General features: G+C 30.8%; 1 protein-coding gene across 1 annotated transcript; it reads left to right on the top strand.

Annotated features, from left to right (window-relative positions):
• The first annotated feature begins 41,710 nt into the window (after nt 1-41,710).
• LOC129919686 (protein commissureless 1) lies at nt 41,711-56,723 on the top strand. Its single transcript, XM_056000657.1, has 2 exons — nt 41,711-42,514; nt 55,854-56,723. Exons 1-2 carry the CDS (start codon nt 41,974-41,976, stop codon nt 56,336-56,338), a joined length of 1,026 nt encoding a protein of 341 aa, XP_055856632.1. The 5' UTR covers nt 41,711-41,973; the 3' UTR covers nt 56,339-56,723.
• Nucleotides 56,724-72,089: the final 15,366 nt, after the last annotated feature.

Below are 72,089 nucleotides of genomic sequence, written 5' to 3'. Positions count from 1 at the left end.
CCAAAGTGGAGCAGTCCAGGACCTTTCGTTTTATGTCATCGTCCCTAAACTCTGGATGATGATGATGAGCTCTCTCGGGTTGTTGACCAATTTGTCAATGTAAATTTTCTCTGTCTGCAGGACATACTCTCTTTACATCTCACCATTGCGGGTGTTTGAATAAATATCCTTACACAATAAAAGACCCAAACAACTTGTTCAGCTACATTCATCATCACGAAACGAAAATGTCATAAGCATCGCTTGGCTGATGGCAAGCCTAAGTAAACAAAATTGACATTCAAATAAGGCCTTTAAACAGCTCGAGAGAGTTCGAGAGGGTCTCTACTACCGTAAGATAATTTGGTTTTGGTAAAAATAAACAGCCCCTAGGTGGTTTTTTTTTTTGTCTTTTCTCTGTCCAACCAGTTTCAAGGGAGTCCACTTGAAATGGAAATTTATTATCCCGAAACCCTGGGACTGGAAACTGGGAGATGGATAATAATTAAGGAGTAAAAGCAAAATTGAAACAGACTCAGAACACAGGAACTCAATGAATTCCGTTGAAATGAACAACACAGGAAGTTCAAGAGGGCGCACAGAGAAATATAACCGTATTCTACAACTCCTGTGGTCGTTAATTACAAGGATTCTAAATTTTCTTTTTGCTGTCGGAGTAGTATTCGTTTTGTCTATGATGATAATGTAGGGTCTTTGTGAAAAAAGGTATTTTCAAAAAACAAGAAGAAAAAAACAAAACTTCAAGGAAAAGGAAGGAGCCTAAACTGATGACTGTGATGATTACTCTGATGATGAAGAGAAGGAGAACTAAAGGTATAATAATATACAATTCGTTGGACGCTGATGATGATAATAATATCCTGCAGGAGAGACTAAAGGTAGTTAACATTCACAGGTTAATAGAATTAGCGTACTGTTGGTTTATAATTTTCAATTTTCGGTGAAGATTGGATTTCGTAATAAAGTCCGGGAGATTTGTGGGAGATGTTAAGTGCTTTTTATGGGTATTTTATGAAGCTTGTGATAGGTAAGAGTTAGGGAAAGGTGCTTCAAAATATTTGAACAAATAAAGAACAGGATTAGTATATTTTTAAGGACACTGTCAGTTTTTTTTTTTAAAGAAGACGATTAGGAAAGTAGTCCCCTCCTGAAGCTATGGGTTTTCAAAGACACCTAAGTGAAATTAATTACTGTCGTATTCAAAACCAATGCAATGCCCAGTTTTTTGGGAGATGGAAGGTAGGTACAACGTATAGTAGTGTGTTTCAACATTGGAAATTTTTGCAGACTTCGCTGACGCCTCACCCCGAGTTTAAGTGATGCAAAACATATATATTTCAAATTTCAAAAAGATCGGACAATATTTATAGGTTCCGCATTTTGGTCGCTTTTTTTTTTTTAAGAAATTTCATAATGTGAGAACATCAACATCATTAACATCAACCGATTTTCTTGAAATTTGGGAAAATAAAACACCCCAATGTACAGTGATCGAAATTTCTTCGACTCCTACATTTCTTCAGAAAAAATAAAAAAAATATGACAGATTTGTACAGCCAAAGCCGAATTTTGTGCAAGCTCACAACCGAGGATACAATGATAAAGCTTAGTAAAAGCCCAGTACTTTCACAATCCGGCTGCAGTCATGCACTAATATTTATTTCAGCTTTGGTCAAGGTATTACCGAAGCTACATGTCAGCTTCTGTTTAAATTTAGTAAGGTTTTTTGGACATGGAAAATGGATCCTTAATAAAAATGTCTATAAGGAGCTTAAACGAAAGTCTACCGAAGCTCTAAGAAAGCTTTGTGATTTGAAAGAGAACTTCGAAAGAGCTTGTATACCTATTTAATACAAGTCTTATCGAAGTTATAGAAACAACAACAAGAACCTGTACCATTTCAAATTGCAGAAATGCCTAAGGTAGATTTTATTCATTGCCGAAACCAAAATACGAATACAAAAATTGGTAGTTTTTTTTTAAATCTTCGTTGGCAAGAGATTTTAATGTCTTACCGAAAAACTCAATACAAAAGTTAAAAAAAACTGTTAAAAACGTCTTATCGAAGATCAAACTTCCCTTAACTTTTATAAGTTCATTAACCGAAGCTTATCCGAAAAACTTCCTTTGGTTAAGTTTCTGGAACAGTACCTATATACATAAACAACTTATTAGAAGTTGTTAAACAAATATGAACTGCTATATAAGCAATTTGTTTCTGAAGCAAGCTCTATACAAACTCCATTCAAGCTCTATACAAACTGTATAAAAGCTATTACCTGTGAGATTTTAGTCTACAGACTATTATTTAAAAAAGGAGTTTAAGGTGCACAAATTGGTTATAGTACTTCTCAAATTAAAAGTAATCGAACATTTGTAGTGTTTGTGTCGTTTTCATTGATTACAAAATTGAAGTTTTTTTTTGCCACAAGAACCAAAATATACTATTCTAGAAGTTTTTGATGTGTTGAACTCGAATCGAAATTAAATAAAATGCACGACTGGGTCGCACGAACTTGCTCTTAGAGTTAAAGTTGCTTTAATTTTTAAGACTTTTTATATAGAAATTTGGAAAAAAAAAATTCGTTTTTTAAAAAAATAAAATAAAATCTGAAATCAAATTGCCCTCCAAAACAAGTATGCAGTTTTGATTGATATGTTAAGATGCATTTTTAGAAAAAAAAATTTCAAAATCGTTAGAGCCGTTTTTTAAACAACTAATTTTTTATAAATAATTTTTTGGAAAAAATGTTTTAAAATAAAATTGGTATGCCATTTTGTAGAAATAACTAATCAACATCTAAAAACAAAATTTCAACAAAATATAATGTCCCATTTTCGAAAATTTCATTTTTCAACAGAAAAAATTTCAAAATTTTTTTAAAAATCCAAAAATTTTTTTTTTTGGAAATTTGTTCTATGGCAGGTACCGTTAATAATGATTTTCCAAAAACAAATTTTTCATAAGAAGATAAACCATGGTTTAAAACTAACATTTGAATTTTTTAAACAAAATCGTTGGAGCCGTTTTTCAATTTTACTAAAATCGGTATATGACAAGTACCGTTAGTTTTGGTCCAAAAAAATTAATTTCAAAAACCCCTCTGGAGAGTCGCCAAATAACGCTACATACCAAGTTTGACATTAATCGGTCCATCCGTTTAGGCTGTAGCTCCTTATACAGACAGACAGACAGACGGACTTCCGGGACCCACTTTTTTAGCATTGTCTACCATCGTAATATCATGGAAAAATGTTATCTCAACTTTTTTTTTTTGTACCAATGTATAACTTGATATAAATAGTACCTATGTATATCGCAAGTAAAAAATTTGATTAGCATCCGTTTTTGAGATATTACCGTTATAAAATGCTAAAAAACGTTATTTTGGCTGTTTTCGAGCTTCTGTTTTTATTTGGCGTAATTCATCATAAACAAATTTGTAATTTTTATAAGAACAGATATTCTTCTTTCAAAAACTGATTAAATTTTTCCGATATCTCTTTTATTGCTCGAGATATCTTAAGTTTCAGTTAATAAGCAAAAGAGAAACTAAATTTAATCTAAATTTTAAGTCACTGGTCATAAAATGTTTTCTACAAGAACCAAAATATACTTTTCTACAGGTTTTTGGGTTGTTGAACTCGAGTCCGCAATCAGAAAAATTCTATTAGTTCTTGAAATATAACCGTTATAAGAAAAAAACTTTTTTTTTTGCGTTTTAAAACGGTAATATTTCAAGAACGGAGGCTAATAGAATTTTTCTGATTGCGAACTCGAGTTCTAGAAAAGTATATTTTGGTTCTTGTGGCAAAAATCTTGTTGGCCAGTGTTACCTGTCAATTCCAATTCCAAAGATAAAAACAAACTAACTTCTTAAGTCCCTGAGTTTTCCAAAACACTTTCAGCTAATCCCCAAATTGTACAACACTTATCCCAGATGAAATCCATTGCCTAATCAATAATTCTTCTCTTTTGTTACAAATTTTTCATCTAATTTCACACAAATCTTTTTCACAAAAAGAAAAAAAAAAAAAACAAGAAAATCCTTTCGATTGTCCTCTAGGGTCAATTTGTGAATACCAAAATCTTCGAACTACAAGCAACAAGTGCGTTTTTATCATACTGTAGAAGTATTTATCCCCAAAAACTTCTCATGCGTGATAATCTTAGATTACTCACGTATATCCTTGTTGAATTCGACATAAATTCAACTTTGTTTACATGCAACACCACGAATGTCCTTTTATTGTGTCTTTTTTTGTTTCCAAACTCGCGTATATAGGATTCTGCTCCATTGAACTAAATATTTCTTGGAAATTATATTATTTATGTCCATGTCCATTGGCCACAATAAATACCCCCATCGTCAAAGATTCTGATAGTTTTTTTTTTGGGGTGACCATTAACAATTATTATTATTTGTGTGTGGGAATTTGTGTGTTGCACCACGTCTTTTTTTCTTTTCATGTGTCCTAGCAGGTACATTGTCCTGTTTTTTTTTTTTTTCGTTTGTGTTCTTTCGAAAACAATGGATAGCCGCATATAAAATTGTATTTCGAAAGAAACCAAAAAACATAACTCAAATTCAAAAATAGAAAACAAAAGCAAATCGTAACGTAATCGAAATGGAAAGAGAAAAAAAAAAAAAACGTGGACACAAGTCAAGTGGAAAGGGAAACAATAACAGAATGTGCCTATGCCTACCCTAAAACAGGGGAAGGCTGAATAGACGAACAATGGCAGATCTAAGAGGTGGTTTTCTATAGTTTCCCTCTGTGATTTCGTGATATAATATACGAGTAGTGTGCGCCTGCAATGAAATAGAAATATAAAAATGGAACAATAGGCCGCCGTTTCTATTGTTCTATCGTAAAAATAGAAAATAGAATTGTAAAAAATCGAATAAAACGATTGTTTGTTGCTAGTGTTTTTTTTTGGAACAAATCCAAAGAATATGTCTGAATTTGATGACGGCTAGTGTTTCACCTGTGAAATTGACGGTGAACAAAACCTAAAAACCTATATAAAACCAAGAGAGACGATAGATGGAGGCTATAAACTATTTTGGAAACTGGGAATTGGGATTGTATTTTCCCACGATGACAGGTCTTTTTCTCACTCTTTCTATTGTTGCAAATTCTTTTCTTATTTTTTTTAAATTGTGGCTGTTTTGTTAATTGAATTGCAATTGTTTATTACTTTATTGGTTTTTGGCGTAAAAAAAAAAACGAAATTTCTGAGTGTCTGCTAGGGTGGGCTTTGTATACTTGTGTGGTGAAAACAATGCCAAAAAAAATTGTTAAGGTCTACTGGCGCCAGGAGTCTGCAATATATCGATTGATTGATGTCAAATTGGTTTTTTTTTGGATCGAGGAGAGTTTGGTAAATTGTGTGGAAATCCTACCTATGGGTTTCAGAGCTCTTCTGTTTTCAGGAAAATTTATTGATAATTTTTAAAAAAGTACTAAACTTTTATTATTTTATTAAAAAAAAGTTTGTATAATATAGAATCCATGGTTTGAAAGTTCCAACCAAGACAAACAAAAATAATTAAACTATATAAGTGCTTTTGTTTAAAAAATTTCGTTGAAATCTCAAAAACCACAAAAAATAATTTTTTTTTTGTTCAGTGTAAAAATCGTTGATTTGTCACTGTGGTTCGTTTGGCCCAGGCTAAAACTCCAATTATTATTTTCGTCATCCCAACGTTAGTTGGTTAAAAAGGCCAACTAGTTTCATTAATTTTTTTATGAAAAAAAAAAGAAATAGTACGCATACACCACAGTGACCTTTTTAATTTTTTTATTTTATGAAAGTAAATCCACTAGTTTGGGCACTGCGCATTGATTGATTGTAGTCCATATAACATTCCTGTTAAGAAGTTGAGTTGATTTGTTTTATTTCACCTAAAAGCCACAAAATACAAATATTTTTTTCAAGTGTAAAAATCATTGATTTATTTTTTTTGGTTTTCCATAAGAGCACCTAGAAAATCTATATAATATAATATAATTTGTTGGAATTAACATGATTGAAAAAGGGTAATAAGCACAATTTTTACACTGAAAAAAAGATATTTTGATTTTTAAGAGGTTGGTACATAATTTGAAAAAAAGTTTTTTTGTCATAGTTTTTGAACAAAGGGTGGGGTATCCTGAGCTTACCACGGTTTTAAACTAACGACATTTTCACAGGAAAAAAAAAATCATGTGTGCAATTCACACGTGGTAGAAGTGAAACCTTAAAAAATCATTTTTCTTGAAAAAAATAGAAAAAATCTACCTATTTTTATTCTATCACCTTCAAATCCACGTTTTTTATATGACAACCCATAGAACTTTTATATCATCTGAAAGCTTTTTGTCTTAGCTCAAAATATATATATCGATCAGGTCTATGAGACATCTACAAAAAGAGCTAGAATTTTTTGAACTCGATCAATTTCCATAAAAAAAGCGAAAAAAACACGTATTTTTATCTTCTCACGCTATTAAATGCATTTTTTCCCTAACAACATATAAAAAATTTTATACCATCTGAAAGCTTATTGTCTTAGCTCAAAATATATATATCGATCAGACCTATGACACATCTACAAAAAAAGCTAGAATTTTTTAAACTCGATGAAATTTCATAAAAAAATAGCAAAAAAAATTATTTTTATGTTCTCATGCTATTAAATCAATTTTTTTGTTTGACAACCTATACAAAATTTTATACCATGTGAAAGTTTATTGTTTCACCTTGTATAATGATGCATAAATCTTATTTCAAAGTTGAAGAGAAGTTAGAATTTTTTAAAGTCAACCATGTCGAATTTCCAGACTGAGATTACGGTACTTCCTACACTGGTAGCTTTTTATCGCCAACAGATCTCCACAGGTGTTTTGAGGTGTTTTGAGGTATTTTTAAATTTTTTCAATTTAAATTAAATAAAAGGTTATGTTATCAGCATGCGTATTAAAGTTAAATCAAATTTGTATGTGCACTAGATCAAAAGATATAACGTGTGTTGGAAAAGAACATCTTTTTACCGTTATCTCCGAATTTAGAATATGAAATTAATTGAAATTTTGTACAATCATAATTTATTTATTTACCTATCTACAGTACAAATTTCATTCATCTATCTATTCAAACAAAAAAGTTATAACAAGTTGAAGTCGTGTCGCGTTTTCGTTTCATCTTGTTTCAAATCACTACGATACTAAAGAAGTTTTCACTTCAAAAAACAATTTTTTCGGTTTCTGAAATAAAAAAGTTTTTTTTTAAGCCTACAATAAAAGAATTTATTTTAAATATAAGAAAAGTCACCTAATTTGTTAATGAGTTTTTTTATCTTTTGAAAAAAAAAAAATAAGATTTTAGATAAAAAATGATAAAATGGCTATCCTGGACTAAGGTTGGGCAAACGAATCACAGTGATAAATCAACGATTTTACACTGAACAAAAAAAAAATATTTTTTATGTTTTTTGAGGTGAAAAAATTCAAATTCGTTATAATTTTAAAACTATCCTGAAGTAACTTTAGGCAGTAAAACCAGGTAGGTTTAAAAAAAAAATGACATTTGGGGTTGCCAACTTCACAAAGCCTCTGTGGGAGGTATTGGTAATAAAGATTTTTGAACAAAAAAAAATTTTTTTTCAATAAAAGATAGATCTTTTCAAAAAACTAATAATTACTTGCATTTTTTTATTCAAAATCATAGAAGTCTTTTTTGAGAGAATAAAACTTTTCCAAAATTAGTGTATGACAAGTACCGCTATTTTCGGTACCAAGTTTGAAGTTGATTGGCCCATCCGTTTAGGCTGTAGTTTCTTATACAGACCAACACATCAAAAAACTCTTTATTTAAAAGCAATTCCGACCCGTGACAAAAAAAATAATTTATTTTATTACAAAGTATCATTTTGATGTTATTTGCTTTCGAAAAGGTACAAATTTTTTGTGTAAGAAACCAGAAGCTTAAAGAAGGAACTTATCCTACCTAGACATCAATTTCGTTTCCCACCCGTGACAGTTAAAAAGACCCTATAGGTATAACCTATATAATAGAGTCCTATTATAATTCGATGTAAATAGTGTGTACATAAAATTTGAAAAGGAAACAATGAACGTACAAAAAAAATGTCCCTTAAAAAAATAATTTTGTATGTATTCAATATTCAAAAGAATTTGAAAATATATCTAATTATTCATTCAAATTTTATCTGCCCTCAATTTCATTTCAAACTACTTATTCATCCCAAAAAAAAAAAACAAGTCCTTCAAAAACTTTATTTTTTTAAATGAAAAAGTTAAAAAATTTCACAAAAGTCACAAAACGCATTGCAGCAATTAAATATGTTCGCCACATCAAAAACCATCATCATGAAAAAAGGCACAAACAAAAAAAAATTTATAAAACTTTTGAAAAGTTTTTCGACACAGTTACTAAACAAAAAAAAAAAAAACAAAAAAAAACTTTCAATAAACATCATGTCGTTTACCTCAATTTTTCTCTTTTTTTCTTACTTATATTTTTGTGTGCAAAAAAAATGTCCTTAATTGTCCATATTTACTGGTTGGAATAAGTTTTTTACCCGCACCAGCGAATAATTTTCCATTTTGTCCTCATCAAAAATTCACAACATCACATAACCGAGAAAGTAGAATTTATGTTAAAAAAAAAACATTTAAAAGTGAAAAGAGTCCTTTTTTTTGCCCACCACATAGAATAATATACAAATCCCTCTCACTCTCTGGGTCCTTTTAGCGTTGAAAAGGTTTGAATCCATGTTGACATTTTTGCTCAAAAATTTTTTTCCCATAAATGTTTTTTTGTGCTTTTTCATGCTTCATTACCAAGTACTCACACTCACACATAAAAAAATAACTCACACGTAATGAAATTAACCTTTGACATCCTCCTCCTCGACAGGATACACTGCAGTATTTATGCAAAATATAAAAATCTGATTATTTATTCTCTGAAATAAAGCAAATTACATATATTTTTTTTAATCCTCACATCCGAGTGGGACTTTTATGTGCGATTGAAATCTCATATATAATATCGCATGTCCTTGCTGTGAAAAAAAAAGAGTTTTATGTGTGTGTAGAGGAATAGTGTACACTTGATTTTGAACAACTGCCATGAATTTTTATTTCCCAATTTTTGAAAAACGTAATTTTTCGTGGGCACGCACGCACTCTACGAGGACTATTATAATATCCTTTCATGACATGTTGACAATTCGTAAATGTCCTTAACAGCGACATTAGCAATTAACTTAACTACATTTCAGTTTTTCGGGTGAACCGTTTTTGTTTCATACTCAAAAAGGACACTTGCTTGCACTGTCACTGTGTGTGTGTTTTGTGTGTTTGGGTATAAATGTCTAAATCTAGGTCATGTTATAATCCACACAACCCTTAGCACCCAGAGAAGCTTAGTAAATTGCTTGATCCTTAACACTAATTGCTTATACACTGTAAGCCAAAAATAAAATAACACAGCAAAATCTCAAAGGACACCACACTCACGCAAAATAAAACAAAGAAGAGAAAGAGGGTGGATGGATGAAATGGTGTTGTATTATAAAATAATCCTTGATCTATATTTGCTTAGCCGTTTTCTGGCAATATGTTCAGAAAAACATAGAATACAACTTGCAAGGATATTTATTTTAAAATCACAGAAATACTTTGCTTGCATTCATCACACCCACACTTTTCTACAAGTTGATGTGTGTGGTGTTAAAAGGACAAAAGACGACAACGGAGGAGCAGAATTTCTCTGGTATCCTAATTACTTTGTTTCTGTTTTTCGAAAAAACACTGGGCATTCGAAGGACATTTACAATATAATGTATATCCCACATCTGTTGTAAATCAGAAATTGTACACTTCGTGTCCTGTTTTTGTGCGACTTGTTTTGTTGGTGTGGTATCCTTTTGAATATTATTTTTATGTAACATGACCTCTTAGAAATTATTAAAAAGTCTTAAACAAAAGTTGTGGTTGGTAGGAAAGGGCGATGGTTTTTTGGTTTGTAAGGATTTCTTGTTTTGTCTGAGTTGGTAGTTCTTTTTTCCGAAGGAGGTGTGGAAGAAAGTGTCAAATTTAAATGGCTTCTTAAGAGTTTGGTTGAGTTGTTTTTGGAGTGTGTCACATTTGTAGCTGGTTGGTGACTGGTTTTTTAATCCAATGATTGTACACTTGCACACACTTTATGAGTGAAGGATATTTTATTTTTTTTTTTGTTTTGTAAGGTTTCATTATGAGTAATGAAGTCATAAGTAGAGATGGAAGTGCATAATCTGTTTTGTAGGGTTTCATTTGTTTCGATCATTATTTATGCGTTTTTGAATATGTACTTAATGACTAAACGGTTCACTGATTTGAAACAGATTTTTTTCAAGGTTTTTATGGGTAGTTATTTATGACAGGATGAAGAATTTTTTTTTGTGATATGAAATTGTAAGAAAACATATTGTCAGAACTTGCTTAAAGTTTCTTTCACATTAAAATAGATTTCGGTATTTGATGTTCAATTCTTGCATAACTTGGTGGTTTTTTTGTTGTTAAGAATTCAGAATAAAAGTCAATAGATTCTAAATTTTAGTAATTTTTTTGGAATCAGACACAAGAAAAGAATTTTAAATGGCGTATACTGATAAACGTTAAGTTTATTTTTAATTGAACGACGAATTGTCTTTGAATTTTATTTCGCTTCTAGTTCAACAGTGTGCAATTAAAGTCATACCAAGTAATTTTATAATCCAATAGCAACATTTAAAGACCATAAACTTCAAAATGTTTGAAGTAGTTTTGAAATTGTAAGCTTTTCAATGGTACCATCTCAAAAATTTATAAAAAAATTAATTTATTTTTAGGTTCGTCTTAGTTTTTGAATTGTTGACTTGTCAAAATTAGATTTTTTTCAAGTATTTTATGGGTAGTTATTTATGACAGGATGAAGACAATACAGATGATTTTTTAAATTTTTTTTTGTGAAATGAAATTGTAAAAAACAGAACTTGCTTAAAGTTTCTTTCACATTAAAATAGATTTCAATATTTGATGTTCAATTCTTGCATAACTTGGTGGTTTTTTTTGTTAAGAATTCAAAATAAAAGTCAATAGATTCTAAATTTTAGTAATTTTTTTTAAATCAGACACAAGAAAATAATTTTAAATGGCGTATACTGATAAACGTTAAGTTTATCTTTAATTGAACGACGAATTGTCTTTGCATTTTATTTCGCTTCTAGCTCAACAGTGTGCAATTAAAGTCATACCAAGTAATTCTATAATCCAATAGCAACATTTAAAGACCATAAACTTCAAAATATTTGAAGTAGTTTTGAAATGGTAAGCTTTTTAATGGTACCATCTCAAAAATTTATAAAAAAAATTTAATTTATTTTAAGGTTCGTCTTAGTTTTTGAATTGTTGACTTGTCAAAATTAGATTTTAATTTCAGGGTTAAAAATTTCAAATCTTAAAAGAATGATTTCAACCGATAAATTAATCCCTGGCAGGTATTCCATTTTCAAATTGCATATCGATTCTAAATTCCTATATGTTATATTTAGGAATCTGGGTTGATTTAGCTTTTACACAAAAGCCAATTTGAGTGTTTCTAACATATATTTCAAATAGCTCAAAGCAATTTGCTTCCTTATAACCTTTCTTAATCTCAGTAAATATCAATAAAATACCTTTTTCTCTAAAGGTTTAAAATCCTTTTACTTCTTTACTCGGAATGTTTACAAAGGTTTTTCACTTTAAATTTTCTATATATACCTTTAACCCGTTTCCAGAGTGTGTGTGTGTCTATTCAATTCATGCTTTTCTCTTCCCTTTTCGATATAGACACAAATGTAAAATGAAACACACACAGAAAATACAGAGATTTAAGTACGTATGATATCCCTTTTTGAGCCTTGAGGATATTTTGTCGGTTGGTTGCAAAATTCAATTGACTCTTCGGTCGGAAATTCAATCAAATGTTCCACAAACCGTAAATAATCATAACCGGAGGTCATACGCCTTGTTTTATGAATTTTGTTGCTGTACGAATATGTGTGGAAGGATTCGTTTGTGATTTCTCTTATCCATTTTTTGTTCGAAAAATACAGAAAAGGAGAAGAAAAAAATAAAAAAATAAAAACAAACAAGATAATATATCCTCCCATTTTATAAAGTACAATTCTACCAGAATTATTATGATTATTTTAGCCTGAAGCCACTGATGCCAGCCCGCATACAAATACAATACACACACTTTTATAATAATAATATCAGTTTGTCAAATTAACCAGGAAAAAGGATGTATTGAACGAGGAGAGACAAATCATCTTCTTTCTTCTTGTCTGTGGTTTCTAAGCAACAGCAAGACAAAAAAAAATGGACTAAATCAAATAGAAGGATAATATCTTATTTATTATTAGAGAAAATAAAGGAAGAAGAAAACAACAACAAAGAGAAACGAAATGAATTCCGCATTGTTATTCACAGCAAACACAATATCAAAACGCAATCAGGTCACCATCATACTGGGATTGGCGAAGAAAATGCTGAAGGATATTGATGGCATATCAAAATAAAGAAGACGTACATTTTTTTTGTTTGACGAAAGGGATATTGGTGGTTATTAGAAAAAAGGGTAGAATTTTGATTAAACAATCCAGGATCTATTTCTATACAACCATGCATAAGGAATTATTGTTGTTTTTGTGCAACTGTATGATGATTAATGAGGAAAAGGATTAATATTGGTGGTTTTGTTGACACTTGCAAGAGATATTAATAAAAGGGGTGGACTTTTATATGACAACGGGTTAGAGATTAGTAATTGGAGAAAGGCTTACGACAGGAGTCTCGAGTTTCAGACTGGCAAATGAGTTCCTCATGACAATATTTATTGTCTCCAAATTCACTTGCATAAGTCTTAAATGAGTAACTACTGAAATCGGCTTGGTAGAGTTCAAGGAATTCTTCCAATACCTATGATGAATATTAAAATGTTTTTTTTGCTAAAAATACTTCATCGTTGTAAGTAGTAGTCAGTCTTTGATATTTTCATGTTTATAATATTAATTTTCAAAATCAAAATTTTGAAAAAAAAGGTGGAAACAAAAATTTCGAACTGATTTTTTTTTCAAAATTTTACGTATAGATATGTACTAATTTAGTTTTCAAAATTCAATGATCTTACTTGTTTCTAAGCAGAAACAGAAAATTGGTTCCTTAAAATGTCTTTTGGTTTTCGAAAAACTCAAAAAAAAAACCAAAACCAATTTTTTTTTTAAAACCATATATATTTTTTGAAAATTAATTTTTCAAAAACTGGTTCATTAAACAGCTTTATTTAAAAACAAGATACAAGAACAAGTCTTTGGCTTTACAAAAAGGTACAGCACATTATTGTTGGAGTAACCGTTTATTTTTTATAATTTTTACTTGCGATATAGGTACTATATATCAAGTTATGCATTCGTACAAAAAAAAAAATGTTGAGATAACATTTTTCCATGACATTACGATGGTAGACAATGCCAAAAAAGTGGGTCCCGGAAGTCCGTCTGTCTGTCTGTCTGTCAGTCTGTCTGTCTGTCTGTCAGTCTGTCTGTCTGTCTGTCTGTCTGTATAAGGAGCTACAGCCTAAACGGATGGACCGATTAATGTCAAACTTGGTATGTAGCGTTATTTCTCGACTCTCCAGAGGGGTTTTTGGAATTATTTTTTTTGGACCAAAAATAACGGTACTTGTCATATACCGATTTTAGTAAAATTGAAATATCTCGAAAACGGCTCTAACGATTTTGTTTAAAAAATTCAAATGTTAGTTTTAAGCTAAGGTCTATCTTTCAATGAAAAAATTTTTTTTTTGAGAATCATTATTATTAACGGTACCTGCCATAGAACCATTTTTTTTTTCAAATCAGATTATCTCCGAAACTGCTTATTCGATTTCAACGAAACTTTTTGTGAAGAAGCATTTATATAATTTAAATATAAGCCAAAAATAAGACTTTTAAAAAAATAATTTTTGGATTTTTTAAAAAATTTTGAAAATTTTTTTTTTTAAATCAAATTTTCGAAAACGGGACATTGAATTTTTTTGAAATTTTGTTTTTAGTTGTTGATTAGTGATTTCTAAAGAATGGCATACCAATTTTATTTTAAAACTTTTTCTCCAAAAAATTATTTATAAAAAATTAGTTTTTTAAAAAACGGCTCTAACGATTTTGAAATTTTTTTTTCTAAAAATGCATCTTAATATATCAATCAAAACTGTATACTTGTTTTGGAGGGCAATTTAATTTCAGATTTTATTTAATTTTTTTTTTAAACGAATTTTATTTTTTTTCCAAATTTCTATATAAAAAGTCTTAAAAATTTAAGCAACTTTAACTCTAAGAGCAAGTTCGTGCGACCCAGTCGTGCATTTTATTTTTTTCAAATTAAGTCAATTTTTTAGAAAATTGCCCCTCCCGTTTAAACAGGGGGACACCCCCGTCCCATAAAATTTTTTTCTTATCTAAATTCAACCTACACGCTCTACCTTTTTGGTACTTACCTCTCGTATATCGTTCCTCTCAATGGTTGCCAACTCAAAAACCACTTTGCATGGCTTTGGTGTTCGTAACTCTGGTTTTTCATAACTTCGGTTTTGCATGGCTTCGGTTTTTCATAACTTCGGTCTTTCATAACTTCGGTCTTTCATAACTTCGGTCTATCATAACTTCGGTTTTGAATAACTTTGACGCGCATAACTTTGTCGCGCATAACTATGGTATTCATAACTCCGTTACTATTTCATTTACCAACGTTTGCATCTTTCTGGTAACGATGGAAGTAAACCCGTCTTAACGTTGTTATTTTCTTGGAAGTTGTATAAGGGTATTTGTTAGGGACCATACATGCTGGGAAGGATTGTTAGGAGCAGCCAAAATACAAGTCGAACTGTAAATTCCATCTAGTTTATAGGTTAGTCCTTATTTCCAAACTATTAGAATATCCTGTTTCGGTTGCTTATACCTAAAGTGTAATTTTTGGAATCTTGTAGACGTTTCCTTTGTTTATGGCAGCAGAGTTCTATTTTTCAAGATCACTTGTGACACTTCCTTCAAATTTCCAATAGCGGTATCGATCTTTTAATGGATGGAGGTCATTGTCAAGGTCTGGGATGACTCGTGGACAATGAGGAATTGTGAAAGAAATCTAGAATTGAAGAGAGCAGTTTTCTTTCGTTCATGTTTTTGATATCATTCCTAAGCCTAACTATTAAGCTGCCAATCTAATTTAAAAAAATTGTAACTGCCTTAGTTCCGATTCCATAAATCACCAACTGATGTAATCAATTTCTTTCAATAACTTGTTTATATAAATGAGACCTTCAAAAGTTCAAGTTCTTTCAATCAATTTTTGTATCCAGAATTCCTATAAACTGAAATCTGATGTCAACTTTGTATGGCTAACGATGTCCAATTTTGATACAATTTTTATTCCTCGATTGCTCACAAAACAACCTTTCTCACTCCTCATAGCTTAACTCACAAGTTCAGTATTATACTTTCCTGACCCAGTGAAATAGTAGGAAAAGTCAATTTCTGTTTTGCTCCAGAGCTATGAGAATTGAGAATAGTCCTGTAAAGAAGATGACTTGACATTTAAAACAAATCTGAACGTCAGACAACACTCTTTTGCCTGTAAAACTGCATGGCACAAAGTCAGGTGCAACCCCACTCTACCCCCCGACCTACTCTTCCCTATTTTGTGTGATATTCTATACGAAGGATTGTATTGTATTCTCTTCGTCCTGCTGGTGTGCTCCTTTTTGCTGGTTTGTTTAGATTGTTTTGCATGCATTAAAACCGAGTCCGAATGTAACTGGTGACGTCAAGAAGTGACAGTAAATAGTTACCCGACATCACACACAACACAGAAAGTAGACGAGAGGATACAGATAAAAACTAAAAACTCAAATGGGAAAGTCCTTTTATTCGATTTTGTTGGTTTGGCCCACACTTGCTCCAACTCTCTCTTCTGCTGTCAGAAACGCCAACACGCTGCTGAGTTCTGCTGGTTTGCTTTAGGGAGCGGCAAGTGTGGATGTGGATATATGCAGAGTGTGTAGATGTCCTTATATTTTGTTTTTATTTGCTTCCGAAACCCAGAAGAATGTTTCCTCTTCCTTCTTCATTTCCATTTCCTCTTTTGCTTTAGTTTTTGTAGTTTTGGTTTGGTGTTGTTGTTATGGCGCTGTAGTCGTTTTTGTTTTGTTTATGTAGTAAAGAGAGAATCCTATACTCGTGATGTTTTTCTATGTTTGTTTGTTTCGTGTTGTTTTTTTTTTTTTGTACAGAGCTTATCCTTGCAAGGATCTCATCCACATTACACGAAAGAAGATGGATTGTATTACGCGAAATGTACAAATTTTTTTCGTTTTGTTTTTCTCTTCGAGAGGAGTAGGTATAGGTATTGTTCAGGGAGAAAATAAAAAAATAAATTCTAGGTGTAGCGTGCTGCTGTGCTGCATCACACTGACATGAAGACGAAGGATATGAAACATAACATCCTGCCACAGTTTTTGGTTAAAAAAAAAAAAAAAAAAATAAAATAAAAAAATCGTAAACCTCGTTTTGTTTTTTTTTTACTCTTATTGAATTGTGTATGAGAGGAGTAAACACTGCTAACTGAGTGGGTGGTAACACTGAACACTGGAACAGGGTGGTGCGGTGCAGTGGGGCCGCGCGACGGATGAAGATGATGTTTTGGTATTCATTTTCATTTGCGAAAGCAGCGGCAACAATGTTTCCTTTAAATAATAATGCAACAAGGATGGCATGACGATGATGCAGTGGGATTTAAAGTTGTGGAAAAACACAGAAAACATCTCTCTCTTCCTTCTTTCTTCTCTCTCTTTCCGTCCCTATCTGTGAGTGAATGACTATCATGTGCCTTTAGGTTGTATCCTGCTGTGGGTTAAGGGAATTGGTTTTTTTTTTTCTGTTGTGCGAGGGAAAGTGTAATGCATGAAATTGGGGTTGGATTATACAATATGCATCCTCTGTACCTCCGCTATTTCTGTGGTAATGGTTATGAATTATTATGAATTTTACTTTGGCTCAAATTGAAATAGGTCAATTTACTTTTGGAATACGAATTTCTAATTTAAATGCATTTGGCAGCAGAGGTTTTTCGGGTTTTGGGTGCATGATTTTTTAGTTTTTTGTTTGATTGAATTAGGTGTTGAATATATAGAACAGAATCATATAAGAGGGAGGGGGGAGACGGGTAGGTTTTGGGAAGAGGTTCTTACTTACTTATTTGGATTTTCCTAAAATGCTTAAAGCCCTTCACTCTAACACTTCAATCTAGAGATGAATTTCAACGGTTATACTAATGACGAACCCTGTAAAAGGGACGTGGAAATCTCTAAAAGCCAAAACATTGGGTTCTCAGGAGAGGAAATAGAGGGATCTTATAGCAGGAATGGGGTTCGGAAGTCTTACCAAAAGGTAAATAGAACATCTCAAGGTTATAAACTTTAAACTGAAGCCTGGCAAAGACGAGCAAAGAAAAATCATAGTAGAATCACAACCGATGCTAAAAACGTAGGGAAACCATTTCTGCAATCTCCAGAATGGCGATGATGAAGGGACTTATTCAATGTCGAAGATGAAAACCACCATTGCCTGGCCGATGTGATGGGGCTTCCCTATCCAAAGTTAAGTAAAATAAATCTTACGGCTTCCGGCTTGGAATCACGATATTGTTTGCCCGATCCAAAGGAATCAGTCTTAATATTGCCTAAAAGATTCCCTCTTCCGTAATATGTGAACTTGTTGACCTACGTCAACAATCTGATAGGTCCTTTTGAGTGTGACCTTAGACTAGACAAATTCATGGTCGTCGACCAAATATTCACATTACGGCAGATCTTGGAATGTGCCTATGAAAGTCAAATCCATATCCATACCCATCCATACATAACCGTCACGCTTGTGCTGTTCCGACAGGTTCGCAAAAGACCTCACCGATTTCAAAAAATGTTTAAAACGAGACTTCTTGAACACAACACAACACCTCTAACGTCAACACCGGAGGCCCAGCGAAACAATTTCAGGTACAGCGGCTGTGATGGTGGCTAGGTCCTGTGGACCGCATGGACAACAACCCGGAAAGTTTTCGACTCCAACCCAGAGGGACTTAAAAAAAATGCATCCATCCGGAGTATTGCTGAAAAAGAACTAGAATTCACAGAGGCATTACAGAGAAAATTTTTGGCAATACTCCGAATGTTCTCAAAAAAACCGGGTATAAAAGGAAAGCTATAAGAAAATAGAACATTGTTGGGTTAGTGTATTCAGCAAAAAGAAAAAAAGAAGTAGAACTGCTTGAGGCTAAATACACGCATAAGTCTTTTGAAAATAACCTTTATCTATCCATCAAGTGCAGTGGCGTACGTTGAGTCGCCGGGGCCACGGGGTAAGACTAAATTTTGGGGCCCCTTTGATATTTGGGGGCCCCATAGTTACAAAAAAAAATTACGTATACGCCATACGTTTTTTTTTGTATGGCTTATTTTTTTAGGTTTATTTTAATGTTTTAATGTGTTCGTAATGCACTTTGCTATACTTGCTTAAAATGTCGCTCATAAAAGTAGTAAACACTTGTACTGCCCATAATCTTGTAAAGGCCCTTACTACAAAATTTTCGATTTTGATTTTTTTGCATATTTGGAGTTATAGCATTGTCTCTGATTTATTATCATTAATTTTTTTAGCCTAGTTTTACAAATACGTCAGAAAATTAAAAATGTACTTTTGATTTTTTCTTTTTTATATGCAAATAGCGATATAAGATTTACTGTTTCCCTCTATAACTCAGAAGTAAGAAAAGTGTAGTTAGGGCCTTTACGAGATTATGGGTAGTGTACTAGGGGCCCCCAAAATTAAATATTTAGAGACCCCTAAAATAAAATTTTTTTAGCTAAGAATTGATAGTTCTTGGGTCCTCTGTTCTAAAGTAATAAATACATATTTTATTTTCCATCATCAGACATCATTTTTTTTATTTTGGGGCCTCTGAAAAATTTTTTTTAGAGCCTCAAAATTAAGTGCTTGGAGGCCCCTAAAATATAATATAATTTTTTTGGAGCCAAGAATTAATTGGTATTGGGGCCTCTGTTCTGAAGTAATATTCGGAATGCCACCAATAACGTAATGTTTTTATCTTGGGCCCTGATGTATTTATGTTGGGGCCCCTGAATTTATATTTAATTTTCCATTTGATTGTTTTGAACCACTTTTGAGGATCCTCAAATAATATTTTTTGCTTTTTTGGGGCCCCTAATGTATTATTTGTGGTGGCAAAGATTTTTCAAGTAATATTTTTTGGGGCCCTAAGATAAAATTATAATTTTTTTTTTTTTAAAAGCAGTTTATTTTTTTTGGGGCCCCTGGGGTAACCTTTTTTTAAAATCAATATACATATATTGTGTGGCTACCAATGCATTATACATTACACTGAATGACATAATTTGTCTCCCTGGTTACTTCGTAACTCAATTTATGCTAACAGTTTCCTTCTCTGCATTGTCTCCAGTGGGGGCCCTGGGGACGCACAGTGGGGAACCTTGTATGGGAGAGTGGAAAAAACTCCGTTAAATCTAAACTACTGGACCGTTTTTGATGAAATTTTCAGGAATGATAGGAAATAAGAAGATAAATCAACACTAGTAATTTCCGCTCACTGCCCCGCCCACTAAAGTGAAAAATTGCTATTTAAGTTGAAAAAAGTCGAAAACTAGTACTTTTGTATGAAATTTAACGAAGACAACGTGACTTGCAGTAACCAAAATATACTTTTCTGAAGGTTTTCAATGTTTTGAAATCGAATCCGAAGTCATAAAAAATTAATCAGCTCCTGTTTTTGAAATATTACCGTTAGAAAATGCAAAAAATTTTTTTATTGACTATTTAGGACCTTATTCTTTTATATAAGTAAAATTGTCTCAACATATTTAGTAACGGTTTATATAATAACTGATTTCCTTCTTTCAAGACCTGTTTAAATCTTTTCGATATCTTTTTTACTGCCTGAGATAATAGAAACCGTTATTCAAGTTGTATGTGGAACTGGAAAAAACTCAATTAAACCTTAACCACTGAACCGATTTTAATGAAATTTTCAGGCAAGATTATTAAAAGCAAGGAAACCAAAATAATATTTTCTTGCAAGCTTAATTATTGTTTAAGACTTAGGAAGAAATTTAAGAAACAATTTGTAGGTTTTAATTTTAGTCATATCTTTATTTTAGTTTTTTTGTGCTCTGAGGGCCATTTGCTGAAACGAAACTTAAATAATTTAAGTTGAACATTAGCTCCTATTCTCTTCTTTTTCCTCTGCGTAAACTGCTACATAAGAGTTTATTTAGAACATAAATGCTTAAGTTTCGATTCAGCAAACGGCTGTGAATCTAATATTCGTAAACCCCAGAAAAGTTTAAATAAATTGCACAAAACGTTGAAAACAGTCCATTTATGTATTTTTCGATTTTTTTTTTTAATATGTAGGTATTTTCAAACTAACGTCAGATTTGAATTCATCGGATCAAAAAACTTATTAAAACATATGATTTTTAAAAAAATCTTTCCATTTTTTATTATAATCTGCTTTTTTAGAAAATACGTTTTTCACATTTGCTTAGCTTCAAATTGCTCTAAAAAGTTTATTAGGACGAACTAGGATGAGATTTTTGGTGCCAAATGTTGCTGAGATTCAACACTATCATGTGATATGAGTCCGCCTACAGAGGCAAACAAGTAGTTAAAACAATTTTTGAACTCAAAATTCCGGAAAATTATAAGTATTCTTAAAATGAAAAATCGAAAAATTTTTTTTTCTGCTAAACTTTTAACTGATATTGTTAAACTGTTTATTTTTAATATATTTACAAAAAAATTTTTTTGAAAAGTCAAAATTTAACTGATTTTATACCATTTAAAAAATACTCGTATTTACATCAGTTTTCATAATTTTTCAACTTTGAATACAAATCTAGAAATTTTTTTTTGAAGGAAATGCTTTCACATCCTGATTCTACAACATAATTACTGTAAGAAAAACTTCCAACATATAAAAAAATCCAGCTATCACACCAATGAGTTTTTTCCACTTTTTTCCCACTGTGGGACAGTCGGTGGCCCCGGGGCACCGCCCCACTTGCCCCAAGGGAGTGTACGCCCCTGATCAAGTGTTTCTTGTGAAAGTCACAAACTGTTTACTATTGATATAACTGCACCCCAGAAGTACGGCGTAAATACAGAGTAGAGCTGTAACGTGAAATGATCGCCTGTGGGTATCTTTGCCTAATCAGGAAAGTGCTCTAAAAAAAGCTTGTCTCTCTGTCGGAAGGAACAAGTCAAAATAAACGTAGGCCTTACATTCGATAGAATGTCTTAATTGATATTGGAGAAATTGGAGAGGGCTGACTAGAGATCAAGCTGGTTGGAAGAGACTATTGAATGTGTATTTGATGAAAAAAGCTAGGAAGTATCATCATCATGCCCCATTTACACGAGCAAAAACTTGCCAGTAGATACTTATGACATAAAAATATGTCGAATGATCTGTCAAAAACAGAAAGTAAGTAAGAAAATTCATTGATTTATGACGGCTTGCCATTATTTAAAAGAAACGGTTTAGTAATTCTGGCAATACTGTCAAGTTTTCACTCGTGCAAATGGGTCATTGGTAATATAGTAAACAGAATCTAGTTACAATAAAAAATAACACATTTATTTATCTTTGTGCCATTTGCGTCACTTTTATCGTTACAAGCTTAAAGTAATATTATAAGCTGTGATATAATCATAATGTTATTGTAACATCAATTGTCAGACATTATTCCCATTCCAACTACTGAACCAAAACGACAAAAATCAATTCCAAAAATAAAAGAGTCTGTCCCCAATAGCAAACAATTTCAATTCAATTTGTATCAAATTACGCAAAAGAAGACGAAGAAAAAAAATTAACAGACGACAAATCAACAAAAAATAGAAAAAAATTTCACATTTTGTATAGTTCTTTTTGTTATGTTTACAAATCGACATTCAATTTACGCAAATTGAACGAAAAGTGGTCGCCATTATTCTTCTTTCGTCAGGGTATACGGGTCTGTCGCGTGAATATATTTCCTTCAAAGAATGTCACATTTGTCTTTCTCACTCACATCTAGGTCACCAAAAAATCCAACAGCAAGGACATCCCCAAAAAAACAAAGTGATTTGTCCAGAATAAAAAAATCCTAGAAAAAATAAATTCTATACATCCAACAAAATACCAAAAGGACACAATAAAATATGATCCAACTATACGAGAGGATTTCGTTAAAAGACTTGGGGGAGATGAAGAGGGCAACTTTAAGAACCTCCTACAATTTCATACAAATGCAATAAATTCTTTCATTTCTTGTAACAAAAGTCAAAGGGAAGCTTTAGCGACCATGAATTACACTTTTATAGACGCTCACGCGGAGCTCTACTTTTATTCGCTCGCCTGCCTTATAGCCCAGGGAAATTAGTAATTTAAATCGCATTTTTCGCGGGACAAAATTTTTTTCATGGAATGTGTTCGGGTGGTTGTCCTTATCATAAAAGTCAATTTGTTGGGAAAATTGGAGGTTGGGAACAGCCGCCATCTTGGAAAAGAGATTGGTAGCGTTTTTATTGAATAGCTCCATTGTTATTCATTTTAACAGAAAATGACAAAGGTAGGACTTATTAACAATAAAATTATCTAAACAATGATATACAAAACAATTCCGTGAGTTGATTAAATAAAATTTTATAGTTGGTCAAAGTGCGGGTTTGTATCGCAAGGTTGGGACAAAATGACATTTTTTCATATATCTGACGAACTTTTGATTTGTTTGGATAATTCTTCAAGAATGAATTATAGTACTTATAATTACCTATAAAATGAGCCCACAATTGTTATTGTAACCATCGTATTGTAGAAGTAATCTAACTCCGAAACTCTCCATGTACTAGTCAAAAGTGAGAAAAAAGCTAGTTTTTTGCTAGTAGGCCGAGAAAATTTTGGGAGTAGAGGTATAACCAAAATATAAGTACGCAGTTTTGCTGCCATACTCGTGTTAATGTCGATTTCAAAGGTCTGACAACTCTAATTTTGGGCTTTATACGGTTTTTGGGGGGTTAAATAACGTAAGTTTTCCAGCTAACGTGAATGGGCTAAATTTATACTATTTGAAATTATAAATATAAAAGCTGATGCTCTATTATTTTTCCTAAATCTGGACACCTTAATCTCGGCTATGGGGTTAATAGAACTCACGATATAAGCTTTTTTAACTAACCATATCAGGCTTTTCAATTCAAATAAACAAACAAAAATCGAAACAAAAAAGCCTCTAAAACATAATCGTATAAACGGCTTATATCTTGAGTTCTATTGGTCACATCCTCAAGATTGGGGTGTCTAGATTTAGGAAAAATAATAGGGAATCAGCTTGTATATTTATAATTTCAAATAGTATAAATTTAGCCCATTCACGTTAACTGGAAAACTTACGTTATTTAACCCCCCAAAACCCGTATAAAGCCCAAAATTAGAGTTGTCAGACCTTTGAAATCGACATTAACACGAGTATGGCAGCAAAACTGCGTACTTATATTTTGGTTATACCTCTACTCCCAAAATTTTCTCGGCCTACTAGCAAAAAACTAGCTTTTTTCTCACTTTTGACTAGTACATGGAGAGTTTCGGAGTTAGATTACTTCTACAATACGATGGTGACAATAACGATTGTGGGCTCATTTTATAGGTAATTATAAGTACTATAATTCATTCTTGAAGAATTATCCAAACAAATCAAAAGTTCGTCAGATATATGAAAAAATGTCATTTTGTCCCAACCTTGCGATACAAACCCGCACTTTGACCAACTATAAAATTTTATTTAATCAACTCACGGAATTGTTTTGTATATCATTGTTTAGATAATTTTATTGTTAATAAGTCCTACCTTTGTCATTTTCTGTTAAAATGAATAACAATGGAGCTATTCAATAAAAACGCTACCAATCTCTTTTCCAAGATGGCGGCTGTTCCCAACCTCCAATTTTCCCAACAAATTGACTTTTATGATAAGGACAACCACCCGAACACATTCCATGAAAAAAATTTTGTCCCGCGAAAAATGCGATTTCATGCCCATATTTTGACTAATTGCCCTGAGCTATTAAAAGAAGAGCCGTTTCGTCGAGACTTGCTTTACTTTGCTAAAATTGATTTTATACTCTCCCAAAAGAAATGTCTATGAAGCAACCAACATATTATTGAACTCACCCTTAAGACGAAACGGCAGTCATGTTTCATTCTTCCAATTGATATAAGAGGAGGGGGGAGAAGAGGGGGGCTCTTCTCTCCTTCTGATAGAGGATAATCGATATTGTGGCAAAAGTATAAGAGGACTTTTGCAGGAGAGCTATATAGTAATAATAAGAAATTCTATTAAGAACTGCAACTGTAAGGACATTAATCTAACCAAACGAAGGACGAATGAACGACGACGATACGGCGGCATCTTGTTAGGGTGTAGTCAATGGCTTTGTGTACACTCTCTTATTATGAAAGCCACAGGAGTACCGTTCTTACCTTGCTTATTCTTTCTAATGGCAAACGATGACGATGGAGGATAAGAGAATATAAGAATAAGAAAGTCAAAAAGGATTAAATGGTCATTATTCAGAAGAAGTAGAGAAGTTGCATAGAAAAAAGGGAAAAAAAAGTGATTTTTATTCACAAAAGGGTGAGAGTTGTGGGGTAGTATTTTTTAATTATCGCCAATCATTGATTGCAATAATTACAACTCGGTGAAAAGAGGGGATGATAATAATTGTTGTACTGTGCTATTGACATAATGAAGGGTGCGATTTTAAATTCCAAGACAACTTTAATTTTGAACCAGAAAAAACAATTTGAGTACTTTTTTTGACGTTTTCGATCTGTCAAAGTTCATTTTAAATGTCACAATTCGTTCTTAAATGTCAAATTTTGTTGACGTTTAAAGGTTGTCAAGTTGTAACCTACGTTTTATTGAAATAACTCTTGAAGAAGTGTCAAAAGCTCGTGATTCTTTTTAAGTTGTTTGACTTTACAAAGTTTCTTCATTCGAATTATCTCAGACCTTTAATTGACAGTAGTTATTGTAACTTTACGAAGGCGAGGAATGACAATTGTTATTACCACGATGAAAGACATTTACGTCAAAAAAAAGTCAACACCCGTTTCAATTTGAAAGAAATCAATGAATTCAATTGAAGAAATCTCTTTTAAACTTTTCAAATGGAACCCCCATTTCAAATGTCAAAATTCTTCTGAAATGTCAAATTTCTTCCATAAAAGTCAGATTCTTTTGAAATTTTAAAATTATCATTCCATTGTCAGCCAATTAAAATGATAAAATTTTATACTTTTTCTTCTTTTTCTCTTGAAAATGTGAAATTTAATTCAATTTTATTGAAAGGAGATAGAAAGAAGATTATTAAGTTTATCTGTCAAAGAAATTAACAAAAGTCCCGCATCGTTAACACGGGAGAGAAGGCTATTTTAATTTTTTTTTTTTTTTCTTATAAATTTTATTACCCAATGTGGGTCAGATTTTTCAAACAAATTCGTTAAATGAAGTCAAACAATGAGTCAAATAATAGAGTGAGGGTGACTTTTTATTTTATTTGGTTTATCTTTTTCGTTAATATTTTTTTTTTTTGAAATTTAATCATGCATGACGAATTGCCCTTTCCGATCCAAAACCATCATTCATTAAATAAATCGAGGCACCAAGCACTCACAATAAAAACAAAAGCACAGGGGAGAGAGAAAAAAATAAAATTTGTTTTTCAAATTTAAATTGTTTATTGATATTTAATTTGGAAAGATCGTAATCAATTTAGAGCTGATTGGGTGACTATTATTGTTTTCTTTTTTCCAATTTTGACTGGTACGTGAATATGTTTGAATTGAGAAGGAAATTTAGGGAAATATTTATGATGTGTGTCGACATTAAATTATTGTCTGTTATGGGCAATAGATTTATGAATATTTAGGGGAGTTAAATGAAGGATTTGCGCAACTAATTTCAATTTGAATTTTTAAAATGATTGGCAGTAAGTAGAGCAATGTACTTTAAGACTAAAATGATTAAGGTTGACAACTAACTGATAAGGGATCACTTTGATATTCAATTCCAGCAATTGACAAAACTTTATTTCAGTACTGAAGGATATAATTTTTGCGTATCAGCAAAGCGAGTTCCCTGCGTGTACAAAACAGTTACCGGGTTTAATTCAGTGATAAGTCAGAAACTGTGTTATTACAGTTAGAGAATTTTATCAGTAGTCCGTACGAGGGCCATAACTGACTACTGTAGCTTTTTTTCATTTTTTTATACACATAGAAAAAAAGCCATCTAAACAAAAAAAAAAAAATTTAAGCTAAGTGAAGACGCCACCCACTTGGGTGGTTCGCTTAACGTGTATGAATATGGTACGAATGTACGAAACATGCATGTATCGTTTGCCGACACCAGCCACCAGTTTTAATTTTGACATGGTTGTCTTTAAAAAATTGTAACTATTTTTGTAGGTGTTGTACAGATATGGTTGATGCATATTTTTAAAGGTTAAATGATAAGCTTTCTAATGTCATAAAATTTATTATAGGTTGTCATGTAAAAATATTGACAATATGATGTGTAAAGAAAAAAAAAGTAAATTTTTTTTGATTTTTCTTATGAAAAGTGTGTGATTTCAAGAAATTATTTGTATACTTTTGACAAAACTGGTTGGGGTAAAAATTATGCCAAGGTCAATATTCTTTTTTAAAAATTCTGCTTTCAAAATTTTGTCTCACAAAATTCTGCTTCCAAAATTCAGCTTTTCATAAATCTGTTTTACGAAATTGTGCAATATATTAAAAATAGGTAGGTTTGGAAAGTGTTAAAAAGCGTGAGCAAACAAAGAAAGTCACTGTGGTGTATACGTAACTTTTGCTACAAATTTTGAAAACTTTTGAATTTTTCAGTGCAAATTTTGTATTTTGAACAAATCCTAAACGTAGAGTGGACAAACGACGATTTTGGTTAATGTAAATGACTCGAGGTGAATCAACGACTGCAATTCGTTTTATCCGTCTTTATCGAGCGTTTTAGGCGATTTTGCATTTTTAGACTTCCTATAAAAAAAATGAATTTCTTCTTCTTCTAAAAAAACATGGACAAAAGATGGACAAACTGATAGGTAAGATAAGATTGATTCAAACATTTTCAGGGCACATTTCTGGTTCACGAAGCTTGTAAAACTTTTGTGATTAGTTTATTCAATTAATGACAGTTGAAGACTTAAAGCAGATTAAAGTTCTTGCTTTATTTTGAACATAAGACCTTGATACTTTTGCTCTAAAAATTTAAATCTTTAACATAAATATTGAATATTGTCTTGAACAATTATAAATAAAAGTTTAAGGCTCGTAAATAAATACAAATTTTATTTAAATATTTTAAAGGATTTATACCGCATTCCACCTGAGAAAATATTAAGACCAAGTAAATTTGAGTACCTAATCACTTTCAATTTTGTTTCTTTAAAAAATTTAAAAGCTTCTGCTCTAAATATAAATAAACATTCACTGTAGTATAAAAAGATTCTCATTATAAGAGAAGAAACACATTGGTGCGGTTTGCCATTACCGAACGTAATTTAACCACTTCACAGTGTAAAAATATAGGTCAGGTCCTGTGTGTAATTAAATAACCTGTTCATGTAATCCCTTATTTTATATAATATATGTATATTTGACAACGACGACGTGTACACTGTATACACAGACTGCAAGCAACCTGAATGCTGCTGTTTCCTTCGAATTAAAAAAAAAAAACCCTACTTCAGTAAAATCGCCCGAAACCCCAAACATCATCATGGTCGCTATACCTTATACCGCACACTGCTTGTACCAGTTTCCGGTAATTGACACAGAAAAAAAAACGAACGTTCCATGCATACATATACTCTCGTAGTCCTTCTCTTTTTTTTCACTTTCTCCCCATAAAAGAAAAATGATGGCTTATTCAACTGGAGAGTCAAGTTTTTTAAAAATTGTGTAACTTAACTATATTTTTGCCCTCATCCTTCTGCACTGCCCAGCTCACCCTTTTCATAAGAAAACCTTCAACATTTTCTGCAGAAATTGGCAGGCTTCCGCCCAGTGCACGCTTATTATAACCTCGCCCCATTCCCCAATTTGTATTCGCCGCCGCCGCACAGTGTGGGATTTCGCGAATTTAGCGGAATTTAATTCGAAAAATGACTTGTCTTGTTTGATGCCAAAACCGGTTTTTCTTAAAGCTAATAGATTGTAGAAAGTGATAACAAAAGCATTGATAGGTGGGAATCATGTAAACAAAAATAAATAGCTTCGAAGTTGCAGTTGGCGATTTTTTTTCTGTTTATTTGGTGAAAGAGATTACTTTGCTCTTAATTTTTTCTCGTGCGTTTGGTGTGCGTTTTAATAAAAGTTTTATTTTTTTTATATTTTCTAAATATCAAGGTATAATTATTTAAGTAATTTTTTATTTCACAGGGTGTTTTACATTTTCTTTCATTGTCTTTCCAAATAACAAAGAAGGACATATTTGATGTTTGGGTCTCAAAAATAAAAATTAAGCGCTTTGAGGCAGTTATGTCATTTGTTTTAAATGTTTTTGGTAACATAACGTTTTCTGAAGAAGCAGTTAAATCATTAAAGGCGTCTGTGAGGACAACTTGTTTTAAGTTAGATCAGTTATGGTCAAAAAACAGGAACCGTGAAAGCTTTGAATGCAAAAATGCTTCCTGGCTCAGTGGCTATTTAGTAATACCACAGCAAATATTTTACGAAATTCCTTCCCCTTCGAATTCTGCAAGTGTGGGTAGATCTAGAAAATCATTTAATGAGTGCTGTGAAAAAATGAAGGAGAAGAAAGTACAAGGCCTCTTAGACTCATTTAGCTTTGAAGAAATTTCAACTGCATATGAAATTAGTTTGCGAAAAAGTGGAAAAAGGAATTAGTAAGGGTGAAATTGTTTACATTAAAAACAAAACATATAGTAAAAACAATTAAATAAATTCAAATTGGCTTTTTATTTTACAAGAATAACACGATTGGTAAAAACAAATTGTCTATTCCAGTTAAACTGATTTTTTTTCGACAGGAAGTTTCCGGTTCTTTTAATTATTGATATCCTTGATGATGTATGGCAGAAAAATTTCGTGACAGAACACTTACCAATTTAAAAAAAAACATTGATTGTGCATAAATAAAGCTACATAATTTAAAACATCCTTTCAAATAGTATCTTGTACGTTTTAGTAGCCTTTTAGAGAATAGTTTCTTTAGTTCATAAACAACGTCATTGACATGTCGGTTTGCAAAAAACCTAGTCAATTCTGACAATAATTAACTTTTTTCTTTATTTTATTCATATTTGTCATAAAATTAAACAATAAATCATTCCTCAAAAGTTTTTTTTGTAAATTATGATTTAAAAAAAAAAGTACTTTTTGGTGAAAATAACCTGTCACTTCAAAGCTCATTTTACAAAAACTTAAATAAAATATCAGCAAAATGTGAATTACATTTGATTGTATACACATATTCAATGAACTAATCACAAAAAAAACTACAACAAAATTTAAAATGCAAGCGTTATTAATTTTATTCCGCTAAATTCGCGAATTCCCACACTGTGCGCCGGCAGCACAGGGAAAATGCAAATTTACTCTCATAAAACCCCATCATTAGTATCCAACGTCCCTTACCGGTCTACCAGCACTATGATGTTGCACTAATGAAAACTGAAAGATGAAATACTTTGTTATTGTTGGTCCTTTTCAAATAAAAACGCCAAACTTTCTCTCCCCATTTCTCCCATTTGTCTCGCAAAAAAAAAAAGACCCAAAATTATTCCAAAAAAAAACAAAAAAAATTGTATGCAAAACTATAATCCTACTTTGGGGGATGCGAAAGGACTTCTTTTTTCAGTTTTTTTTTTTTTTGTTAATTGACTCAATCTAAATGGACGAACTTTATATAGTATTTAGTATACAAGGGTGCAGGATGGAAAAATTATGATACCACGTCCTGTTTTTTTTTTTGTTTTTTTGTTAATTCTCCTTTCGCTTGCACTTTTTGTTTTGAAAACTCGGACTGCTAAAGTGTTTTTCAGGAGGCGAATGAAGAAAAAATAAAACCTAAAGTCCTTGTGCATACTTTTAGCCTAATTTAAATTACCAAAAGCTATGATGATGAAAAGGATGGTAAAAGATGTGCGAATGGTTTATAAGAAGAAGTTGGAAAAATGCTTATGGTTTGATAAATATACATTTTTTTTTAAAAGAGGAGGAAGGTTGAGTGCGGGACTTTTCTCTTTCCACGTCTTTATTTTTTTTTTAAATCCGTAACTAAGCTTCTACTGACATACTTTTTCTTTGAAAAATATAGAACATTTTTGGACTTTTTTTTTGTTAAGGTGGAGGTATTTTTATGGACCAAATGCGTTTAACTTTGCGGACGAGATGAGTTTGCAAGAAGTTTTTTTTTTGACTAAAATTATAATTTTGTTTGAGAAAAACGAAAAAAAAAAGAAATTTGAAGCTGGTTTTGCTTAATAATAAGAATTCAAGCATATTTTTTAAGCTATTAATAGCTTTATATAAGGATTATTTTGTTGAAAAATTAACGGTAGGAGATATGCTCATAAATTATTCAAATGGAAAACTGAAATAGACTAGTGTTTTTTATTAATAATAATTTTAAGTTGAAAATGCAAATAAAGAAGTCTTGACTCTCTAATTTTGTATTAGTGTAAAAAATTAAGGGGTACAAAATTTTTTTTGTGGTTTTTCATGTGACTGTATTTTCTTTAAAAATGATCGAACTGGAATTTGATTTGAGATCTTCCAATTTAACGAGATTTCAAGCAACGTGTTCCACTCAATCCTAATGAATACAAAATGTTTTTTTTTTGTTAACGAACAAAATTTTCCAACCCAACCACTTTATGGATCGGATAACTTCGAGCCTTTTCCAACATTTTATCGTACGCAACTTTATCGTTAACGAAAACAGAGTTTACTTAAGAAATTGTTGATAAAATTAAGGAAACAAATTGAATATTTTTCGGTCTCATTACTGAAAAAATTAGATATTAATGTTGTCCATAATTAATGACTTTTTTTTTTGGGCTTAGTATAAATTGGCTGGCTTCATCATTCACCTTAAATTTGCTTTTTTTAAGTTCGAGAAATCAAACTCCGAATGGAAAAGGCTCTTGTGGTCTTTAACCGTCAAAATATCAGCTACCGCTGATTCCACATTTTAAAAGAAAATTCAGAAATGTTTTTGAAATCTTGAATAAATTTCCCAAAAAATTCATTTAGTTACGGTTTTTTTTTATTCTCTTCATTAATTTGAAAAATCGAGAAAAAAAAAACAAAGGCTTTTGGTCGCTTTTATGATAATCAGGCACTAAGTTGGAAATATCGGATCGGAAATATGTTGACTTTAGTATTCCCACAAAAACTCTACAAACTTTCGATTCAATACATGCAGCTGTTTTTTTCTTTTATTCGATCGAACTTTTGCAATAAAATTAATGCATAACGATTTTGACTTTAAATGATTTTATTGATTATAACATTTTAACAAAATGCAAAATATTGGTGTATGCATTTTTATTGATAAAAATGTTTGAATTTATGGGAAAAATGAAAAAAAAAATAAAAACAAAAATTTCAAAAAAAAATTTTTTTTCAAATGATTCCAAAAAATTTTAAACAATAACTACAGTCTGCTTTAGCAATACCCTCTGCGTACCACGTTATTTAGAGTCATTAAAAAAATTTTAAATTTTTTAAATTAAAAAAAATTTAATTTTTTTTCTCACAAAATCAAAAATTTTTATCAAATTTTGCATTTTGTTAAAGATAATGAACATTAAAAGTTAAATTTTTTTTTTTCAGAGAAAAGTCTTACTTACTAAAAACTATACGATTATAATTTGCATTCCAGTCATATTAATGATAGATAATAGCGGGCAATTAATTTTGAACTGGTAAGGGGAACTGGGGGCAAGACCGCCCACTTAGTGTTTGACTGTCTTAAAAACCAATAAAAAACATCTTTTAAATAGAATAAAGTTTGTATTCTTTAAGTTTAATGTTTTTTGCAGAAACTCTCATTATTATAAAAAATATAAAAAATACTGAACGTTTTGAAAAAACATCAAACAAAAAACCGTCTTGCCCCCACATGGGGGTAAGACCGCCCTATCAAATTTTGTTGGTAGAAATACCGTTTCTATTGTTTTAAATGCAGTCTATTTGTAATAATAACACAATTATGGTATATTTTAATTAGTTCTAACTCCAGCACAAGCTTTTTGGTACCATTTGGTACACATTTTGCACTTAATCCAACAATATTTTGGATTGGATCAAGAAAACAGTTGCAGATAGAAGGTACAAATACAATTTGCAAAGTACTCTTCATCAGAATCATCAATTACAATATTATTTGGCACCTGTTGCTTAGGGGGCCCAGTTGGGGCCCCCGACTGACCCCAGGGCCCCAACTGGAGACAATGCAGAGAAGAAAACTGTTAGCATAAATTGAGCTACGAAGTAAATTAAAATGTATTTGAATCACTTCGGATACAAGGGAGACAAATTATATCATTTAGTGTAATGTATAATGCATTGGTAGCCACACAATACATATTGAGAAAAAATTATAATTTTATCTTAGGGCTCCAACAAATATTACTTGAAAAATCTTTGCTACCACAAATAATACATTAGGGGCCCCAAAAAAGCAAAAAACAACTTCAGGCCAGGGGCCCCAAAAGCCTTTACTTCAGAGCGGCAAAAAAAAATTAAATTAAAAAAAATTGTTTTTTTAAATTAAATTACATTTGTTGATGGATTACTAAATATTACTTTAGGAGCCCCAAAAAATATGACTTCGGGGCTCCAAAAATATTATATGAAGGGTCCTTTAAAATAATTTTTCAGGAACCCCGTTAGTTGAGAGCCAATCAAATATTAATTTTGGGGCCCCAAAATCTATTACTAAGGGGCCCAAAAATATTCATCAATTTTTCTGATGGCATAACAAATATTATTTGAGGATCCTCAAAAGCTATTACTTCAGTGGTTTAAAACAATCAAATAGAAAATTAAATATCAATTCAGGGGCCCCAACATAAATACATCAGGGCCCAAAATAAAAACATTACGTTATTGGTGGCATTCCGAATATTACTTCAGAACAGAGGCCCCAATACCTATAATTCTTGGCTCCAAAAAAATTATATTATATTTTAGGGGCCTCTAAGCACTTAATTTTGAGGTCCCAAAAATAATTTTTCAGGGGCCCCAAAATAAAATAAAATATGTCTGATGATGGAAAATCAAATACCTATGTATTTATTACTTCAGAACAGAGGCCCCAAGAACTATCAATTCTAAGCTTCAAAATTTTTTATTTTAGAGGACTTTAGGGGACTGTGCGCCCCAAAATTAATTTTTCAGGGGGTGCACAGTAAAAAAAAAATATGTTAGATGATGGAAAATCAAATATGTACATGTACATATTACTTCAGAACAGAGGCCCCAAGAACTGTCAATTCTAAGCTAAAAAAAATTTTATTTTAGGGGTCTCGAAACATTTAATTTTGGGGGCCCCTAGTACAACTATTTACTACTTTTATGATAGAAATTTTAAGTAAGTATTGCAAAGTGCATTACGAACATATTAAAACATTAAAATAAACCTAAAAACAAATAAGCCATACAAAAGAAATGTATGGTGTATACGTACTTTTGTTTTTGTATCTAAGCGGCCCCCAAATATCAAAGGGCCCCCAAAATTTAGTCTTGCCCTGGGGCCCCGGCGACTTAACGTACGCCACTGCTTGCCCCAGTCATATCATATTTGATGTTCTGTATTATTTTTTTTTTAAATTTACCTTTATGACTCCTCTCGCAGAAAATACTTTTCAATATTCACTTTCTATTATAAAAAAAGGAAAAGTTAAAAATTTGAATTATTTCAGTGTCAAAAATAAAACTGACTTTTCACATGAACGATAACAATTTGATGAAAAATCACAAAATTTATCTTAACTCGTCGGGGTCTTAACCGAAATTGCTAAAACTTACAGACGTGATTGATCGTACCAAAGGGCACCTATTTTATATTGCAGGTGTTGCCAATTTTACTTTTTTTCATACAACATAGTGCTGAAACCGTCTTGCCCCCATAGGCGGTCTTGCCCCCACTTCCCCTATATTTTAATGTTCTTAGAACATTGCCTATACGTTTTTGGTGAGAAGATCACAGATGTTTTTTGGATGACGTAATCGTTTTCTTTCGTAAAAGAATGACCGTTTTAAGGTCTCAAATTGTATAATTTTGCCATTCTATGAATTTATTGTTATTCTTCCGCTGATATCGAATAAAGCTTGGGAACTTTTTCTCAATATTCGACTCTTTCCATTCAGTTGGCAATTTTCTTAGTAAATCTGGCAATCTTTGACTTTCTTCCAAGCAATTGTTTAAACCAAACCAATATACAAATAAACTTCAAGTTTAAAATATCATTGTTTTATTGGTCTTGAAGAAAAACTGATTTGATGGTCCTTCGAGCCGGATTCGTTTAAGAAATGTTGACATAATTCTTCTATGCTAAGCTTTTCTGTTCAAAAAAAATGTCTAGTCTGGATTTACTTTACTCTTTTCCTGTATTCTCGTATTTGTATGAAAAAGTTAAACTTTCATCTAGAGTTTCATTTCTTAATTTTATGGTTTTTACGGACCTTAAAAATGTAAATAAGTAAATCGTTCAGGTCATGATGTCTTTTAAAAGGTTTGATGCTGCTATAAATTACTGATCATTATCAGGAAACCGCTAAGCGTTTTTAGGGATTTTATTTCTGTTAAACTCCCCAAACAAAATTTTTAATGTTCTCTTCTATCATTTAACATTCCCATTTTTATCTAAAGCATCATCGTGTGATACCATCAGAATACCACCGTAAGGAATGTTAAGCCCACCTCTTGGCCATATCACCTCTAATCTAAAACAGAACTCTTTATCGAAATAAAACTTAAAAAAAAACATGAAAATTAATTAATTATTTTCCCATTAGAATGCCCCATTACATCCCGTTTTAACCCGCATACAAAAATATTTTCCAAAAAAAAAAAAAAATACAAAATCATTAGAAAGTCATTAAAAAAAAATACAGAGCCTCTCTTTTGTAAAACAAGAACAAAATTCAAATCAGAATCCGAATCTAAGACCACCAAGAGTGCTTAGAGGGGCTTCATTTATGCCCCCAGTCTCAAGACCTATATGGCGCTTATCGATAATAAAAAAAGAAACCCTTTTTCTACGAATCCCGTCGCGGGACACAATACCACCTCATTCAAAATCCAATTACAATGAATTTTTCTTGTAAAAACCCTAAATAAAAAAAAAATATTTAAAAATATTTCAAAAAAAAAAATTGTTTTATAAATATTCATGCCAACAACATGTTTTGGGGTTATGTCACATCGTAAAGAGCTGTCATAACTTCAATATCAATTCATTGAGATTCCAATTCCTCTTAGGCAATTAGATGGAATCGATGTAATAAATTATTTCATCATCATCGTTCGAATCGAGTCAAGAGAACCGAAAAAAAAACATCAAGAGAAAAGATGATAGCGCAACAGGTTGCTTCACAAAATTTTGTATTCATCAAAGCCAACTGGTTGAGAGTTGAGACGAGACCAAACGAAGAATCATCGATTCTTTACAAGAACGTAGGTTACCCGAGGTACGAGAGGAGAGGAATTCAGCCCCCAAAAAGCCATCATAATCAAAATATGATAATGGTATCCCGGAGATATCATCAAGAAATAATATTCAACCCATATTTGTGGCGCCACCTGGATCGGTCTTTAGTTTTAGGGATTCCAGGTTGAATCGATGAGGAACGTGATGGCGCATAGAACTCTTTATAAGAGAGTAATATTTTCAAAATATGGATTTTCCGATGAAAATTCTATAGCGTCGCAGAACTGAGCAGGCCAGTGGCGACCCATTTCCTTCTCGGTCGTGTCTGTGTATCTTTCTTGCGAGTTGCGAGGCACACGTGGAGGAGATTGAGAATTATGCGCAAAGTTCTGGGAAAAATTGACAGAATAAATAAACAGTCTTTGGATCGATCCGCATATGGGATTGGGATGTGTGCCTGGAAGACCGAAGATGCGATGAAACCTATTTAGCATTCTTAATGATTCAAGCAGCACCAAGCGCAGTCATAAAACCATCTTCATCGCTGAAAAAGTAAACAAGGAAGCCGAGTGAGTTCCTTCGCATCGATTTCTGTGGAAAAACCATCGAGAAAAAGGGGTTGTTTATGCTCTTAGTGATGTAAATCATATTTTTTTAAAAGAAGACAACGGAATCAATTCACCTGTTGCCGCCGACCGCCACAGTACCCTGATATGAGTTATAAATATGAAAAAGGCCAAAAGAAGATCGAAAACACGATGAAGAAGATGACTACGACGACGTGTGTTTTTACCCAGACGATGCCTATCGAATTGGATTTACATTATTTGTTGTGATGTGGAAGGAATCCTTTTGTTTGAAAAGGAGAAGGCGTATGCATATGCAGGGTAATATTTTGTTGATTCATAATTCAAGGATTTTCGAGAGGTTTTTCTTCATGGCGCAGAGATTTAGATTTTTTGTTTTATTTTTGAATTTTTTTTTATAGAAGATGAATATGTAACGATAAGAATTGAACATGAGTAGATTCCTATAGGGAAAGGGTTGGAGAGAAGCTCGTTGTGTGTAAGATGAGAAGGATGCGGATAAATTAAATTATTTATGAAGGAAAAATGGTTGGGTCACTTCATAAAATATTGAAAAGAGTTTGTTTTTTTTTTTTTCTTCAATCGGATAACAAGGCAATTACAAGTTGAAAATTTATTTACATCACCTACCTGTATCGGGGAAAAATTGAAATTTGATGAGCAGGTTAGGGAAGATACATAGGTAGGTACCTTCTAAATTTAAAAACAGAGATTAGATCAAAATTCGAAGATTTATAATAATTGCTACAAATTTGAAAACAGCTCCATTTGAAGATTGAAAGATGGATGTGATGAAAGGTTTGCTGTTTTCAGGACTGGTAAATAAAGTAGAACCAAAATATGACTAGACTTATGAATAGATTTTCCAGATCTGTGTGTTTTTTAGTCTTGAAAAACAAAAAATCACTATTTTGAGGGTTTAAATTTTAATTAAATTGAAAAAAAACCTAATAACAGGTTCTTTTTGGTAAAAAGAAACATTTAAAAATAATATTTTATTTAAAAATCGTATTTTTAATACGCTTTTATTAGATTCACTTGTAACAAACTTGTAACTAAGAATAATGTAATAAAATCTTAGAACAGAATTTTGATCCACTTCCATTTATCGTATCGAACTGAAATTTTGTACATATATATATGTATGTAGTTCGGATGACAAGACAATATTTTGGTGGTCCAGACCCTGGGGAGGGGCATTGGGGGGGGGTCGAAACACCCCAAATCAATTTAACTTTGCTTTGGTACGAGTGAAAGAGAGGGGCTTTGAAGCTAATACAACCCAAATCTAATTGTATCTTTAATCATGATAAGACTAAAAAGTAAAAAATAAAATTTATAGTTTAAAAAACTAAAAATACGCTATTATCACGCAACAAAAACTATAAAATAATTTAATTGACTGATAGGAAATTGTTAAATCAAAAAGCGTACAGCGCATTTTTATTGCTTGTATCCTTTCAAAAAGTTTTGATCTAACAATTTCCTATCAGTCAATTAAATTATCTTATAGTTTTTGGTGCATGATAAAAGCGTATTTTTAGTTTTTTAAACTATATATTTTACTATTAGACGAAAAGGAAAAAAATAAATCAGTTCGTAAGGTAAAGAATATTTGATCGATTGAAACATACATTTTAAAAATTCGTAGTAATTTGGCAAAAAACCGTTATAAAATGTACACTGAGCCAAAAAACAACGTAAAATCAATCGAAACCACTTTGAATCAATGGAAAATCACTACATTTTTAGCCTAAAGTGGAAAATGATTGAATCAAAGTAGCACACTTTAAATCTAAGTTGTTTTTTTTCTGCAAATCTAGTTTTCAAAAATTGACAATTTTGGGGTGTCAATTTCTTGCTAAGTAATTGTTAAAAGAGGGAATTGAAAAGCTTATATATGTTTATGTGGATATCAACAAAATTTGGGAGCAAACCGTTCACTGAATTTATGGTGAGGTCAAAAAAACAAACATGTATACCACAATGCCCCAACTGCCTCTAACAATTTAAGACCATAAACTTTGAAGTCTAAGAAAAAGTTCATAACGAACTTATTACAAACAGAACCAACTTAATGAAATAAGTTTCATCTAAGTTGTTTTATAGCCAGTTTTCTTTCCATTTGATTTAGAGCTGTAGCAAATCGTATGTATTCGTTACTAAAATGCGGGTATTTGCTTCAGTAACGGGTAACGAAACGTTACTTTCTAAACATTATCGTTACTCGTATGTTTCGTTACTGGGTACTGAAGTAACGAAACATACGAGATACGAAACATATGTAAGAGTAACGACCGCATTCCAATTTCAATACTAAATCATCCGATACATGAGATACGAAACGAAGTGATACACTCAATTTGTCGCATTTAGCATCTTCTATCGACATCGTTACCTTAGTCGGAATGCTAACTCCAGATAATTATCTTGAGTTCACTTTTATCTCAATAAAGACAGTAGTGCCAAGGTATCGTTGTGTTATCGATAATAATTTATACAGAAATATCAAAAGAGACACGTTTTGGTATTTTCTCTATTATGTGGCCGAAACCAATGTGTTTATGACCTTTTTGTTAATGGTCTTGAAATGTAGCTTAAGAATATACAAAAGTTTTTTTGGTTTTTCAAAAAATTTGTTTATTTTCACTGCAAAATTTTCAACTTAAAATAAAGCAGAGAAAACGAGGTTTGAAAATCACTCTCAATAGAAAAAAAATGAAAAATTGTTCGACATGGTTGTATTGAAGTGTTAATATTCCGAGATCTACGAGATGAACTTTTGAAATAAAGGTCTCTAAAGAATTGTGATAAGATTACTGAACGAATATAAACAAAAAATTACCAAAGTTTTGTCGAAAAATTAGGGAAAAAAATAAAATAAGTTTCCACGATTGATTAAAAAAAATCGAAAAAAAAAAATCAGTATAGCTACCTTCAAACTCTTATAACATGAGAACGCCGCAACTTAAATTAATGTTTATGACCTTAAAATGTACCTTAGATTACACAAATTGTTTTTGGTTTTTCAAAACAAAAAAAATTTACACCCTCATACCTACCAACGTACGAAAAATACTTAAAATACCTAGCAAACACACGAAACGTGCGAAAGTAACGAGTAACGATATTATTGATGCGGGTACTAGTATCAAAAGTAACGTATACATGCGGGTACTCATTTTGTCGTTACTTTTACAGCCTTAATTTGATTCACTCGTCAATATTAACCCTCTGTAGACACACCTCTTTTTTGCGAATTTAGTTTTTACTTTTTCATGTCGCTAGAGCTTTTTTCGGTCTCACTATTTTATAGAGAATCATTTATGAAATTGATGTAGAATTTTCCGAGGAAATCGAATATTGTATTCACAATTCCAAAAAAAAAAATGTATTTTCAGCCTTATAAAGACACTTTTTTGTGGCCAGTTTTTATTTTTGTCGTGCCAAATTTGCACCCGTGTGCCGACTGAGGGTTAAACAATAAACAGTGTAGGTAGGTATACCTTCTGAGAAATCCTCCTCAAATTTTTGGGATTGCTGAATGTTCTAAGATCGCAGAAATATGAATTGTATAAATGCTTTCAGTCTTTGAAATATTTGTATATCTAAGGTTTACAAAGTGTATGAAAATGTAGTCAAGCTTCCGTTGTGTGAACTTTTTTATTTTATTGAAAACTAATTTCGGAAAGAAACTTTTTACAATTTTATTTTATTGACAATTCTGGTACCTATTAGGTAGGTACACAGAATTTTCAATTTTAGTGCCACTATTTGCAACGTAGATAGGTATACTCCAAAAACTATAGGATTCTGTTATAGGTACTTTCTAACTGTGTATACCTACTCCAAAATTTTCTTAATCTATTAAATTCTAGTCTCATCATCAATTTAAGTCACAGAATAGTATTTTTGACTATTATCAAACTAATATTTATCTTCAAAATCTGAAATTCTTAAAAATCCATAATTTTGTTACTATCTAATTGGTTTGTATTTAAGCATAACCTACAAACAAACATTTTCTTTGAAAATCCAAGGCCGTTACTATCCAAAAGTCTTAATTTATTTATTTATTTACCTACAATTTACAAGAAGGTTCGTATCTACAAACCGGCAAATTGTCCATATACCTACCTCTAGACCCATAAAACATTCAAGTCAAATAGTAAAACTGCATCAAAAACCAAAAAACTTAAAAACCCCAAAAACCAACCATCTCTCTTAACATATAGCCGACCAACAAGACAAAAAAGTAAACCCCATCAAACAAAACGTCCTCAAAAGTTGTGAATATCTACCTACTAGGTTCTAGGTCCTTTTTTAAGGTATCTCTCCACCATGACCCAAAAATTCCTAAGTGTCCCACAAAATTTCCCTCCAATTTAACAAGCTCAAAAAGTACCAGAGTCCTTGGGATGCTCTACTCTCTATATATCTATATGATATAAGTCTGTAGTTGCACATTAAAAATTCCAAAACTGCAAGTGCAGGTGCATCATCAAGAGAGAGTCCGAAAAAAAAACCCAACAATCTCCAAAGTTTACGAAAAACATTCTTCATATCTAACTTAACCTGGCTACTTACCACAGGACGAAAAACTGTATAAACATCCTCTTTTTTTGGCTTTAATTCTTCCTTCAACCCACTTTTATTTTTTGTCGATGGAATGTTAAAAAATACCCCCCTCAAACCTCTTCCTTTGTCCATTCCATATGAAAAACAAAAACAACTGAGATACAAAAACAGAGAGTAACTCAAAAAATGACGTCACAAACGTCACACAAAACGAGAGAAAGGATTTTCGGAACAAATCAGCTGTTTTTTCTGTTTTCTCCTTCAAAAATACTCTCTCAGAAATTTCTACACACACGGAATTTTGTTCAGAATACTCTCTCACGGAATCCCTAAAGTTCAAATGTGTAGGTGTTACAACCGTGACGTCACTTATTAAAGGAGAACTCGTATCAAAACAACACCAATGCACACATCACTTGACTGCAGAACTAGGGCAAGTCCAAAGGGACTTTTGGTAGCACAGCAGAACTCTCAAACCGACCACTAAACGAACGCTACGTTCTTGCAAAAGAAAATACAACTTTTTCTAAACAAAAAAGTATCTAAAGGATTGCTTGTGTGCGTGTGTATCTCAGGCAAACGAGGGTTGTTTTTCGACTCGAATCGTTCGTTGTTATTCGTTTTTCCGTTCCGTCGGAGCCGGTGCAGTGCATTTCAGAGTTTTCAGTGAATCCATCAGAACCGAACACAATTCCATCGCAAGAATCAGTCGTATTCTAGAGGTCGTCGTAGTTGGTTCGAGAAGTCGTTGGCACAAACCAAAAAAAAAAAAGAATCTAAAAAAGTATCTTTTACGTTTGTATGGTGTATCTTTAAAGACGTATTTTTGAGTTCATCGTTATTTTTTTAATTTCTTTTGATTTAAAAAACCAAATTTCAAAAAAAAAAAAAAAACAATGGAAACTACCACCGAAATGCAAATATTGGATACTGATACAACAATTTCCTTACAATCGGCAGCAAATTTGCTATACGATGTTGTCGATGATGACCATCAAGGTGGCAATCAAATAACATTTGAAATTCCCTCCAATGTTGATTTGGAACGTATTAAAAATTTGGATAATTTTACAAATCTTTTACATCGTATAAGTAATAGTGTTTTAACAGCTAATAGCAATAATGGTAATAGTGTTACAAATGGCATTCATTTGTCAAATAATAATATCGTAAATGGTATTGGCCATGATGCTGTAGCAATTAGTTCAGATGGTCATGTGATTACTAAAGACCAAATAAGTGGAAGTGTTGTGTTAAATTTGGCCGATTTACAAAATTCTGGTTCGTTTTTGGATCGTTTCTTTAATGGAGCCGATATGCATTCGATAATAAATTATTTATGGATTGGTGTTGTTACATCGTTGATTATATTGTCGGTGATATTTATAATATTCTCGTGTTATTTCTATCGGAAGTTTAGAGAATGGAAAAAATGCAGTAAGTAACTACTTTTGATTCTGATTAAATTTTTTACAATTATTTAAAATGGACACATGGTGTAGAAAAATAAGAAGGTTTAAGTTAAAAATTACGATTTTAAAAAATATTGATATAGGTAGTTTTTGATAAAACTTTATTTTTGAAACACACAAAAAGTAAAGATTACTCAAATTGTAAAAAAATTCTGTATGATCATCATCATACATTTTTAACTCTCATCAAAAACTGTTTTTTTAAGGCTTTTTTTTGGTCTTTGAAATATTGTGTTTGAGACTTGTCAAAAGCTTCGTTAGTGCTATGAAGCTATGTATAATTAAGGTTCACTTTCTCAGTTAGAGATTAAAGTTACGCAAAAAATTTACCATGAGGCTTTCTAAAGTTACTGAAGGAGACTTAATTGATTTTCTAACGTCACACCCGTTACACGTACATAATCTCAAGATTTTTTTAAGGTTACAAGACAGGTTAGCAAAATATAGTTTTAGGTATATATTAAACACTAATAACATTAAGTTTTAGGCCCATTTGCTCATACGGATCATAAATTTGAATCATAGGTAGGTCGAACATAACCTTTATGTTTTTCTTAGTTTATTCTAAGTTTCTAAAAAATATTTATGTTAAACCTAGCAATGTTTTACTTTCATGCGAGAAATCGCTGAGAACTTCAAATTTAAACTTCAAATCGATACAAACGTCAGTAAAATAAATTTTTTTTTGAGCAATTCAGCTGAAAATTTTAAACAATTTTGGTATTTTGTGGTTTTTTATTGAAGAAAATAGTTAAATTAAAGTGAAAGTGGCAAAAAAAGAGTGTTGATTTTATAAACAAAAATTATTCATGTGAAGGAATTTTTTTGTAAATGTGTTTGTGTGTCACTATAAGTGACAGATAATTGATAAACACTTCTATAAACATTTATGCGGCCAATTGTACTATGGTTAACATGTTTAAAAGTGAGTTTACCATTCTTAAATTATTAATAGATGTTAATTTTATAGACAAAATCATTTTTTAAGGGATGTTATGGCTTTTTGCTCAATTAAAATTTCTTATGAAAAACATAAAATCCTTAGGTTCTACTATTTCTTGCCCCTAAGTTATGTTAAACTTAGAGGAATTTATGACAAAATTTTAAGTTCGTGCAAACGATTATGTAGATCTTAAGGGTTTATGTTTCACATAAGGATTTAAGTTCCGTTTCAGCAAATGGGCCTTAAGCTTGTTTATACTTTATTTAGCAAATAATACACAAATTAGGAAAAAAAACTGTAACAAACAAGAATACCTTAAGTCAAGCAGTTTCTTATGTTTTGTTTTTTCTATTTTTTGTTGTTCTTATTATTTCTGACGATATTTGACTGCTTTTAAGCTCAAAATTCCAAAAACTCAAAAGTAAAATTTCAAAGACGTGACTCTCATTGTTATGAATACTTTTTTAATAATACACAAATGCTATAAGAAGTACTTTGTGAAGTCAAAAGGACTCGTATATTGGGTTTTAAATTCATTGTATAGAATTCGTAAAACAATTGAATTCAAGATACCTAACAATTTCCTGTCATAGAACCGTTTTAAAGATTCAAGATTCAACCAATTTTAAGGAATTTTTTTTTTATGAAAACTCTCTTTTTTTTTAAATTAAGTTGATGAATAATTTTGAAACTTTTATTCTATTTCAATGGCCAACTATTTATTTTTTTTTTAAATGTTTAAAATTTTGTAGGTATTGTGTAAAAAAAATGGTTCCAAGAATAAAAATATTTTTCTGAAAATTCTTTGTTGCATAGTTAATGCAATGGCATGCTACTTTTAAAGATTAAAACCATTTTTGTTAATAATTTCAAAAACAGTGTTTTTATTTTTTTTTTTATTAAAATTAATCCTTTACACACTAAACAATTTTGAGAAATGATATTCCCATATACCAAAAAAATTTCAAAGTTTTGTAAAATTAAAAAAAAAAAAAAAAAAAAAAAAAAAAATGCGTGCACTTTTCCTAATAAGAAATACAACAAGTCAAATTTTAGAACTACTTAAGAGAATTCAAAGTTAAAACCTCTAAGTAAATATAGTTTTGTAAAAACTTTCTTGGATTCTTCAACCTTTTCAACTAAGTTTGTTTACAGTAATTACATATAATTATTGTATTATGAATGTTTCAAAAGTAGTGGTCCCAGGAGGCAACCCTGAGGCATTCATAGCATTTCTTGTACATAACAATGCAATCAATTTAAACTTAACTTCTTACATGGAACAAAAAATTTGCTGCTTGATTTAAAATTGTTTGAAAAAAAAAAAAAATTAATATAACCAGTATAATTTACTTATTAAAAATTAGAAATCCGTTTATTTTTTCCCCCATATCAAAAACTAGACGGATTTTATTGTTTTAAATTTGTTTACATTTTGCTAGAAAGAATCCCTTCCTGCAATTTAAAATATTCCAAATGGTTTTGTAGCCCCAAATAGTAGATAAGACCTTTATTATTTAACTTTTAAGTCCTAATACAAAATTGTCTCATAAAACTATCTAAGTCTATCGTCTGGTTGACGAACTTCTTATCCTTTCTTAATTTTTAACAACATTCATATAAATTTCATATTTCAAAATTCTATTTTTCTTATTGGACAAAATTCTTATAAGAAATTCATTAATAAAATAAAAAATTGTTTCAAAAAATATCCTTTATCTTAACTTTCTCATAACTCTCAAAACTGCAAAAGAATAATAAAACTTTAATTTTATAGTTCCGCACATAAACAACTCTCAAAAGAATTCATAAACAACATGAGTATAAAACTTATTAAAAAGTTATTTAAACTAATTGGTCCTTTGGTCCGAATAAAAACAAACAAACAAACAACACAGCTAAAATAACAAAAATTCCTCTATCCACCATTTATTTTTTTCGCTTTCAATTTCGTTATGGAATAAAAATTCCTTAAGAAGCAATAAAAATCATTAAGAAAATAAAAACACAAACTTATAATCACCTCAAGAGACTTCTTTAATTTTTTTTTTATTTCTAATAAAAAAAAAAAAACAAAAATTGGTCCTTCGAGCTGGATTTTTGGTTTTTTTTTTCTTTTTTATTCATTTTTCTTCAGAAAGAAAGTTCAGGTAAATATTCATTTTATTTTTTGTTAACTTTGATGCGAATGCCTATCAAGAATGGCAAAAACCCCTTAAGGATATTAATAATTTGTTTCCCATAGCTGCCAGGATCTATATAAACTTACTTACCTCCCAAACAAAAATACCTACACAAACACCTCATTAAAATTATGACCCCTCTGAGTCAAGTTTAACTTTGTATATTATTATACCAGAGAAGAAGGTAGGTAGAAGAGATTTTTACTTTCTCTATCTTGTACCTTGCTTGCTCTTCATGAATTAATAAATCATTGTGAGTAACAACTGGAAGGACTTTTCTTGTGTCTTTTTGAACTTTTCTCATGAAAAAATCAAACAAAAACATCCCAGCAACAGGATATGAACACAACAAAAAAAAAGAAAATAAAAAACCCTCATGATGATATAAAATAACATCAACATGACTAACATTCTTGTCCTTTTTTTTTTTTTTTTTTTGTTCTCATCTAATTTCTTGTTTTTCGTCCTGGAGGAATTAATTACTTTCCATTCCAATGTGTTTGTTTTCTTCTCCTGTTTTCTCTCTCTGGAATGTCAACATTCTCTGACCTCAAAAAAATAAACAAAAACAAAACCACTTCGTCCAAGAATGCTCCTTGAATTTTTTATTGTAAATTTAATTTACTATCCTGAATGTCCTTTTAATTTATTTATAACAGACAAACTATACAATAAGAAAACACAAAAGGATACAACACATAAGAACACTTTGTTCGTGCTAAGTTTTCTCTTTCTCTGTATCTTTTTTTTCTGTCTTGGTAATAAAGTAACTAGCAGGATTTCTCATTTAACAAAACTCATAGACTAGTGTCCTTGTTTTTTTTTTGGTTTGTTTCTTTGTTATTTTGGTAGGAAAAATAGAAGAAAATTTATCTCTCACGTTCACATATATCCTGGCAAATTGATTATAAGTTACCTACTATGAAAGTTATTTATTTCCACCTGAACAGGACCTTCCTAACGCGCACAACGTATATCCTAAGGATATTGTGTTTCTAAGGAGCCACATATATTTTTCATGCGGCATGGCTATTGTGGAATAACAACGGTAAATATAGTAACTCGATACAAAACTGTATAACTCCTAGATTAACTGTATAACTTCATCGACATACATATACACAAAAATAATATCTTTCTCGACCAAAACAAAAACATACAAGGACGAAAGACCACCGAACCGACCAAATGGCAGACCATAGGGAGTATAAGTAAGAAAGGATCTGATTTTTTTTTCTTTCTTCTCTTGTTTGTTGTTGTTGTTTTGGTAGGAGAAGCATTAGATGATGATAAAGTAAGGTTTTGTCAGGAAAAAAGTAAATAATATCCTTACAAGTCCTTACTCACCCACCAGCCACTGCACCTGTACACTAGACCACTTCGACCCCATAGATCCTATTTGTCTAAAGGGACCTAATTTTTTCTCATCCTTGTTGTCCTTTTTTTTATTCTGTTGTTTTTATTTTACTTATTTTTTTCTGTCTTTCTTTTGCTTTATTGTTGAAAGTAAATAGAGTATAAGAAAAAGTAAAAGTAAACAATTGACAAAAGATCAATTAAAGGGATTCTCTTATTCTATATATGTGTCCCATGTGAGTCCTTTCATTCTGTGCTTGACATGTTGAAGCTTGAAGGATGCTTATATTCTGGGAGAGGACATAGAGTGGTTTTTATTTTGTATAATAGTTGTTGTCATTTTAAAAAAAGCTTTCTTCTTTGGGTGCAAAGTTGGAAAATAGAATGTAGAATGTGAAAAGTTGGAAAATAGAATGTAGGTCGTATTTTTTTGCCTTTGTGTCGAAAAATATATAATTTGCACCTCTAAGGGATTGCAATAAAAATGGAAATATATATCCTTGGACAAACAGAAGTGTGGTGAAAAAATTTATGAAAAACAATCAATTAATGTATTCCATGATTTTTGTTTCTCATAAAAATGACTTTTTCATCTTTAGACCAGGTTATACCAGTTAAAAAGCAAGCGAATTCAAATTTATAATGATGCTGAATCTATGTTCTAAGTAATTTGTCGACTAAAACACAAAATAGATGATACTTTCAGTGTTAGACCAGTTTATACCAATAAATAAAATGAAATAAATAAAAGTTTGTAATAGTTTTAAGTCTTCTTTTTTACTTGAATTTAATTTCAGATAGGTATTTTCATGATTTTTATTCCAAAAATAAGAGTTTTTCCTCTTTAGACCAGTTATACCAATAAACACTTTGAGGGTTTTAAGCAAATATTATTGTTTTTTATCCTTTAATACAATGCGAAGTAATTATTTTGATATTTTAAACTTTAAAAGTGATGAATTTTTCATTGGTAGACCAGTTTATACCAATTAAAAGAGTTCTAAAATGCAATTTTAATAGTTTTTTTATCTTCAATTTCAATTAATTATTATTTTAAGCAAATATTTTCATGGTTTTTATTGAAAATAGATACATTTTTCCTTGTTTGACCAATTTATACCAATAAGATTTATGATGATAAAAAAGTAGAAACCGCAAATAAGCCTTAAGTATAATAAAAACTATATGTATTTTTAGACCTTCATACATTTAAATTATGTGACTCAATCTTATGAAAAATTTGAAAGTATACATTCATTTAAGCAATCAATGACTGGTATAAACTGGAATAATTTATTTTAAAGCTCAAAAAGAAGTTTACAATACAGTTTTTTGCCTTGCGATAATTAAAAATTATAATTCAGATGAATTTTATAGAAATTTGTCTAAAATATTTTATTGGTATAAACAATAAATGGACAATCCAGACCTTAAATTCGAAAATATATCAATAATTAGGCAGAATAAGAGGCACGATCATCTAAAAAATTAGATGATAAGCACTTTTTAACTATTCCGTGATTGGTATAAACTGGTATAATTTTCTTTTAATTTGAATTTTACTTCAGTTTCGAACTAATACTCATTTTTGTTTTCATAGAAAAGGCTATATTACCTCAATTTCATAAAATTTCTCCACAGTCCTTTAAGCTATTATCATATCCTTGTTGGTTTTTTAGAATATGTAAAGAAAGCAAAAAAAAAAAAAAAAAAACAAATTTATATGACTTTTCATGTCAAGTACCTACAATTGAGTTTGTGATTTCATATTATTCTGTCACACACACAGACACAGACTTATACACAAGTGAGGTCAACACTATACTTTCTATGTAAATTTTAAAAAGGAAAAGGATAATCGCTCCAGGACAATTTTACATCCTTTTTCACAATTTTCATTCACAATATTTTTTTTTTTTTTGTTTTGTGTGTGAATTTTTATTTCCTTTTTTAGAAATTACACTGTCCCATAGAGAATAGTAATTTTTTTTTTGTTTTTGTTTAGTATGTGTGTGATGGCAATGTCCTTTTGAGTCCAGGATAATAAATTACTTTTCCACACGTAAAAGATTTATTTACATTCTGTTTTTTTTTTTTCTATTTTATTTTATTTCCTCTATTAAAACCAATAGATTGTGTTGATGATGATGATGATGCTTGGTCCAGAAGGCCTTTTTGGAATGTCAAATGTCCTTACAACAATAAACAATAAATAAAAAAATATATATTTTATTTATATTCTTTACTCAGGACGACACAAAAAGCCTTAAAACAATTTATGACTATTGACAAAAGGATGAGTTAGATGAGAGACAGTGATATGAGTAAAGGTGGTTTAAATTGGATTTGCATAAGCTCTCATCGATATTAATTATAATTTATAATCATAACTGTTTTGTTAGGATCACGTTTTGATGATGGTTTGATGTCTAAAGTATACATCTATTGTTTTATGTTTATTTAGAATAATTTCAAGTTTGAGGCGTAGTAGAGGATATAGCAATAATTGGTGATTTTATCGAAGGTAATTTTTGATTTATCGAAGCCGATTAATGATATTTTGGTGTGTGTGGTCGTATGGTAATTTACGGGTTTCAAAACCACAAAATTGAGGGTAGATTATTAATTTTGATTTGAGAGAAGTGATTAGTATACGAAAATGGGTGTTTTGTGTGTTGATACTGTTTTATGTGGATTATTATTTATTGGGTGTGAGATAATTTTATACAAATTTTAACTCATCTAATAAATATAAATAAAGCACACATGTGGCAATAATTTTTAAGTCCTTTGAGGCACATGCATTTATAAGTAGCTGTGTGAATTTTAATTCATTCCAAAATGAAACTCCAACAACAAAGTCATAAATATTCAAAAGAACAGAAATTATGTATTTAACTAATTTTTATGGGAATTTTGGTCCTTCGAACCGGATATTTTGTGGGGGATATTGTATTTAAACATTGTTTATTCAATTTTCATAGAGTTTTAAGGATTTATTTATGTCATTTTTTGACAAATTTAATCGATACAGAAGTAACCTTAAAATATTGGTCCTTCGAGCCGGATAAATTTAACATAAATCATCTGCTTGCAAAAAATTTAATTCAAAGACCTCTCAATGTCTCTAAAGGTAATAAGTGGTAGTGGAATTCACCCAACAATAACCAATCAGAATATCTCCTTGAGCACGTTCCATCTATATATTTCTATTGTGTCAAACTTTCAAGTTTTATTCTCTATCAAAAAATATATCTTCTCGGTAGCTGAATTGGTTTTCAATTTGAGACAAAGTAGATACCTTACCCACAAGGACATTCTTCTAAAAAAAAAAATGTAAAATTAGCCAATTTTTTTGCTAAGAGAGATAAACTCACACAAAAAAGTTCTTTATTCAAGTACTTATGGTTTTAAAAAAGTCTAAAGTCAATTCTTTCACCGATTTGTCAAAAAAAAAAACCTTCCAACTTTAAGAAAAAAACAAGGACTTGTCTCCCCAAAAAAATTGTATGTGTCCTTTAGTATATTTTTTTTTTGTTTCCAAACGATTTGAGCTTGTTGAATATTTCATTTCACGTTTTATGTCATTGTCTGTGTTTTGTGTGTTGTTTTTTTTCTTTTTGTTGTTCTTTGTGAGTTAAGCTTAGAAAAAAAAAAATTGAAAGAATTTTGTTTTCCCTGTTTACAATGGTATGACAATTTTTTTAGTCCTTTGAGAGTTATTTTTTTTTTGTTCTTGCAACAAATGTTCAATGAATATTCGAAATTTTTATGTTTAAATAATTTATAAATGTCGTTTGTTACATGATTTGAATTCAATTTAAAAAAAAAAAAAAAAAAAAAAATAAAACAAAACAAAACAAAAATTTGAATCCAGTTAATGGGCTGTATTTCGAGGTAAAGATTTATTGATTGAATACGTGCTGAGAAAATCTTAAAAGTGTATTTATTTACCTATTTATTTAGGAAAGACGTGGTATTGAATTGGCAGTTTTGTAGATATATTTCATTGGTAACAAAAGTGAATTTTAAATAAAAATATTAGAAGTTAAATTGAAAAATTTATTTGGTCCTTCGAGCCGGAGAATACAGGAAATTGTTAGAAAACAACAGTTTTTATCAAACAAATTTGTTCAAAAGGGCTTTAAATTTTAGTTTAATAGTTTTATACAAAAATCTATCCAATTAAACGTTGTTTCCATGATCCGGATAGAAAGAAAATTGACAGAAACTCAATTTTTTCGTATTATTCAGTTTTAAATGAGGACATAGTAGATTAATAGTGTTTTTCTTATCCTGGATAAACTTATAGCATTTTACATTGCAGTAAACTTATTGATAATTTGGTCTTTTTTAGCCGGATAAAGAGAAACTAGTGCTTGAAAGAGTTTTTCATCAATTTATTCACTTAAGAGTGAGTTTCAATTGAATTTTATACAATAAAACGGTATTTTTATGAGTTTGTATTAGCTGGATAAATAGAAAATACAGATTTTTCAATTTATTTACTTATAAACAGTGTTCCAAGTTAAAGTTTTTTCCCCGGATAAAATTTAATCTGTTTATTTTGAAACGGATAACCAAAGAAACGGTTTTTTTCAAATTAATCAATTATTTATTAATGTAAATAGTACTTTATATGCACCGGATAAACTAATACTGTGTGTTTACTATAGGACATGGCCATACACTGACTATTTATTTGATTTGTTTAAGCCGGATAAACAGGATAAACTACAAAAATTTGGTTTTCATCGAAAAAATTTACTTAAGAAATATTCTTCTCAACACAGATAAAGTATAATAATGTTTTAAATGGTCCTTTTAAGCCGGATAAATCAAACTTAAATTATTCTACCAATATTCTTAAAAATCTAAGACATTTAGTGGGACCAAAAACTTGTGGTATTAATTACTTTACAACCAACAAAATTCTCATTTCCTTTTTATTTCATTCAATTTTCACTTAATGAACTTTCATTAAATTGTCCCTCGAGCCGGATAAAAACAAAAAAAATGTGTATAAAACAAGAAAATAAAAATTACACTTGGCTATTAAATATGAAATAAATTTATATAAATAAAATATTTAACAATCACAATTAACACAACGTCACAGCTGCTAGACAATATACAAAAAAAAAAAAAAAAAAAAAAAACAGCTCTGAAACACAATCCACTCAAGTCGCAATCGCTAGCAATCAATTTAAAATATTAATTGAATAATTTAATCCATCGAGTAACTCCTGCTACTACCATACTCTTTGTTTCTCTGTTCATTTTTTACTTTGGTCATTCCAGCCATATGTGTACACATAGAGAATGAGTGTAGGTACCTCAATAAAGGACATCATATACACAAACACACTCAGACACAACAAAAAAAAGGGGATATATTCATAATCATTTTTTTGTATTTGGAAGGACAAAATTTATTGCTCTTTTGTTCATTTTTCAAAAAAAAAAAAAAAATACAAAAAAATAAAATAAATTTCCTTGCTGAGAGATAAAAGCAAAAACGAAAAAAAAAAAGAATATTGTCAACATAAAGATGAGCAATTTTCATTTTGCAATTCATTACATTTTGAATGTCGCGACCGCACCATTGCATCAATAGAGCAGAATTTTTTTTATATATTCATTCGACTGTGTGTAGTGTTGTGTATATATCCCCAAGGATACTTATTATCACTTTGCAATTACACATGCAATTGCAATCATGCAAAGAGAAGTTCTCTCTCACTGAAAGGACGAATTAATGACACCACTCGAATACACAAAAATAAAAATGTAAACACATCACACATATTATATCAACCAAAACACAACAAAAAGGACAATGAATATATTTAAAAGAGATAAGCGGATGTTGGGGAGTACATATACAATAAAATGGTTGGACTATCTGGCAAATGAACAACAAAAAAAAATCCATTTTAATAAAAAAAAAAAATAGTAGGAGCAGAAGGACCAAAAAAGGACTTTTATTGACCCAGTCACAAGGAAGCAATGGCCACAACACAGATCCGAACCTTAACAACATACACACACGTGTTGTGTGTAAGTTGGTCTCAATTTATATTTGTAAAATAACAACACAACAACGAGGAAACACACATAAAAGAATGTCCTGGAAATCCTTTTGTTATTTTGTATTATGTCTGGAGGTTGTTGTAAATTTTTGCACCTCATTTTGAGGATTACCATCAAAGAGCAATTGGGGACACAGTTGAGTGTAAAAAGTGGTATTGTAAAAAAAAAAAAATAACCATTACATCCTCACCACACACAAAAAAAGGACATCTTCTTGTTTTTTTTTTTGTTCACTTTATTGAGTGGAAAATCTTTTATTTTATTTTTTTTTTATCTTAGAAGAGAGGTCAAGTCAATCTATGGTTGGGTAAGGTTATTCTTCTTCTTGTCGGAAAAAATAGCTTTGAACACATTTAAACCGACAAAATGACAAGAAAAAATAAGCTTTTCGGGATATAAAAATGAAGTCCTTTAATCTGGTCAATGGCATGTCTTTATGAGGAAAACAATTTTTAAAAGACTGACTTGGGAGAAGATACTATTCTTGATGGTTATTGGAAATTGTTTTTTGTGTTTTTTTTTTTTTTTCATTTCTTTTTTTTTTTGATATTTTAAGGATGCTATGGAGAGATAGGTATATTTTGAAGGATTCATTGAGGTTTTTTTTTTTGTTGAACGATATTGAGTGAGTTACTTGCGAAGAAGTTTATTTAGACACTGCCTGATTTTTTGGAATATTGAAAGTGACTTTGTTAGAAATTGGTTTTTGATTTATGACGTTTTTGCTTTCTCTTTACAAAATAAGAATCCTTAAGATGAATTCTTTCATTCAAGGAATTCAATATCATCAAAATTCAATTTTAAAAATTGGTCCTTCGAGCCGGATTTTGATCTTTTTTAAAGAAATAATGGTTATCTTTTAATCATTTTGAATTTAATGTGTTTGAGTTGATACATTCAGCCAAAGGATAACTTCCAACAAGAATACTGAGCCTCCAAACAATTTCAGATATTGATCCCTCGAGCCGGATAAACTTTAGTACCAAGTTGGAGGTGCTTATTTAACCTCAGGCTGAATGACCTGAACCTGGCCAAAATAAGTCTAGTCACAATTTCATAGAGAAACATTGTTTTAGGGATTAAACTTGGAGCTGGATATGTCTTAAATTTAAGTAAAAACTGCTTAGGGCAAATTTTTTTTAAAAGGATTTGGATATTTACGTTTGATAACAGAATTTAAATATTCCAAATTAAATCTGTAATTTCAAAAATGAAATGAATTGGTCCTTTGAACCGGATAAATGGCCTTTTAAAGGAAAATCTATTATTACTTAAAATAAATTCCAGTCAAAAAATGTATATTTATTTTTATCCAGCGATTATCGTGACGTTTAGAAAATTGGTCCTTCGACCATTTTTAAAGAAAAGTTACTATTTTTTGGGTAAGATTTTAGCTGATACGATTCCTTTGTTTAATAAGTTTGTCCTTCAAGCTAAATAAACAAATTTTAGAAAGAAAAACCGAGTTTTCGTGTTGATAACAATTAAATTTGTAAAAAAACTGGTCTTTCGAGCCGGAAAAATCTACTTTTCGAATAAAATCTACTCATCTTGTGGCTTAGTTTTTAGTTAATACGATTCTCTTGTTTACAAAATTAATCCTTGATGCCAATCAAACAAATTTTAGGAAGGAAAACGACGTTCTTGTGTTGAGAAATCAAATTTTGTATGAAAATTGGTCCTTCGAGCCGGAAATTACTCATTTTTTGGCTTAGTTTTTAGTTGACACGATTCTTCTGTGTACAAAATTGGTCCAAACAATCCAAACAAATTGAATTTACCTATTTAAAAAAAAAACTGCATTTTTGTGTTGAGATAGCAATTTTTTTTTATAAAAACTGGTCCTTCGAGCCGGAAAAATCTATATTTAAAAGAAAAACTACTCACTTTTTTAATCTTAGCTGAAATTTACTTTTCCCAACTTTTCTTTTCAAACCATAAGAAGTCATAAAACCTCATTTCAAAATCCTTTGTGTAACCAAATTGTAACTCAAACCTTCAAAAAACTCCCTCAACCTTACTCAATGTCATTAACATCAAATAAATCTCTTTTCCGAAAAATCTCCTTCTAAAAAAATTCAAATCCCCTAAAAAAGAAATGTTCAAAGTAAATCCATTTTCTTGTCAAATTTTATTCCCATCTACTACAAAAGTATGACATATTCCAGATCCCCAAAATAAAATAAAAATCGACTATAAAACTCACTTGTTTCCTTCTCGTCTTCATCATCATCAAATACTACTATCCCCTATTATGGTATCACCATCATGAAAATGAAGGAGGGGGAATTTGAATGCACACAATGTGCGACCCATCAAACCTCTACTCTGACATCTTGTCGTACAAGAATACAAGTGAGTATTTCTAGGGATTCTTTTAAGACATTCGGTGTCTCCTTCCTGTTCATTCTTCTCTACGTTTTCATGAGAAAAATTTTTCTAAAAAAACGGGGGGTAGTTCAAGTTTACGCAACACCAGCAGCGATAAAATTCAATTTTCAATTGAAGAAAGGATAACTCATGTTCTCTATTTGATTGACATATCTTTTTTACTTAAGAGATGGATTTTCTAACCTAAACACTTTATTTAGTTTGCTTTTCTTGTTGTTTATTGTTGTGAAGGAGTATGAGTAGATTTAAAGTGTCCTTTTTAAAATGATTGATTGAAATGACTCACAATTTTTTTTTACATAATTTTCTAATTTTTCTCTTTTTTTGCACTTTTCCAGATAAGGACATCCGATCCCATTTGAACGGTGACTTATACCCAAACGGAACGACATGTGGCACAGCTGGAGGTCAATCTGAAGCTAGTTACTATCAAATGGAATCGCCACCATGCTATACCATTGCCACAGGATTACCCAGTTACGATGAGGCATTACATCATCAGACACATTTTGCATTCGGAATGAAGTTTCTTTATCCTATGTGTCCAGCTCCTATGGTTCAAGTTGCATCATCTGCATGGGATAAGGCGGAACTTGGGGCTGTAGCAGCATCAGTAAAATCAGAATCACCACTGCAACATTCTCAAAGATGGCAGAATGTTGATAGTGTTGCAGCAACAACATTGTTACCAACAAGTCATATTAGAAGTATTAAGGAATCAAGTCGAATGGATGTTGCAGTAATGTCGAGAAATTTTTATCAGTCCAATTGCAGAAATGAAGGAGATGAGTGTGGGAGTGAAGTTGTTGTCATCGATGCGTGATCTACAAAATAGAATGTTTTTTTTTTTAGTTAAATTTCCTAAAAATTAAAATGTATTGAATTTTGTATTTATTTTTCAAATCTGCTTGATACTGCTCTAAAAATTGCACGAAATAATCATTATCAGCTAAGATAATGTCATTTTTTAAACTCTGTTGTTAAATTTTTATAATTTTCTTCAACTTCTGCATCAATAAAAAAATTTCCCTTCAATTTTTACAAATATCCTATAAAATTTCCCTCCAAATTTCCCATAAATATTTTTTATATACAACTTGTTATAAATTTTTAAAAATATCTTGTCAAATGTATTGCTTTTATAAATTCCTTCTAAAAAGGGAATGTTTTTAGAAGAATTTCCCATAATTCTTGACAATTTTTGAAAATTTCTTTGAATGATATCGTATTTTTGAAAATTTTAAAACATTTTTCTATATTATTTTGTTTAATTCAAGAACATTAAATAGTGTTTTTTTTAATGCTTTGTTAAATTTCCCTAAATTTTATCAAACAAATTCCATATAATTTCCCTTTTTCGAAAACAATTTTGTTTATGTATATTTTTTTTTATTATTGTTATAAGTTTCTCAAATACAAGACTGATTAGTTGTTTAGTTAAAAAATTTAATTTTAATTTAGTTTTATTTTTATTTATTTTTCTAAGAATTTAATTTTATAAAACTTAAAAATATAAAAGAAAAAAATAAAGTACCACACATAGCTACAATTTTTCGTGTAAATACCTAGTGCCCTTAAGAAAACAAAAAATATATTAAAAAAACAAAATAAATACATAAATAGAAAAAAAATTTCACTATATTTAGCTGCGCAAAACACCATAGTTCTCATAATTAAAAGAAAAAAAAGTAAAAATATAGAAGAAAAAATAAATAACTTTTTTGCACTGATTCACGCGCTTTTTTTGTAAATAGAAAATAAATAAACTAAAACAAAAATATTAATATTAATATCAAAAAAAAAAGAAATACAAATTATATATTTAACGCATATTGTTTGCAAAATCTTAAAAATTTGCTTTTAAATTGTACAAATAAAAAATAAAAATAAATTAAATTAAAATGCTAAATTTTAAATATTTTCTTATTTATTTTTTTAAAATAAATTAAATAAAAAAAAAATAATAACTACACAAATAATGTGTTTAGATAAATGATAAGTTTATTTTTCTTTGTTTAAAAATGAAAATAAAAAGTGGAGAATTATTTAAAGGATTTATTTTTAAGTAAAAAGAAAAACTAAAAATTTGTAATTAAGATAAAACTATATTTTAATTGAACCTTAGTTCGATTGAATGGAAAAATATACGAAAAACAAATTTATTTTGATTGAAATTTTTAATGTGTTTTTATTTTTAATGAAGAAAGTTTAAAGAGAAGAATGATTTTTGGACTAGATCAAATGGAAATAAAAAAAATTGAGGTCGTGAATGGTGCACCTAAAGGCTGGGCTTTGTCACTGCATCTTTTTAACGATTTAAAATCGATTTAAAAGTTGAAACTGATAACAAGTCTCGTTATTTGTAAAATGAGCAGAAAAATTGAAGTCACTTCCATACAGTGAATGAAGCATTGGATTTTTTTTTTAGATTTTCGATAAAAAAAACAAGGTTACTAGGTACTTGCCGAAAAAAATACATTTTAAAAAATTTCCTCCAAATTTACAACTGAAAACCAAAAGATTTTTGGAGGTTTGGTTGCTAAGTTATTTGCACGTTTTTAAATTAGAAGTGGAAAACTGTTTGTTGTATTTTAATAGAGAACTAAAATTTTCGTGCTATCGAGAAAATAGTTATTAAAATGCAGATATTTTTTTTCCGAAAGTAATAAATCAAAAATAAATTCAATTTCGATAAAATAAAGCAATGCTAGATTTTCGTTATCCCATTTTTTTTTTCGAAAAACCAAAAACGCAGTTCTGTTAGAATTATCAAGATCATTATTTGCATTATTTAGCACAAATCGAAACCGTTTTCAAGAAATTTGCAATACCTCAAAAACGTTCTTCTTGGAAATTATTCTGTGTAGCCGCATTTTTAAAAGTAAAACTCGAAGAACAAAATGTTTAGAAATAATGGTTTAAATTATGTTTGCAATATAATTGAAGAATTCAATCTTAAAAATAATGAAATAAGAAACTGCCAAACTGCTACAGCGAAAATTTGAATAACGAATAAAAATTCATGTTGGTCATACGAATTGATGAGAATCAACAAGAACGAACATTTGTATGCATTCATACTATGGCAAGAAGTTGCACTGATTCACGTGCTTTGTTTTGTAGGTATTTTGGTAAAATATTCTTCGATTCTTCTTTCACTGCATTTTTCAACTGATTTAGATTGTTTTGAGGTGAATTTCGAACCCGAAGGTGTATGTTCAGCATTTCCCAGGAATGTTCTATTGAATTTAAATTCGAATTTATAAATTGGCCAATATACAAAGTTGGTATACCAACGACTTGAAGATATTCTGAAAACACTCTAAGGCCCATTTCACACTTCGCCGAGAACCGGATAAACGGCCCGGATACACGGTTGCAAAGGATACACGTTCTTATGGGCGCCTTCACACGTACAAACCGAAACCGAAACCGTGTACACGTGTACAGAAAAATGTATGGCCTACATCTAAAAGTGTCGCGGGTTTTTTCTGAACAAGTTAGCAGTAACGCATGCAAATTTTTTTGAAGAAATTCCGGGTTATCTGGAACCTTTTTAGAAGTGCTAAAACTAATTCCCAGTAATACTTTGATTCCACAGAACTCCGAGAGTGGTTACTAGCAAAGACTCATCATAATCAGAAAAGGAATTTTTCGTATTCAGCAGTAAATTTACGTGCGAAATCAAACGTATTTTAAGATCAATATTGTTTTGACTCCGTGATAAACCTCACGACTTCTGATTTTGTTTTTATGTTAATTTTAATTTTACGTCACTTTGATCTTATTATTCTTCAAAACACGCTCTTTATGAACAGCTATATATTCAAATTGGTATGTGTCACGTTTTGCAATTTAACGCAAAGCCTTCCGCAATCCTCATTGGTAATCATTCAATGAACAAAAAACAAAATATTTGAAATTATTTTTTTATAACTTATATTAATTCAACTAAGAATTATTCATGAATATAATAAAAAAAAGAGTGAGAGTGAAATAAAAGTTTAAACAAATATTATATTGCGCACACAAGTCTGTTTCATTAAATTCCATCAAACTCATTACCAATGAGGGTAAAGTACTCCAAACACTCTTTAATTGCTTTCAATTTTTTTTTTGTTTTTGTTTCTTATTGATTTAGGTTTTGGACAATATAATGTGCGTCAAAAAAAAAAGAAACCTTTGAACGTTGTTCAAGCAGGTTGATCCATAAAAAAAAGTGAAGTAATTGGTCTATTACGGTGTTGAAATAGCTGCTTTGTGAGCTATTAAATTAGACGCCTTTTTTTTGTCATTTTTGTTTGTACACATTTTTGTTTGGAGATGAATCTATCAAATTTAAACAAATTTTTCCTAAATTTCAAGCACGTAATTGATGGTAGTTAAAGAGAAGAAGTTTTGGAAAATTTTATTTGTAAACAAAGCAATAAATCAATTTGTCAAGTTGTTTAATTTTATTGCCTAAAAGGTGATATGTTTACAGTTTAAATAGGTAATGATGCAGGTTAAATGTGACACTTTTTGGAACATGTGCAAGTATCTCAAAAAGTTTAACGACTTCAGTCAATAGAAACACGTATCATATTAATTTTTTCATGAATTTTTCGATCTGAAATCAAGAGCAAAGTGTAAAAAAGTCAAAATTAGTAGAGTAATTAATCGATTTTTGTAAAATGAGTAACATCTCATTGAAAAGGGTTTTGTATGGCCTATTAAAAGCCGAAGACCTTATGTTTCTATGAAGCTTCGTTTCGGAGAAATCTTCGTCCAAAGTTTGACAAATTTTTTCATCTACCTTTATGATAGCTATAAGCTGTTTGGGTCTTCCTGAGCCCATGAGTATTTATTTCACAGCACCCCAATCAACCAGGAGCTCTAAATTGCCTTGTAAATCATCTATTTCCGTGTTCTTTTGTCCATCGTATAGTTTTATTTTACGGCTTTCAGATTGATTCCCACCGAAAAACCTAATCCAATCCCAATTTATAAAAACCCGTTCCACTAATTCTAGTCTAAAAAACCTACATCCTCAACCTAAAATTCAATCTGTTTTTCCAGACATTTATTTAGAAGTTCCGGCCATTAAATTCATCATTACGACCAGACTTCTAGCTTTATTCTACATTTCTAATCTTGAAAATTTGATTCTGTCGATTATTCTCACGAAAATAACAGAATCTCCACCTTCCGTTCTAAGAGATTCTTCTCCCTAACAAAAAAAAAAAAAAACGTTTCAGAGTCCCAATTTATCCGATTTCGTGTATGGGATGACATGAAAAATCATCTCACCATTCATCGAAAAGCCCCACACATTCATCAAATAAAGTATATCTTCCCGGAGAAGATCACCTAATACCTGAGAGGAATTAATTAACCAGCAACAGCTTAGAGCTCGAAACATGGAACATTAAATTGAAAGAAGATGGAAAAGAAGTAGAATAAGACACCTACATGATCATTGATCGCCTGACTAAGCCCAATGAGACCATATCACAGCAAGAAGACATTACAAACATTCGAAGGGAAAAAAACCTGGTTTTTGCGGCTGAATTAATCGGGCCGACAAGTTGTAGCACTTTACAACAAGATCTGAGGCAAAAGATACCGGCTTCTTTGCGTGCAATGAGACAAGTTTCCCGTCTAAGAAAGTCGAACTTGTAGGAGCTGTATAGCCGGAGATACGAGACTACAACAACGGGTGCCAGATGATAAGGCTTTAATCGCTTTCTAGTTCCATATAAGTTGACTGTCTTGACTTGACGGTATTGTGTGTGACTAACTAAGGCAAGAAACCAGACTCTGACGACGCAGGGGTTTGCCTTTGCAGGTGAAGTTTGGACTCATTTCGTCATCATGAATGAATTATAAATTTGCCTCAAACACGTTTTCTCTAAAAATTAAATTTACATAATTGGGAGCTTGGATTGGAACTTGAAAGATTGCGTGTAAAAGTTGGCTTTTAGCTGTTTGACACATACAAAAGTGATCGTTTGTACTATAAACGATCGTTAAGTTGGCTTTATTAAGTTCGAATTAGTTAATTGCAAAAGTTGAAATAAAATTAGACCCCCCGCCGCTCCCTTTAATCAGGTTAATTAGAAATTATTGACTGGTAAACGTGCCTTTTTTGTTTTTTGGCTCACACAGTTATGGAATTGTTTAGTTTTTATTTATTTTTATTTTTCAAATGAAGGACAAGACAGTAAATGGATAAATGTGTGTTATGTCGATAGGACGTGTTTGATAATGACGACGATTGAATGGTGACGGGAGAGGTATAAGGCTGGCGGTTGTTTTTCTAGGAGCGTTGACATCAACTGTCATGGTGAATGAGTTATTGATGGATTAGGTTTATGTGAATGGAATATAAAAATGATTGTTGCATTGTGAAAATTATAAAAAAAAACGTGATGCCCGTATAGTTTATCTGGTTTTTGTGCATTAAGTGTGGGTTTGAAACAAACTTGATAAAGATCGAACTGGAGTTGTAGATTTTAAATTGTATTTAATGGGGGGTTTTACAGAAGGTTGTTCAAAATAATATTGAGTCATTTTGTTTCTGGAAAGAATTTTTCCGCATAAAATGCATATTATGTTTCATTGATTTTATAAAGTTCTGTAACATAAGGCTTCTTCAACTCTGGATTAAGAGTGCAAAATACACTTCTGTAAATCGAATCTCTTGATGGTCACATTCCTTCTTTATGATCTTGTTCCCTTAGAAAAAACCTTGCGAATGTATTTAAATTGTGTAAGTGCTATGATTGTCAAGCAGAACTTAGTTCTAGTATTTTAACTTTCTTAAGGGGTTATATCTAGTTGTAAGTGTAAAAAAAAAAATCTTCTTTTTTGTGGATTTTTTGTGAAGAGGGATTTAATTATATAAACATAAAGAATACATATTTATATACCAAATTTGATGAATTAAAAGAATTCGCTGTGTATTTAAAAAAATATTTTGTTCCGTTATTTTTGTAGTAGATCTCCTAGACGACCTCCAAAAAAAAGGTGTCTTGGCGGTGAGCAAAATTTCTCCGAAACTGCTGGAGTAATCGGCTTGAAATTTTTACACAATTTTCTTAGATACTTTTGTCAGGTAATGAACGAAGGAAAAAGGTTTTTGACAATTTTTAAGTAACTTTAAAGTGTAAATTTTCGTGAAAAAAAACCGATTTTTTTCTTTGGGAAGCCGCCATTTTGTCAAAAATCAAAATTTTGACTAATCCTTCGTTCATTACCTGCATTCGTCTATCCTGAAAGTATATCTTTTGGTTTTTTTAATTTTAAGTGACTTGGGTCAGAGATATCTTGCTCACCGCCAGACACCTTTTTTTGGAGGTCGGCTAGGAGATCTACTACAAAAATAACGGAACCCAATATTTTTTTTTAAATACACAGCGAATTTTTTTAATACATACAATTTGCTATATGGATATGTATTTTTTATGTTTATATAATTAAATGCCTCTTCACAAAAAATTCACAAAAAGAAGGTTTTTTTGCACTTAGAACTAGATATAACCCCTTAATATAAATGGACAAAATAGAAACGAAAATAAAAGACTCTTCTCTATTACGTGAAAGATAAAAAACAAATACAAAAGTGCTTTTTCTTGGCATGATTAAGAACTTCTTTTAATTATCGTCTAATTTGCAACTGACGGAGATGGACTACTCAATATGAATTCCTATTTTTCGTCTTCTTCCACCCTTATCTTATAAGTACATCCAGTTAAAAAACAAAAAAAAAAAAAACAATAAATAAATTTAAAAAAAGTACGTATAGGTACGCCACAATGCATTTTTACAACATTCAAAAAATCAAAAATCCAAAATTCATGAGTTGAAAAAGCACTGGCCAACGAAATTTCACCTTTTTTCTGTTTTATAAGTCTTTTTTACTAATTTGGTTTCGCTGATTTCAAATCTGCCCTCACTTTTTTACTTGCTCTATAGTATAGGGCAAGTATTGGTTTCGTATCGAAAAAAAATTGAGGTTTTAATCACAACCAACATTACGATGATGGAGAATTCCGAAAAAGTGGGTCTCGCAATTCCGTCCGTCCGTCTGTGCGTCCATCTGTACACATTTCCACAGCCTAAATGGGTGGACGGATTTTCGTCAAATTTGGTATAGATGATTTTTATTGAATTCTGAAAGTTGGGTTTTTTTTTGTTTTTTTTATATCTCGTTTAGAACGTATACCTCCCATACAAAAAAAATACGATATTGCGAATTTCTCGAAAACGGCTCTAACGATTTTGATTAAACTTTGTATACGTAGTATTTAAAGCAGTGGCAATAAAACTGCATTTTTATTTTTTCTCAAAAAATTGAAATAACAAAAAAAAATTTTTTCATTTCACAAAATTTTGCCCTAAATGTCGGCTCTTCCCCAATATCAATTTTTTTTTTTTTTAATTTAGAGCTTTTAAAATCTACAAGTAGACTAACATAAAAGTGCTTTGAACTGCAAGAGCAAGTACATGCGACCCCAGTAGCATTGAAAAATTAAAAAAAAAAATTTGTTTCCAGTGATAATTATTATTTACAGAAATAGTGTTCCAAATTAAAAACAAAATACAGTAGTTTTGAAGTTATGAAAGACTTCAATTTCAACGTGAGTTGTGAGGAAATCGTTTTAAAGTTTTGTATAAAACGTTTATAAGTGAAGTATAAAAACACTCATATCTTTGTTTATTTGCTCCAATCGACTTAAAACTTTGACACAATATTCTTGAGATAATATGCGTTCAGTGAAAATAATACCAAACAAAATTGATACGAAAATTAAGTGACCTCTCCTTGAAAAAAACTATTAAGGATTTCAGCAAAGGCTGTTCTCGCGAAGAAATTGATGGATATGGAAAAAAAGCTTCTTCAAATGAAAATCAGAGAATAGGAAGCCCATGGTTAAATGCCAAAAATATATTAATCAATATCAATAACAAATGAAAGGAAATTAAACTAATTAATCTACTTACAAAAGCGCTAACCCTGTGAAATGAAATTTGTGTCTCTTATTTTGAACAATGTTGAATTTTAATGCGTTTTCGGGCTTTAAATGAATACAAAAAAAAAAAATACTATCCAAGTGTCCATATTTAACAGCCTTATTGCGATTTGCAACTATCAACCGATAGTTGATAAAAATTATCTTATGCTTAATTAAGAAAAGTTTTGAAAACAGAGAATAGTCCTAACCGTTATTAAATGAAATCTAATTACAAAATTCCATTAAAAAGTTGACCAGTTTTCATATAAATTAGGTTTGAAAATCCCAAATTTCAGTATTTATCAACTATCTATTGATAGTTGTAATTCACAATAAGGCTGTAAGTCTATTTAATACAACGGAAAAATATTTTAATTAACAAGGAAATTAGAACACTTATGAAAATTTTATTTATACATTGCATATAAACGTGTTGACGAATAGTTAGAATAGCTGGGACCATTTTGCAAAAAATTGGTTGAGACATTTTTGAGAAATCTAGAAAAAAGTGTTATAAACGTAATAGATACTAAAAAACTGGATTTCCTTTTTGATTCTTTTGTAATTCAAAAATATATTTAAATTATGGCGTTAATTACACTATCCGAATTTTTTGAGAAGAACTAAAAAAATGCAGTTTTGTTAGAATAGCTTAGACCATTACTCATAACAAATTTATTTGGAATCGTTTGAGAGGTGTTTTCGAGAACAATGCAATAATTCGAAACATTTATATGGGAGATAGCAGTGGCGTATCCAGAACAAAATTTGGGGGGGGGGGGGGGCTGAAAAATTTTTCAAAAATTTTTGATAAGGTAAATGTACTACAAATTTGTCTCTTTTTTTTTATTCATATTTGATCGAGAGAAAAGCGCTGTGCTGCGGTACTAAAAGTCGTATAGTAGCATTTTACTGCTCCCGACAACTTCGTACTACTAGCTCCTTTCACATTCAAAGTAGCTATTTTTCCAAGTTCTTGTATCCCAAACATTTTACACAAACAGCAAGGTGTTTAGTAATCTTTAAAACAAAAAAAAAAACACTTTTTCGTTCGAACTTTTTCATGTGCTGAATTCAAAACTGTTTACAGATTTATTCCTATGACGTCTAGTTTTTGAGCTATACTCATCACTTTTTTCGGTATAAATGCCCATATTTCCGCAATTCGACCGAAAGTGAACTGGCATCACTTTTCAATTTCACGTGAAATTGATCTTCGATCGATTTCGAAAACTTCGAAAATGCTTCGAACTGTCAAAACTGAAGGATCATCTATTTTTATTTTGTTTCTAAAGTTAAATTACTGCTACTTTGAACATGGATGAAATTTTATTGGCAACTTTATTGGAAAAAAGCAGAATTTAACCCTCTACTGCATGAATTATGAACGAAATGAAATAAAAAATTTTTTAACAACTTTTTAGGTTTATTAGGAGTTGAAAAAAGGTATTACATAATTTTTTTTATTTTTTTACATATATATAAATTTTTAGAAACATAAACCATATATGGGTTAGTATGCAGCAAGTCGATTTCCAGCAAACAATTAATAACCCATATATGGTTTAGTATGCATTCAAGGTATATTTTGTAAAGTATGTTTTTATTACATTGGACTTTCCTTATTCATGGAATTTATTCAAAGTCTTTCTTTTATCATTGTTGCAGAAGAACACCTTCCATTTTCTACACGCACACAAAACGATTTCAGTCCGCAAATTTGACATATCGGTGTTTTTGTTTGCCATTCAGGGATATGGTCGATGTTTTCAGTTAGCATTGAATTCAACGGCTTTGGCCCTTGGTTGATGTGAGTGAATTGAAATTTCGGGATTAGATGGGGCTGGACTTCCGTGACTTGTATATAACTCCCTCAGATTTGTTTTGTTCCATCTCTGCTTTGATCACCTGCCAAAGCTGAAGGGCCTCCCCTTTTTCGTGACATTGTAGGTGTTACAGATTTGCAAAAATGCTCGGAGATGGCTTGTTTGATGTTAAAAAGGGTCAGAATCTGAAGATAGATCGTCATCACTTCGAAAGCCATCACCAGTTTTAGCATTATCACACTTATTTTTTCCATAGAAAGTCTTCGAATTCATTTTACAAAAAAAATTAAATTCCCACAAAAATCAGTAATGTAAGTCGCCAACGCATGATAACCCATATATGGTGTTTTGGAAAAAACGCAAAAAAAAGACAAAAATTATTAAAAAAACAAACTTCGTAAACATATAAAAGTATAATAAATTCATACGAAACTTATTTTTAATTGGATGCAACTTACTTATTTATTATAAAAAACACTTGAAAAGTTCACACTTTTATTCACTGATTTGCACTTTAGACATGCTCTTGAAACAATGAGTTTATTTCAGAATCACGACTCTCTTACTGATAATAAAAACCGGTTAATTATAAAAAAAATGGACATAGTTTTATTAAAGTTTTTTCTTTTTGACATTTATTGCAATATAACGGGAATAAATCGATATGAAGTCGATAAACCATATATGGGTTAGTATGCGGTAGAGGGTTAAAAGAAAAAATAAGAAGTCACATTTTGCGAGAGATATGAAATATGTACATAAGTGAAATGCAGAACATGGGCGATATTATTGCAAATTTTCAAAGAAAAATAAATTAGATAAAGTGTAAAGCGAATGAGGTTGCATGTATGTATTTTGTATTAAATTAACAACAAATAAACATTACAAATAAAAGTTTTGATAATATTTTGTCCAAAAATTTTAGATTCATTGAAAAAGATACCAAGTTCACGAGCAGAAACAAAGCGAATTGAATTCGATCAGAAAATCGAAATGAGCGAAAAAATGTAGAACACCTAATTTCACTATCGGCAACGCAAGTGAATGCTCAAAAAGTGAAATGCAGAACGAAAAAGTCTCAAAAACTAGTTTTCAATGAAATATTCTTTTGATGTTTAATCCGAAATATATATTTTTTAATAATATGTTCCTTTTTTAATACAAATCAGAAGCACAAACTGGAATTTGCTTAAATAAACCATTAGTTATGTTGACCACTAAGATATTGAGATATAAAAAATTTGTATTTCCAATATCTTTGAGAAAAATATAATTTTTGAAAAAAAGTAATATACTCAAGACAATAAAATACGAAGTGATTGCATAAGAAGCTTTGCAAAATTTAACGGTGATGTAATTCGACGTCAAAACAACAAACAAATTATTTGAAGAATTCTGAATTGGACTAAAATCCTGAAAATCCCAAACCTCAACGTCAACTAAGGCAATTACTCAAACAAATACAAACAACCATTTTAGAGTTTGGAGGGGGCTCGATCATTTGAGCTGCCTCTAAATCTTTACGATTTACGAAGAAGTTTCAGTTAATCATATAGATTATGATGAAATCAGCTAAATAGTAACATGATTTTAAAGGCTTGGGGGGGCTTGAGCCCCCCCCCTCAATACGCCACTGGGAGATAGAAGTTGTAGTTAAGATATTTAAAAACAAAAAATTAACCTTGGAAATTACGAAAAAATCATCTGTAACAAATTTCAAAAAAATCCGTGAATCGGATTTTTTTTAACTTCTCCGTCATCGTAATGTTAGTTTTGATTAAAACCTCCAAATTTTTTTTTCGACACGAAACCAATACAAGTAAAAATGTGATCAGAGAACAAAGAATTTCAATAAGCTATTGCTCCTACGAAATGGCCTACGAGTGTAATTTGATAGTGGTCTATAGAAAATTACTCCAAATATGTATCATGCAATATTTCCACTTGTAATCTTTTCTTTTGTATTTACTGACGGAAGGACTGACTCCAGGTAGGTTCTTATAAATTAAACAGACAGGTTTTTCAAATTAATAAAAACCCTCTAATCTCACCTTCATCCATTTCAAAGCTTAAAATTCCTTTCCCATATAAAATACCCAACTAAAACAATGATTCATTAGATTTTAATATACTTATTCCCCTATTTGCTTTAATAAATTCTCAAATTTCAGGTGACTCATTTCGAAATACCTTTCCTCTGTATAAAAAAAACTTCCTAAACCTAATCCAAGCTACTTAGCATTTTATTACACCCTATATCACCTTGAGTCATGTTACGTATATAACGAGAACCTCTTCAGAGGCAATGATATCAATTCAATTTTCACAAACCACCACTACCACCGACGATGAAACAACGACCAATGAGGATGGAGGCCACACAAAGTCCAGTCGGAGAATATAAGTAGCATTAAAGTGTGATAAGACTTCCTGATCTCTTCTCTAGAGGTAGGAATTTCTCTAATAGCCTTATATGTCCATCCCCTATCTAAGTCTCTTCATAAAAAAAGAAAATAATAGAAACTGACTCACCACACAAATTTGTTGCCTCTTATCATCGAACCCAAAAGTGCTCTACTTCCTGCAAAGACCCGAATCGGTGATTAGTCTCGAGAGGTGATGAAATCGAATGACTTGGCGCCATCCGTCGGTGTTTTACTATTTTAAGATACAAGACGAAAAATATTCAAAAGTCATCCTTGGAACACAACAACAATGACAACCGACGACGACGATTGACGTAAAATGTTTGAATGTCAAAGATAAAAGAGTCGCATTGGATCAAAGTCACACGTATACTCTTTCAAACTGGACACAATTTTTTTTGGTAAGTTTTTTTTTGATGTTTTTTGGTTTTTCTAAAAATGGAAAGACAAGACAGTAACGCGTTACGCGTGATTTTGTAACACCTCACGTTTCACACTTTCATCAAGATATTTTAATGACAGTTCGCCTTGGCATCAAAATAGTTATAATGTCTAATATCTGTCATTGACCTTATAGAATGAACGTTTCGCCGTCCGTTTGTCAGTCATCAAACCAACAAAAAAAGAGGCACGAGTTACTTACACCGAACGAGATTTTTAATCAAAAAATGAGGTTGTCTTGTCGGCGTTGTGGACCATTTATCAACCTCATTCTACTGTTTACCCTTAATGATGGCAAATTTGTTTTTTGGGCTCTTACCCCGGCGCTTCTTGCCGCCATCAAACAGCAGAGAAGTTCTTTTGGCAAAATATTTGTTTTTTTTCGCAAATTTTCAATTTTGTAACGCATATTCGTGGGCCATAAAAAGTTAAGACAGAGTAAATGAGGTAAAGTTTACTCAGGGGTAAGTAAGAGGGGAAATAGGGGCTGATGATGGAAATAAGACGTCATAAAGTATCTTTTACTGTTCTCATTTTGAATGGAGGCGTTCATAAAATTTATAATATTTTTTTTCTTAGTTTTTTTTTCAGCCTCTTTTTTTTTTGTTTTGTTTGAAAAAAAAACAAGGTTATGAGGATGAATGTTAAATCTCCATTAAGGAAGGAAAGGGGAATTGTTTTTTTTTTTGTCTTCTATTTTTTTTAGTTTTTTTCTTCTGACAAAATTTAATGGTTGGCATTAAATGTTGTTAAACTATCTTGTAAATGTATAGTTTTTTTTTTTGTTTCGTCTTAAAATGCGTCTTTCTTTCTTTTTGTCTCATTTTGTATAAGAGCCTTTAAGGCGCAAATACTTCAAAGTAATATCTAATCTACAAATGATAGTGGAATGGCAGGTCTTCTAAATTGATGTAAAAGGTATAACGAGCACGGAACTCACACGAACCAGTGTGACGGTGACGGAAGAACTAATTGGTAGCGGTAAACTTCTTAAAAGTTGTTGTGTTGTGCCACCAACATAGTTTGCTGCGACGCACGCAGAACTCCTAGAGGCGGTATAAGGTTTTTAGTTTTCGTCACCTTCTGAAAGATGTTTTCTTACTAATTGATTAAGGAAACTGCTAAGGTAGATAGATATTACTGGTACCTGTGCTATTTTGAGAGAATGATATAAATGAGATAACGATGAGTAGGTGATGCCACAAAAGATCGCAGGTGAAGCATATTTAGTGGATAAATGAGTTCTTATGAAATAAGGTTGCGTGTGGGTTAGAAGAACTCTCTACATAATAGTTTTGATACTTGGATTAGGGAAAAGGAAGGATAGGATAAGAAAGATAGGCAGATACTCAATTAAATACGTATTTCCTATATTTGAAGGAGGATTTTCAATTTGTACCTACATTTGTGTGAAAATGATAGGATTATATTAAAGGCCTAAACTGTTAATTGAAAGTTGAAAATTTGGGTTGACACCTGCATAAAAAGTCTTTGAAAGAAAAAATAAGATGTGGTAAGAAGTTCCTAGAAATTTATAACCGAGTTCATCAATCTTGAGGAATTGATTTTCAATATCAATTTAGGAAACCCAAATCCTGAGACCTGACGGAATCTTCGTTTTTTTTAAATGTGAAACAAATATGGCGGCTTTTTCGTTTACCTACTTAGAAAAATGGTAATTTAATTGCAATACAAATCAAAGAAAAGCAATACACAGAGAGATCATGTATTTCTATTGCAAGAGAAAATTATTTACAAAAAAAAAAACCTATGGAAAGTCTTCATTTAATTACAATTTTTCATATAAATGTTTGTTCTTGTTGATTCTCATCAATTAGTATGACCAAAATTAATTTAAATATTATTTTTTTTTTGTTCCAGCTTTGGCATTGTATCAAAAGGAATCATTTGTATGTTTTTTGGCCCTATTCTGCTAAAATATAGGTTATTGCTACCGTTTAGTGGGAGGGGAAATTTTCTAAGAATAAGATTGGATTTAAAACAGAACAGAATAAAAAAATCCTTAAAGAAATACCTAAATAAAAATAAATAAATTTTGTGGCACACATGCGATATATTTGCAACATTTTATGATTGAGCAAGGCCTATTTACTAATAATTCTCAACCATTTGCAATAATGGAAGAGGGACCTACAATTTACCACCGACTTCAAACAGTTAAGCAGAAATGAACTTTGTCATGACTTGTGCCTTGACTTAAAGGCTTTGTAAATTTATCTTTTTTTTATTTTGGACATTAATTAGTTAAATTAATAAAAGGTTATAAAAAACCTATCAGAATTTTTCAAAATAAAAATTGAAAGAAAAATTTTACAAAAATCTTCTTTTACATGAGTAAAGTATTTTTTTTTTTTTTTTGCGAAATTATATTTTTTTTTAAATTCTAATTCCTAGCCTTTAATATGTTGCATCTCATGCCGAAGACTTCTAATTAAACCATTCTAAAGTCAAATAGTCAAAAATTGCCTTTTCGTCTTTTATTCGTTACTCAAATTTTAAGATTTTTCAGTAAAAAAAAAGTTACGCATACGCCACAGTTATCGAAATATTAAATCATCACATAACCACTTACCGATACGTTAAAAACCAAACAAAAGTCATAAAACAAATAGAAAAAGTGAGAACATTTTGTAGATGCATGTCAAGTCTGCTTCATAACTTTATCTACATATCACAAGTAGTTTAAATGCATTTTAATAAGAAAAATTCTAAAATTAGGGCCAGTGGCGTAGCTACCGCTGTATCAGCTGTATCCATGTAACAGGGCCCCCGAGATATAGGGGCCCCCAAAATATTGAGTATTAAACATTTTCTGATAATGATAACCATTATTTGTACATAAGCCTTTGGGATAGTTTTTTTTT

Source organism: Episyrphus balteatus, chromosome 4, assembly GCF_945859705.1.
Source record: "Episyrphus balteatus chromosome 4, idEpiBalt1.1, whole genome shotgun sequence".
Taxonomy (NCBI): Eukaryota; Metazoa; Arthropoda; class Insecta; order Diptera; family Syrphidae; genus Episyrphus; species Episyrphus balteatus.
This window is presented reverse-complemented; position numbering and strand designations above follow the sequence as displayed.

Excerpts from the sequence above, each read along its gene's own strand:
- LOC129919686 (XM_056000657.1), top strand. The coding sequence starts at position 41,974 with ATGGAAACTACCACCGAAATGCAAATATTGGATACTGATACAACAATT. Across the intron at positions 42,515-55,853 it reads TAGAGAATGGAAAAAATGCA|ATAAGGACATCCGATCCCAT; the intron begins GTAAGTAACTAC and ends GCACTTTTCCAG.